Source organism: Pinus tabuliformis, chromosome 4_1, assembly GCF_031772625.1.
Source record: "Pinus tabuliformis cultivar Carrire ecotype Pingquan chromosome 4_1, CPIR1, whole genome shotgun sequence".
Lineage (NCBI taxonomy): Eukaryota > Viridiplantae > Streptophyta > Pinopsida > Pinales > Pinaceae > Pinus > Pinus tabuliformis.
Window position 1 is genome coordinate 573,765,333 of NC_142303.1, and position 72,089 is coordinate 573,837,421.

Here is a 72,089-nt window from a genome sequence, read left to right on the forward strand (position 1 = left end):
TTTGAATTCCATTTTCAGTGCAAAAGTTGATGAATGTGTTTTTAACATATTCTCCACCATTATCAGTTCTTAGCTTAAGAATTTGATGTCCAGATTGTTTTTCAACAAAGGCTTTGAAGGCCAAAAATGTGTTAAATACTTCGCTCTTGAGTTTTAAGAAGTATACCCAAGTGCGTCTGGAGAAATCATGAATGAAAGTTAAGAAATACTTGCAGCCAGAGAATGAAGCAACAGGAAGTGGACCACATAAATCACTGTGCACAAGCTGTAAAGGGGTTGAGGCGTGCCAAGAGGCACGTTTGTCAAAACTGTCCCGATGATGTTTTCCGAGTACACATCCGAAACAAACACCATCTCTGCAAGATACCATTAGAAGACCTGTCACCATAGTTTCTTTACATAGATGCTGAAGGGAGCGATAGTTTAAGTGACCAAATCGCTCATGCCAAATTTTGCTCACTTCATCATTATGAGCAACAAATACTGAGGGAAGATTGGATGACCCAAAGTTGTGAAACTTATACAACCTTGTGGAATCATCAGCAATACCAGTAGCTAGAATCTGTTTAGGATCTCTTAGATCCTTGATTACAACATCATGAGGTGAAAATTCAACAATTTTACCTTCACCTGAATGAGTTATCTGATATACAGATAGAAGGTTGTAGGATAAGGTTGGAACACTTAATACATCATCAAACTGACCATTGTCTAGATGAATAGTTCCAGTCCCTACAACATTAAGAGATCTATCATCACCAACATATATATTTTTGGTGTTACAAGCATTTAAAGAAGAAAACATGGCTTGGTTTTTGGCCATGTGATAAGAGGCTCCAGAACCAATGAGCCACTCATGAGAAGGAGAAGAAGAAGATACATTTAATGCATAACCAGACCGAGATGATTGACAGCGACATGCAGAAAGTGCCATTCCGGAAGTTGAAGTTGAAGTAGGCTCCACATGGATGTTATGTTTCTTCATTGCGGCTTCCAAGGCTTCCATCTTCTTAAAGCATTTAAATTCTAAGTGGCCATCTTGATTACAAAAGTTACAATGTCTATTAGTCTTCTTCCATTTGTTTTTATTGGTCTTATCATTTTGCTGAAATGATCTTTCATTTTGAGGCTGAGTTGATTTAGGACCATTCTTTTGAGGATATGACTTCTTAGGATTCTTTGAATTTGGTTGCTGCTGGGCGGCTAACGCTTTCGTGGAAGAATTTCCAAGATTAAGAAGACCAAGGTGTAAGAGTTTTTATTGTTCTCTTATTAAGGAATCACAAAAGGAGTCAAAGGAAGGGGCCTTGTAGTCTTTTCCTTGACAAATGAAAGCTTCCCTTGTAGAATGGAAAGTGGAAACAAATACAGAGTAGGCTAGTCCCAACTTAGTAAGGATGGAATAAATAAGGTTACCATCTTCTTACTTAACTTTAACACCTTCCAAGAGATATCTAAGGGTCTTGAATTTGGACAAGAAATCTTCAATGCAAGAAAAATTATTAGGATCCAAAGGAAGCAACTCATTTTCAAGTTGATGGGCTCTAATTTCATTTTTAATCCCAAAAACTTTAGCGAGTTTTTCTAATGCTTCATGAGGAGTCTCAAGTTCTGCAATGTGGAATCTAAGATCAGGAGAAATAGACATCCCTATCAAACCACGAGCTTGATCTTGTCTATTTTCCCATTTTGCAGCCTTTTCTTCATCTTTTGGTTTCTTCTCTTGGTTTGTGGCTATTCTGAAGAGACCTTTACTTATAAGTAAATCTTCCATGTAGGCTACCCATTGGAAGTAGTTAGTGCTGTCAAGAATGACTTGGCATGGACTTTCCATTTTTTTTTTAAACTGAAGCTGAAGATGCTGAAAATAAGTGTTCCAATGGATAGATCTCGAAAAAATAGGCGATTTTAAAAAAAAGGCTCTGAAAAAGGCTTCCGATGAAGAAGTTATGGCTTTTTGAAAAAAAAATGTTGACGTTGCCGGCAAAGTGCGCGAATGTGCGGGAATGAAAAAAATCCGCCCCCACAAAATGGAGACTTGAACCCAAGACCTCTACTCTCTTAAAATAGCTTTGAACCAATTGATCTATACAAAAAATTTGAGAGAGAGAGAGAGAGAGAGAGAGAAAGGGGGGGGGAGGGGGCCTTGGTTTGCGTGCTTGCCTTGAGAAAGCTCTTTTCCCCTACAAAACACAAAACACAAAACCCAACACGAATATGCAAAGAAAAACGAACCTTGCGGCTCGAAGTTAGCTTTAGCCAAAAAACTAGAAATTTAAAAAACAAATCTCAAAGTTAGCTTTAGCCGAAAAACTAAATATTTTTCTCAATGTTTTTGATTTTCCGAGATCACATTAAGGTGCAGGGAAAAGAGCATACGCATGAGAAAAATCCTTCCTTTCTGTTTCTGATTTGCCCAGATCGCACAGAGTTGCAGGGCAAAGAGCATACGCAGAAATGAAAGGTATAGATCCGGTTAAAAAAAAAGGGCTAAATAAACCGAAACCGAAATAAGCAAAGAGAAAATAACAGTAAACTGCAAAAAACACTGTATACCTCCCGATCTGAAAAATGACGCAGTTGGGGCTACAGGAAACCTTTTCGCGTGAAACGAAAGGGGTTCCTCACTGGAACAGATGCTCCGAACGCAACAGAGCAATCCTCTTGGGCCGAAAGCAGTCAGAAATAGCAGATCTAGGAAACGACAGCCGCATGCAGTTCTACCGGCTTCAGATTTGGATCACCAACGGATGCGGCCCTCAAATAGCTCTGATACCATGTAGGAATTTACAGGGTAAGTTCCTCAGAAAGAACACCAAAAGGACACCGCTCACAACCAGATCACAGATCAATACACCAGTATTTTTGACGTGGTTAAAACCCTAAAAGAGGGAAACAGTCCACGGCCTGTCCCAACGTGGGTACTTCAGGCAATTTATTAATCAAAGAATGAAAATTTACATAAGCTTCTCTCATGCACGGATTACCCGAACAATGACCCTCCATGCGCTTTAAATAGAACTCATGGACCAATCGGGTGTCAAGCCACGGATCAAGTGTCGGTAATACCGAGGAGAGAATGAACCGTCAGATCACTACATATCGTGATCGTCGAATTGTAAGTTACAAAATGTACAACGGTAAAGAAACACACTTTACCTAACTCTAAACCTAACTCTACACTAGACCAAGTTGAACTTAACTATATCCTATGTGTCGGAATATCCTAACAGTGTTGTGTAATCAATAAAAAAGCCACAACTCGTGTTATTATGTGTGATTTATTTGTGTTATTTTGTGCTTTTCCTCCTTTGCCTTTCCAACACATAAAAAAACACGAATTAAAAGTAAATATTAATATCCCAATGTCCACCACAATGAGAAGTGATATATTAAACATTAACTAAGCCTTATTGCAATCTCCATAAATTCATGGAGAGGGTTGGACCCTACGTGCAACAAGAGAAGTGATATATTAAACATTAACTAAACCTTATTGCAATCTCCATAAATTGATGGAGAGGGTTGGACCCTACGTGCAACCTTTGTTGTGAGGGTATCGTTAAAGAAAATTTAAACCAACTTGTATTTAGTAAAAAAAGAATTGTTAAACCAACTCTTTATCTAGTGCTATGTTAATCGAGAGAATTTATACTAAACCTAAGATCAAAACAACAAACTACTACTATAAAACCCAAAAAGAACGGTGTACATTCTGACAGACTGTGGCGATCAACTAGCCATCAGCGTGGGAATTTATGTACACGATGGCCCTAAATCTTCATTGTGCATCGATGAACAATAGTGACACCACGGTCCTCGTACCATAGCATTGGTTCTCTTCCTTCTTGTTTTACTTGTTTAGCTTTTCTGGCAATCTCCTGAGATCGTTTTCCTCTATTTAACTTTGACTCTTCTCCTTGGGGACATCTAGAGGAAGTGTGGCCATTCTGGCCACATAACCAACAAGTAAGTTTGTTCCATTTGTTCTGCTTGGAAGTGTGCAGGTGTATGTCAGTGGGACGTTAATGATGGGTTTTTGGAACATATTTATAATACCCCCTTTTTCTTTGTGCTGGTTTTGGAGTTTTGTTTTTGTCCTTTGGATAATTTCTTCTGCTTTTATAGAAAGTTTCTTTAAACTCTCTTTTGGCTCTCTTTTTGGCTTTTCTCATTTTAACCAAAGGATCATTAGCTGTAAGTCCATACTTGTTGCAGATGGACTTTATATCTGGCAATCTAGAGAGTTTCTCCAAAGACTTATTTACTTTTGAGCTTGTGCAGAGGCTGACCAAAGTCTTTGTAATTTGAGAATATATCTCACCCCAAGTGTAAGACTCAAAGGGAAGTTGAAATATTTCCTGCATTCTGATGTAGTCAACTAACCTTGATGGCAGGGCGGCAAGATAAACTTGTTTCCATAACAGATTCTTGGAGTCTTTGACTTCATAGATTATCTGCATCCAGTCTCTATGAAAGTCATCATATTGGGACATCTTATGGCACTTTAAATTCATCAATATAACCTCATTTTTATCAGCAATTTCGGTTTCACTTCCACACCAATTTTCAAGAATCATTAATGTAAGTGCGCCAATCATATTGCTTGTTATCACTCAGGTTGTCCTTAAGCTCCGGAAAAGGATATGGCCGAGGTAACCACAGACCAACTTTGGACTGCAGGTTCTAGCCAACCTGCAATCAGAGAGGGCTCTCTCTTTATGATTTAGCTTTGTTGAAAAGGATTTTAGGCTAGATTTTGAGTTTAGGGGATTTTGTTTGTTTTTGGTGGGAAGGATAGTTCTTTCAAGTATAGAGGAAAAACATTATCTGGTCAATTTCAAACCATTGGGCGTGGAGTCGAAAAGCAGGACCGCTGGTGCGTTTTCTTGGTCACAAGACAAACATGGAGCAAGGTAGCTGCATATGAAACAATATTTCAAGCTAAAAGGATGGAGTGAAAGCTAAGGCATGAGAGGCAATTAAGAACCTCTCAAACGTGTTTAGCAGAAGGAAGATGAATAAGCTCTGCCTAGGAGCAATTAAGAATTCCTAGTTAACAGTCATTCACATGTGAAAAGGTGAAACATGAGCGATAAAGGAATTCATATTCATGCCTAAGTCAAGAGGAAAACATTAAGAGACCACAGAAATTGAGCATAGAGTGTATTTAAACAAATTCTAAGCTAATCTTTCTTTCTGTGATTTGAGCATATATGAGGTGAAAATAACAGAGATGAGGAACACTTATTGATTCATACAGCAGCACAAGAATTCCACATTCACATCTTCAACCATTTAACACAGCGCAGACCATTGTTCTCAAAAACTTTTGAGCAGTCTTTGATTATAGAAATGTATCAGACATACAGTGCGAGTCTCACTTGAGATACATTAGCCGACCAACCCTTCTAACAATGCAGAGGGTCGTATTTATACAAAAATTGAATACAAAAATATCTAGACGAGAAGTTAATAGCTCATAACTTCTCTACCAACTCCTAAGGAGGGGTTGATGAAAAGTAAATGCTGAAGTAAATACAAAAGCAATAGCTATTCTTTCTGTCAGTGAGTGTTTGACTTCTGAGTTGTTTCGAGTCAGCTGGGCTTCGTTCTTGGAAATCCACGCTCTTAGGTTCGCCATCTCATCGTTACTGCTTTGTACCTGCTCCCACCTGTCCTGTGCGTTCCTTCTTTACTTTGTTCAGCGTATTCTGCGCCTTAACCTGTGCTCGCTGATGACCTGTAGCTGTCTTTGATTTTGAAATAAACAAAAAAAGGGGGGAAAAACTGAAATCACCTGGGTAATACGGCCAGCATTGCTTGCCACCAATTCTCAGAAGGCCACTGATGTCTTTGTATTTTGACAAGTGTTTCATCAGCCTCTGTGTACTTGTAATAACTAGGCGGCATCTCAAACAGATGATTGACCTCGTGCTCCAGGTAAAATAGGCTTTCTAGTTTGTCGTAGAGTGTCTGTCCTGTAGGTGGCCCTGTCTCTTTTGCGGAACTTGATGCAATAGTAAGCTGATTATTGACAAAATTATTGAGCCTGGTAGAATACTGGTCACATGTCAATAGTTTTCCAGCACTAGTCAGCAGGCTGGGTAATCCCCTGGTTTGTAATGTTGCAAGCCTTACGTCAAAATTGTCTACATCTCTTTGTATATCCCGACATCTTGCCTCCAGAGTTTGCACCAGGCTTCTCAATGTGAGCACACTTTTTGCTGTCAGTATGGCATCTGTTCTGCTCATGATATGGAGTGCTGCCAACTCTTCCCTAGTCTGATGATTCAGAAAATTGATCATTCTGTTAGCCTGGTCAGGCATATTTCCTAACGCTGCCTTGGCTCTTTGGCTTTCAGTCTTAGCACGAGCAAGCAGTTCCACTTGTTCATATATTGCCTTAATTGACCTCCATTGGCCAGTGATTGACTGATTTATTTTGGCGCACAAGATTTTCTTTATTTCAGCCAAAGTCTTATCCAATGACAGCTCTTTCTCCAAGGTTTTGATTCTGTCCTTCAGGGCCTTGATTTCTCTAGATTGCTCACCCACTGTTATTTTAGATTTTTCATATTTTGTTTCTAGCTCAGCCAATTTTTCTCTGCCTTGTTTAATCTCTGTTGCCTGAAGCTCTACTTCTTTGATAGCCCTTTTTAATTCGTCCATGCTCATGTTAGACTCAGGAATTGTTGTTTTTGCTGCTGTAGCACCGGTAGTTGCTGTGGTTGTTGGAATAATTGGAGGGGTGGTCGTTGCTTGTGTTGGAGGAACAGTAACACTAGTTGGAAGTGTTTGAGGCGGCTGGGAGGTCGACTCTCCCTGTTTTTCTTGCAATGCATTCTCCAATTCCTCTTCCAAATCAATCACTCTTTGGTTTAATTTCATGATCAAATCCAGTTGATCCTCAGCTTCTTTTTCTTTCTGCAGTTCCCCTGTTTGAGGATGCTGAGTAGGAAGCAACCTCAATCTCTTTTTTCATGCAGCAATGTCATCATCTTTCTTTTTCATAAGGGTTCTCACACCCTTAGGATCTTTAGGATCATGACCTAAGTCCACAATGATCTCCTCCAGTGTTTTAATTCTATTATCTTTGGCCATGGAGGACAATCTTTAAAAATCCAACTGAGTGTTGGTATTCTTTAATGATTCTTTTAACTCATGGGCCAATGTGGCCTTCTCAGCAAGCATAGCATAAAGCATTTCAGTTGTCTGCTTGTGTAGTTCTATTTGGTCCATGGGGTGAATATCTTTGGACAGGACCTATAGCCTCGTCTTAAAAAAATCTGCAGCTGACTGTGGCTGCTGAACCTTGGGCCTGAAGTGGGTCAAAAACATATTTTCTTGCTTTATATCAAATGCTGCCATCAGTCTTTCTTGTTTGGCAGGTGTTGCCTTCAAGAATTGTTCATACAATTGTACTCTCAGTTGCTCGTTTTGAGCTTTGATTTCTTTGAAGCTGGCCTTGGTGCTGACTGGTTTCTTTCCTTTCTGTGTGGAGGAAGATACCTCTAGTCCGCGTTGTATATCTTGCTCTTGCTGTCTCTGTTGCTCTTGCTGGAAAGAGTTTGTTGGTGTATGCAGGCTCGTTTCCCTTCTTGGGCTTTCTATAACTTCTTCACTGACCTCCTCCTCAATTGGGGAGTCCCCTCTTTGCCTTTTTGACTCAGGCTGCTGTGTAGACCCACTGGCAGGTGTGGAGGCTTCCCGGTCTCTTTTCCTGCCTCTCTCTTCATGGGCAGGAGTTTGCAAAGGTGGCACTTGTAGTACCTCTGTTTGTTGTGGAAGGGCTTGCCCTTGAGTTTGCTCCGTTGAGGTGACCGACTGTTCCCTGGCCGTGCGCTCTGTTTCCATCGGTTCCTTCCCTTTGGTTGTACCTGCTGCTGATGTAGAAGCTCCTTGGGCAATCTTTGAAGATGCAGCTGTAGATGGGCCCCCTTCCACTTGGTATGGCAGCCTGAAATATACCTGGTCATCAGAGTCCAAGTCAAGAGTCTTTTCAAGATCCTTAGCAGTTTGTTCCAAAATTTCCTCTTGAGTTAATTCTTCCACTAAAGTTCCTTGTACCCAAGCATCTTGATTAGCATATGGTTCGACTTGAGGGTTTTTGCAGTGGTCATATGGTGTCAATCTATACTTGACCCTTCTGGCATTAATAAAACCAAGCGGGTCATAAGGGACCCACCAGAAACTCCTCTTCAATTTAAATTGATCTTTGAGTATTAGGTCAGCTTCTTGCCAACCATCCTTCTTGTTCATGATGAAGGGGCCTAGGGAGTCTCTGAATTTCAGTTGTGCCTTTTTCTTAGTGTTGTGGAAGTGAGTCAAATCTGAATTTATAAGTTGCCTGTAGTATTCTAATGCAAACAGCCTCATTGGCACATATCTCGGAAGCCTGTAAGGACACAACTCACAGCCATAAATTCTGATGACAGTATGGTTTTGATATAGGTACCAATCACCTAATTTGAAATTCTTAGACAGCTGTAAGATCTTTTGCATTTCAAAGGTTATTCTAGGAGGAGGAACCTTCATTAGGAGGTAGGACACAGGATATACAAACTGGTCAATGAACTCACAGTATGAATAAGGGGAGTCTTGAACTTGGTGGAAAACTGATGACCAGAAGACAACAGACCTCCTTTCTCCCCTTGGATCCAGTTTCTTGATAGGGCATTGGAAGATGTCAGATTGGTAAAACATGAAGAGATGATAGATATAGGAGGAATATTTGAAAATTCCATGCCTGTGTAGTCTTGTGAGCTGGTCATGGATTCTGTCTAATATGAACCTGGCATAATTATACTTGACAGCAGGAGGTTGTCCTTGACTGAAAGAAGACAATATAACCAACATTGTCTCGTCTATAAGTTTAGTTGAAGTGAATCCCAACACATAGGATATCATATCTACCAGTAATTTGCCCACCTCATTGAAATGATCATAAGGAAATGGAGGTGGTTCCTTTGGTTGGCAATCTGCCCTCATAAATGTCTCAGCAACCATTTCAATCTTGGTACCAGGGAACCAAGAGGCTTCTTGCAGCAAATTATTTATGGAGAAGGTCAATAGTGTCTCAGGTTTTTTGAAGTTCAACATCTGGTTGATGGAGTCGGGAGTGGTGTAGAAAAGTATGCTTCCAGATGAAGACTTGACAGCCCTCTGACTTGGTTCATAATTTGCAGCACAGAGATGAATAATCTCAGGAAAAATATTCACAGAAGGGAGGAAATAATAGGGCAGATTGGACTCCCATATGTAATACTTGTCAGTTTTGTCTAGGAAGCCGTTTCTCAGTTGGCAGTAGGTGCGTAGATGATTTCTTTTAGCAACAAAGTCTTGAATGAGGTAATCTATATCGGCCAAGGGCATGGACTCCAGCTCTTTACTGGGCGGGTTGATGGGAGGAACATTTAGAGCAGATGGAGCGGCCATTATGCAAATTTGAGTTCTTGAGCTGAAAGGAGGGCTTATGGAACAATTGGCTATAAAATTTGCTCGCAATGACTAGCAAGAGTAGGCAAACTGAACTTCAAACGTGATAGTAGTTGAACGGCTTGAGAGCTTATGCTGTTAGAGACCAACTTGGAGGAGTTTTGGGTCAACTTCACTTTTCTTGGTGAATTCTTTGGAGTTAAAGACTGTGAGGAACAATGCAGGGGAGCAGAAGGCAAGTGCAGTTTTAGTGGATGGATTTGAACAGCGGAACAGGGTAAAATTGGGCAATGCTGAGCTGCTGAGCAATTTTTACTGGGGACCAAGCTTTAAACAGAATTCGCCCGCAAAAGTATAAATGGCATAAGGTTTCTGAGATTTTTCTGGCCTCCAACAGGTTTGATGAAGTCTCAGGCACAGTAGAACTACAAATTGGGGAACTTTACAGGTTTACAGTGAGTGCAGTGGATAAAATGAACGAGCAGGAGCGAAAAAGAGGAGGATATGACAAATACCTGGTTCAGACTGTGCCGAAAGTGGACAAACTGGTGCGCAGATAGACGATGAAGCTGAATTGCAGTCCGCAGTAGCTTGCCTGGTTGCTTTGAAGCTTCGGGAGTGAGAGAATGAATGGAACAGGGAACCAGCGCGTTCAAATGAACCCATAAAAATGAATTACAACGGTCATCCGCGCTCTTTTAAGCGAAAAAATTGACATTTGGCGCCTTTTTTTTTCAGAATGACGTCAGCATGACGTCATCGGCAGGTCCCGGGGTACGGATGGGTGATGTGGCAAGATGACTTCAGCAGATGATGTCATCATGTACGGACGGGTTACGTGGAAATGTGATAGCAGGGACATGGTGGTAGACGACGTGTCATGGTGACTGAGCAGGGGGGTGACGCAAGCGGGTGACGTGGGGCTTGCGTCACAGGGGGAGAGCGGTAAGCAGTTTTGGGCGCACCGACTTAGCGCCTGGGCGGTTTTGGGAGGAGGGGCTCCACCACACCGCAGAGCCTGACGCGTGGCAGGAGTACGACGGCAAAAACCGTCGAACTCCCGGACGCTAAAGCTCGGGCAGCTGGCGCGCGAGAAGGCCCGCCCACCGTAGATCTGGGACGGGCCAGATCTAACGGCTGGCGGGGGGGACAAAGAAACGGAAGGTTAGGGCGGGGGAATATTCAGGGAATATCCTATTTTTAATAATGCACGGGGGTGGGTTAAAACTATGGCTTATGTGATGTGCGCTAGCGGGATTTAAAATTTCGGAGAGATGGGTTTTGCGGGTAAGGTTCATATGCGCGCGGAGGGTTAATTACATGTTTTAATAAAGCTTCAAACATCAAACCCTTGGGGATAGTGGCTGCGGGGGGGGGGGAAATGTGAGGGTTTTGGTGAGCAGGGAATTAGGTAAAGGCTATTAGCCTAACGAGGGGTTAGGCTAATTCCTAGGTCAGGGGAGAGAAAGGCTAATAGGAGCCCCAAGTGGACTACTATTTCCCGGACCAAACATATGGCTATAATGCCTATGGGAGGGCTATTTAATATTTTTTGGGATTTTTATATAATTTTTTGTAGTAAATAGGGATAGGGGAGTGGTTAGGGAGCTATATAATAAAATTAAGAGTTAATATGGATTGTGAGGTGAAAGAAGAGCAGAAGGCTAAGTTTTAACAGTAAAACTTAGATGTAGGGACAAATGAAAGTGAAAAAGTGATTTTAGACAAGAAATGTGGCTTCTTTTCATTTAAGAAAGCCAACATTACCTTGATGCTTCACAGAAATGGAGCAGAATCAGGACTTTTGGGCAGATCCCAAGGTCCTTAAGGGGATGTTAGTTAGGAATTTTGAGGGGGAAGAGAAGGGAAGTTAGACATGCTTCCAAAATTCTGCCATTACAACACTGCTTTGCTAGCTCTGCCACTGATGAGATAAGCTGTCTTTGTCAGAGCCAAAATGAAGACAATCTTGTTTCTGCAACCCCAAGCTACCTACCCTTTTTACAACACCTAGCATTTTTTGTTACTCCAGGAAGGGTGCACTTAGATTTGCAAACCCTGATTTCTTTTCTTTTCAACTACCTTCCTATCTAAAAACTACCCTTATTTCTGCCAGGGGCTCAGCTTGAACTGTTGAGCTCCCAAGATTCTCTACCTATCTGCACATCTGCCAAGTTTAAACTATTTGGCCAGATATTATTCTCTATATTCTAAGACAAGCAATTTAAACTTTAGGGAAACCAAGCTTAGGCTGTTTGGTTTTCTTTTAACTGAGCAACCTTTCAAAAATGGAACCTTTGCAGCATGGAAAAGATGAACATTTTTGGTACTTCCACTGTCGATCATGAAATATGAAACCTGTTGCAACAGGAGGCCAACAGTGGCTCCACTTGGGGATGGCCTTCCCTTGTGGAAGGCCAAGATCAGCAGGTCAGGCTGCCTTGTTTTTCAACTGCTTGTGTACTTTAAAAACCTTTCCTTTTGGCTGGATATTGTATATATATGAAAGTAGATTTGATGAGCTTATGGCCTTCACTTCGGGCATCCACTGCATCAAGCTGCTATACAAACAGAAAACTCAAATCCTACCTACCTGCCTTAATCAGCACTTGTTTGCTGGTTAGGCAAAATGAAACAACCAATGCAGCCACTTCAGCATTTGAAGAAGAAAACCCACTGTTTGACTGATAGTTGGTGAAATCAGAAACATTGTCTGGTCCTGTGCTCCCATAATCAAAATTCTGACATATGAAGGTATTTGCTGACTGTCTTGGTCTTCATAGAGACAATATGTTAAAGATTTAGAGTTGAAAAGATCCTCCATGTAATCAGCTATAGGATCTATAAAAGCATTATGTGGGAGAGTTTCTTCTAGGCTTTCTTTGTCTGATGGAAGAGCTGCAGCCTTAGTAATCACCTCTGCAGCCAGTACTTCATTCTTTCTCTTGAAAACATGATCAACTTTAATCTGTAAGTCAGAAGGTAATACAATTTCCTTATGACCAGGAGAAGGAAGTTCTTGAAAAAAAACTCTAGGATCTTGAAAATTATATGATTGGATCTGAGAATGCAAAGTTCAATCTCATTTTCATGTTCTTCCACGACCAAATCAAGAAGACACATTTTGATTTGAGGCTGTTGTATTGCAGTGATCTTAATCAACAATAGTCTAAGAAAATTTTCATCAAGCTCATATTCTGATAACAACTTTCTAAATTCATTTACAGCTTGTTCAACCTCATCTTCCCCATACCTAGTCATTTGACCTGACTATTAACACTGTGAAATGGGATTTATTTGGCTGTAAAGCCGCTCAAAACTTTGAAGAGTCTTCTCTCAGGTTCGTTCCTCCAGTGGAGCCTTGATTATGCAGATGATGTGGAGCCGCCAGGTGGATGATCAACTTTGGAGTGCCTGATCTCTGTCCACCATCAAAGATCAGAACTAGACTTGAAAAAATGGTTGTGAAGGTTTGGTTCTTCCCAACGGAGCTTTCCAACTTTCTTTGTGAAATTATCTGAGGAAGTCCCCAGTGGAGTCGCCATTATGTTATCACTCAGGTTGTCCTTAAGCTCCGGAAAAGGATACGGCCGAGGTAACCACAGACCAACTTTGGACTGCAGGTTCTAGCCAACCTGCAATCAGAGAGGGCTCTCTCTTTATGATTTAGCTTTGTTGAAAAGGATTTTAGGCTAGGTTTTGAGTTCAGGGGGTTTTGTTTGTTTTTGGTGGGAAGGATAGTGCTTTCAAGTATAGAGGCAAAACATTATCTGGTCAATTTCAAACCATTGGGCGTGGAGTCGAAGAGTAGGACCGCTGGTGCGTTTTCTTGGTCATAAGACAAACATGGAGCAAGGTAGCTGCATATGAAACAATCTTTCAAGCTAAAAGGATGGAGTGAAAGCTAAGGCATGAGAGGCAATTAAGAATCTCTCAAACGTGTTTAGCAGAAGGAAGATGAATGAGCTCTGCCTAGGAGCAATTAAGAATTCCTAGTTAACAGTCATTCACATGTGAAAAGGTGAAACATGAGCCATAAAGGAATTCATATTCATGCCTAAGTCAAAAGGAAAACATTAAGAGACCACAGAAATTGAGCATAGAGTGTATTTAAACAAATTTTAAGCTAATCTTTCTTTCTGTGATTTGAGCATATATGAGGTGAAAATAACAGAGATGAGGAACACTTATTGATTCATACAGCAGCGCAAGAATTCCACATTCACATCTTCAACCATTTAACACAACGCATACCATTGTTCTCCAAAAATTTTGAGCAGTCTTTGATTATAGAAAAAGTATCAGACATACAGTGCGAGTCTCACTTGAGATACATTAGCCGACCAACCCTTCTAACAATGCAGACGGTCGTATTTATACAAAAATTGAATACAAAAATATCTAGACGAGAAGTTAATAGCTCATAACTTCTCTACCAACTCCTAAGGAAGGGTTGATGAAAAGTAAATGCTGAAGTAAATACAAACGCAATAGTTGTTCTTTCTGTCAGTGAGTGTTTGACTTCTGAGTTGTTTCGAGTCGGCTGGGCTGCGTTCTTGGAAATCCACGCTCTTAGGTTCGCCATCTCATCGTTATTTCTTTGTACCTGCTCCCACCTGTCCTGTGCGTTCCTTCTTTACTTTGTTCAACGTATTCTGCGCCTTAACCTGTGCTCGCTGATGACCTGCAGCTGTCTTTGATTTTGAAATAAACAAAAAAAAGGGGGAAAAACTGAAATCACCTGGGTAATACGGCCAGCATTGCTTACCACCAATTCTCAGAAGGCCACTGATGTCTTTGTATTTTGACAAGTGTTTCATCGGCCTCTGTGTACTTGTAATAACTAGGCGACATCTCAAACAGATGATTGACCTCGTGCTCCAGGTAAAATAGGCTTTCCAGTTTGTCGTAGAGCGTCTGTCCTGTAGGTGGCCCTGTCTCTGTTGCGGAACTTGATGCAGCAGTAAGCTGATTATTGACAAAATTATTGAGCCTGGTAGAATACTGGTCACATGTCAATAGTTTTCCAGCACTGGTCAGCAGGCTGGGTAATCCCTTGGTTTGTAATGCTGCAAGCCTTACGTCAAAATTGTCTACATCTCTTTGTATATCCCGACATCTTGCCTCCAGAGTTTGCACTAGGCTTCTCAATGTGAGCACACTTTTTGCTGTCAGTGTGGCATCTGTTCTGCTCATGATATGGAGTGTTGCCAGCTCTTCCCTAGTCTGATGATTCAGAAAATTGATCATTCTGTTGGCCTGGTCAGGCATATTTCCTAACGCTGCCTTGGCTCTCTGGCTTTCAGTCTTAGCACGAGCAAGCAGTTCCACTTGTTCATATATTGCCTGAATTGACCTCCATTGGCCAATGATTGACTGATTTATTTTGGCCCACATGATTTTCTTTATTTCAGCCAAAGTCTTATCCAATGACAACTCTTTCTCCAAGGTTTTGATTCTATCCTTCAGGGCCTTGATTTCTCTAGATTGCTCACCCACTGTAATTTTAGATTTGTCATATTTTGTTTCTAGCTCAGCCGATTTTTCTTTGGCTTCTTTAATCTCTGTTGCCTGAAGCTCTACTTCTTTGATAGCCCTTTTTAATTTGTCCATGCTCATGCTAGACTCAGGAATTGTTGTTGTTGCTGCTGTAGCACTGGTAGTTGTTGTGGTTGTTGGAATAATTGGAGGGGTGGCCGTTGCTTGTGTTGGAGGAACAGTAACACCAGTTGGAAGTGTTTGAGGCAGCTGGGAGGTCGAATCTCCCTGTTTTTCTTGCAGTGCCTTCTCCAATTCCCCTTCCAAATCAATCACTCTTTGGTTTAATTTCATGATCAAATCCAGTTGATCCTCAGCTTCTTTTTCTTTCTGCAGTTCCCCTGTTTGAGGATGCTCAGTAGGAAGCAACCTCAATCTCTTTTTTAATGCAGCAATGTCATCGTCTTTCTTTTTCATAAGGGTTCTCACACCCTTAGGATCTTTAGGATCATGACCTAAGTCCACAATGATCTCCTCCAGTGTTTTAATTCTATTGTCTTTGGCCGTGGAGGACAATCTTTCAAAATCCAACTGAGTGTTGGTATTATTTAATGATTCTTTTAACTCATGGGCCAGTGTGGCCTTCTCAGCAAGCGTAGCATAAAGCATTTCAGTTGTCTGCTTGTGTAGTTCTATTTGGTCCATGGGGTGAATATCTTTGGACAGGACCTCTAGCCTCGTCTTAACAAAATCCGCAGCTAACTATGACTGCTGAACCTTGGGCCTGAAGTGGGTCAAAAACATATTTTCTTGCTTTATATCAAATGCTGCCATCAGTCTTTCTTATTTGGCAGGTGTTGCCTTCAAGAATTGTTCATACAATTGTACTCTCAGTTGCTCGTTTTGAGCTTTGATTTCTTTGAAGCTGGCCTTGGTGTTGGCTGGTTTCTTGCCTTTCTGTGTGGAGGAAGATACCTCCAATCCGCGTTGTATATCTTGCTCTTGCTATCTCTGTTGCTCTTGTTGGAAAGAGTTTGTTGGTGTATGCAGGCTCGTTTCCCTACTTGGGCTTTCTATAACTTCTTCACTGACCTCCTCCTTAATTGGGGAGTCCCATGTTTGCCTTCTTGACTCAGGTTGCTGTGTAGACCCATTGGCAGGTGTGGAGGCTTCTCGGTCTCTTTTCCTGCCTCTCTCTTCATGGGCAGGAGTTTGCAAAGGTGGCACTTGTAGTACCTCTGTTTGTTGTGGAAGGGCTTGCCCTTGAGTTTGCTCCGTTGAGGTGACCGACTGTTCCCTGGCCGTGTGCTCTGTTTCCATCGGTTCCTTCCCTTTGGCTGTACCTGTTGCTGATGTAGAAGCTCCTTGGGCAATCTGTGAAGATGCAGCTGTAGACGGGCCCTCTTCCACTTCGTATGGCAGCCTGAAATGTACCTGGTCATCAGAGTCCAAGTCAAGAGTCTTTTCAAGATCCTTAGCAGTTTGTTCGAAAATTTCCTCTTGAGTTCATTCTTCGAGTAAAGTTCCTTGTACCCAAGCATCTTGATTAGCATATGGTTCAACTTGAGGGTTTTTGCAGTGGTCATATGGTGTCAATCTATACTTGACCCTTCTGGCATTAATAAAACCAAGCGGGTCATAAGGGACCCACCAGAAACTCCTCTTCAATTTAAATTTATCTTTGAGTATTAGATCAGCTTCTTGCCAACCATCCTTCTTGTTCATGATGAAGGGGCCTAGGCGGTCTCTGAATTTCAGTTGTGCCTTTTTCTTAGTGCTGTGGAAGTGAGTCAAATCTGAATTTATAAGTTGCCTGTAGTATTCTAATGCAAACAGCCTCATTGGCACATGTCTCGGAAGCCTGTAAGGACACAGCTCACAGCCATAAATTCTGATGACAGCATGGTTTTGATATAGGTACCAATCACCTAATTTGAAATTCTTAGACAGCTGTAAGATCTTTTGCATTTCATAGGTTATTCTAGGAGGAGGAACCTTCATTAGGAGGTAGGACACAGGATATAAAAACTAGTCAATGAACTCACAGTATGAATAAGGGGAGTCTTGAACTTGGTGGAAAACTGATGACCAGAAGACAACATACCTCCTTTCTCCCCTTGAATCCAGTTTCTTGGTAGGGCATTGGAAGATGTCAGATTGGTAAAACATGAAGAGATGATAGATGTAGGAGGACTATTTGAAAATTCCCTGCCTATCTAGTCTTGTGAGCTGGTCATGGATTCTGTCTAATATGAACCTGGCATAATTATACTTGACAGCAGGAGGCTGTCCTTGGCTGAAAGAAGACAATATAACCAACACTGTCTCATCTATAAGTTCAGTTGAAGTGAATCCCAAAACATAGGATATCATATCTACTAGTAATTTGCCCACCTCATTGAAATGATCATAAGGAAATGGAGGTGGTTCCTTTGGTTGGCAATCTACCCTCATAAATGTCTCAGCAACCATTTAAATCTTGGTACCAGGGAACCATGAGGATTCTTGCAGCAAATTATTTATGGAGAAGGGCAATAGTGTCTCAGTTTTTTTGAAGTTCAACATCTGGTTGATGGAGTCGGGAGTGGTGTAGAAAAGTATGCTTCCAGATGAAGACTTGACAACTCTCTGACTTGGTTCATAATTTGCAGCACAGAGATGAATAATCTCAAGAAAAATATTCACAGAAGGGAGGAAATAATAGGGCAGATTGGACTCCCATATGTAATACTTGTCAGTTTTGTCTAGGAAGCTGTTTCTCAGTTGGAAGTAGGCGCGTAGATGATTTCTTTTAGCAACAAAGTCTTGAATGAGGTAATCTGTATCAGCCAAGGGCATGGACTCTAGCTCTTTACTGGGCGGGTTGTTGGGAGGAACATTTAGAGCAGATGGAGCGGCCATTATGCAACTTTGAGTGCTTGAGCTGAAAGGAGGGCTTATGAAACAATTGGCTATCAAATTTGCTCGCAATGACTAGCAAGAGTAGGCAAACTGAACTTCAAACGTGATAGTAGTTGAACGGCTTGAGAGCTTATGCTGTTAGAGACCAACTTGGAGGAGTTTTGGGTCAACTTCACTTTTCTTGGTGAATTCTCTGGAGCTAAAGACTGTGAGGAACAATGCAGGGGAGCAGAAGGCAATTGCAGTTTTAGTGGACGGATTTGAACAGCGGAACGGGGTAAAATTGGGCAATGCTGAGCTGCTGAGCAATTTTTACTGGGGGCCAAGCTTTAAACAGAATTCGCCCGCAAAAGTATAAATGGCATAAGGTTTCTGAGATTTTTCTGAAGTGAGGGGCCTCCAGCAGGTTTGATGAAGTCTCAGGCGCAACAGAACTACAAATTGGGGAACTTTACAGGTTTACAGTGAGTGCAGTGGATAAAATGAACGAGCAGGAGTGAAAAAGAGGAGGACATGACAAATACCTGGTTTAGACTGCGCCGAAAGTGGACAAACTGGTGCGCAGATAGACAATGAAGCTGAATTGCAGCCCGCAGTAGCTTGCCTGGTTGCTTTGAAGCTTCGGGAGTGAGAGAATGAATGGAACAGGGGACCGGCACGTTCAAATGAACCCATAAAAATGAATTACAATGGTCGTCCATGCTCTTTTAAGCAAAAAAATTGACATTTGGCGCCTTTGGCGCTTTTTTTTCGGGATGACGTCATTGGCGGGTCCTAGGGTACGGATGGGTGATGTGGTAGGATGACGTCAGCAGATGACATCATCATGTACGGACGGGTTACGTGGCAATGTGATGGCAGGGACACGGTGGCAGACGACGTTTCATGGTGACTGAGAAGGGGGAGACGCAAGCGGGTGATGCGGGGCTTGCGTCACAAGGGGAGAGCGGTAAGCGGTTTTGGGTGCACTGCCTTAGCGCCTGGGCGGTTTTGGGGGGAGGGGCTCCGCCACACCCTAGAGCCTGACGCGTGGCAGGAGTACAACGGCAAAAACCGCCGAACTCCTGGATGCTAAATCTCGGGCAGCTGGCGCGCGAGAAGGCCCGCCCACCGTAGATCTAGGACGGGCCAGATCTAACGACTGGCGGGGCGGACAAAGAAACGGAAGGTTAGGGCAGGGGAATATTCAGGGAATATCATGTTTTTAATAATGCACGGGGGTGGGTTAAAACTATGACTTGTGTGATGTGCGCTAGCGGGATTTAAAATTTCGGAGAGATGGGTTTTGCGGGTAAGGTTCATATGCGCGCGGTGGGTTAATTGCATGTTTTAATAAAGATTCAAACATCAAGCCCTAGGGGATAGTGGCTGAGGGGGGGAGGGAAATGTGAGGGTTTTGGTGAGCAGGGAATTAGGTAAAGGCTATTAGCCTAATGAGGGGTTATGCTAATTCCTAGGTCAGGGGAGAGAAAGGCTAATAGGAGCCCCAAGTGGGCTACTATTTCCCGGAACAACATATGGCTATAGTGCCTATGGGAGGGCTATTTAATAATTTTTGGGATTTTTATATAATTTTTTGTAGTAAATAGGGATAGGGGAGTGGTTAGGGAGCTATATAATAAAATTAAGAGTTAATATGGATTGTGAGGTGAAAGAAGAGCAGAAGACTAAGTTTTAACAGTAAAACTTAGATGTAGGGACAAATGAAAGTGAAAAAAGTGATTTTAGACAAGAAATGTGGCTTCTTTTCATTTAAGAAAGCCAACATTACCTTGATGCTTCACAGAAATGGAGCAGAATCAAGACTTTTGGGCAGATCCCAAGGTCCTTAAGGGTATGTTAGTTAGGAATTTTGAGGGGGAAGAGAAGGGAAGTTAGACATGCTTCCCAAAATTCTGCCATTACAACACTGCTTTGCTAGCTCTGCCACTAATGAGATAAGCTGTCTTTGTCAGACCCAAAATGAAGACAATCTTATTTCTGCAACCCCAAGCTACGTACCCTTTTTACAACACCTAGCATTTTTTGTTACTCCAGGAAGGGTGCACTTAGATTTGCAAACCCTGATTTCTTTTCTTTTCAACAGCCTTCCTATCTAAAAACTACCCTTATTTCTGCCAGGGGCTCAGCTTGAACTGTTGAGCTCCCAAGATTCTCTATATATCTGCACATCTGCCAAGTTTAAATTGTTTGGCCAAATATTATTCTCTATATTCTAAGACAAGCAATTTAAACTTTAGGGAAACCAAGCTTAGGCTGTTTGGTTTTCTTTTAACTGAGCAACCTTTCAAAAATGGAACCTTTGCAGCATGGAAAAGATGAACATTTTTGGTACTTCCACTTTCAATCATGAAATATGAAACCTGTTGCAATAGGAGGCTAACATTGCTAATGACTGTGCCATCTGGATTATGGATTACATCTCCTTTCTCATCTTTAAGGACTTCAGCTTCCATTGTTTCGATGAGCTTAGGAGAGGATTCTGTCTCCCACCACCTGAGGAGTGTCCCTGTAAAACATTGGATAACAGTCCTGCAAGCATCTATTTCACTTTTACCCCTAAGACACATGAGTTTATATTCTGTGTACATTATGTCAATCATTTGCCTTATCTGACCAACACTCATGTTATCTATATTCCACTCTCTGTGGGAATCAGGGAAAAAGGTGTGTGCTTCAGGAAGTTTTCCTTTTCCTTCTATGTCGGGTGCAAGGTATTTATTGAACCTGTGCTCCAGAGGTTCATATATGGGAAAGATCTGTGTATCTAAATCTTTTTGTTCTTTCCCTTTATCTACTTCTTCATCCTTAAATAAGGATGCAATGGTGATTTTATGTGTAGCCTCAGTATCGGAAGATGACATGGCTACTTCTTTAGGAAATAATACAGGAAACCTGTCTACAGATTTCACAGGATCCTGAATTCTTATGCTTCTTTTTACAAGGAAGGAATTTGGAACTGGTTTCTCATTCTTAGGTAGATTCATCCTTTCAACTTTTTCTGTCAAACCAACTATTGACTGCTTAGTTGAATCAAAATAATCAACTAGTTTTTCTTCTATTCCTTCTATATTGGTTAAAGAATCTCTAGCATAAGAACGAATAATACTAGAATCAAACTGTACATTGTTAAGACACTTATTTACATCATTTATTGATACTTGGACTGTATCAAATGGTTCCTTGACTTCTGTAGATTTTGCAACATTCATCTCTAAGCCTTTTATTGTAGTATTTGTCCAGTTAAGTTGTTCACTAGCTTTTTGAATTCTTCCATCAACGCCTAAAGCATTGTCATCCTTCTGGATTAAAGGAATGGCTTTCGCTGCATTCTGATTTTTTCCTAAGACAATCCCTTTATAAGGAGGAAAAGTCCTAGGGGTTTCAACTGTAGACCCAACTAATGCAGTCCAGGCATGCTTATTGGCTGACGTACTGGAGGATCTAGTCAGAACATGTAATGGACAAACATTATCTTTCCAGGATTAGAAAGATATCCAAGTGTTATTAGTGTCCATATAATATTTCCAGGCCTCTGACAATTCTTTCTTTTCATGGGGAGTATAGTTCTGATCAAACTCATCAGCTTGAGGATTGGTGTAAAGATCCCAATTTAGCATGGCTTTCATCCATGTTGCACTAATTTCTTTCTTCAAACATCCATCCATGAGGGAATAGAATTTGTGCATTTCCATTACTGCAGGATTTTTGCAGTCAGAATGGATAGAGCGAAATCTACATTCTGGAATCAGGCCATTTGCCTGTTCAAGGTATCCCAAACCATATCTGGGCTTGGCTAATCTCATTTGGCACATCATTTCTTTCATCCTTGGATCTTCGTCTTCTAGTGTGACGATTTCATGCATCATGAGCACATGATCTGGATCTTGCTCATGAGGAAAAGGTATGTCAGTACATTTAGGATTTGGACAAGGATTGATAGATGTAGATGGAGGAGCAACACCAGATCTAGGATTATGGTTTGAATGGATATTAGACTCAGCTAAGGTAAGCAGACTTACCAGCTCTTGACATTCTGGGCATTTTATTTCCAGAGAAGAATAATTGACGAGTTGGGCTATATCAATTAAAGAAGTATGTTTACAAAAAGATGAGGTAGAACAAGCAATATCTACTGTACAAGGGTCTCTGTAATATTTGGATGAGTTACAGGTGGCTTCAATTCTTCTGTGGTCAATAGTGGATCTGCGAGGGAAAGAAATAACAGTAGAGTTCGGGTTTTCTGTGATATTTGCAGAGGTAATATTTCTTGGCAATAATGGCTTAGGATTATTGACAGCCCAGTGTTCTGGAAAAGTAAGATGTTCCCATTTAATAGTCAGATGCTCAATCTTTTGGTTTTTGGCATCAGTGAGAACGATTGTACCGGATTTTGATTTACGGTTGGGTGCATGGCGGATGGCTGGCCAAAGAGTATTGGTATGTTAGAAACAAGCTTTGACCTGGATACCTAAGTTATTTCTCTTTTTCTTCATATCGAAACCAGTAGTCTATATTTGAAGCTGAAGGATTTCGTTTATGGTTTCGTCAAAAGTATTCACAGAGAAATTTGGGAAAAAGTCAAAGTAGACTGGTCCATCAGACAAAGGTGCAACAATCCCGCCAATCAAGGAATCTGTGTACTTATTGTGCGCGAGACCTCTCACAGTGGCTAGCACAAAATTTTGTAATCCTTTATGTATCAAAGGATTGATTCCTACCCGAATACATCCTAAGTGCAAATATTTTGTTTTCAACCTCTTTGCTTTGGCCTGTAATTCTTTAGGATTCAACAGAGCAATAGTCTGGATACAATCGGCATTTTCCTCTATCTGACTAGCAGATTCTTTAATACTTATTCTAGTTGAGGCTCCTAGATGAAACATAGAAAAATCACTATAGACTTGTGAAGGGTCTATGGCGGGCAGTGCCCATCTAGCAAAAGGTTGTGATTCTTCATACTCAAGTTCAACGGAATTTAGTACACGACTAGAACTTGACACAAACATATCCCTCAAAGGGTTTTCTTCTGCTTTAGACTCTCTCTCTTCAATTTCTCGGAAAGAAACAGACTTTCTAAAAGATTCCATTCTAGATATGAGTAAAAAGATTTGAATACCGACCTTATGAACCAGACGTTACTGGCTCTGATACCAATTTTAAGCAGGGGCTCCTGTCACGAGCTTGCTACTTGCTAAGTCTCTTCGTTTGGCTCTGCAACCAACTCCTAGTGAACCAGTGGTGAACCTACTGGGAACTTTCATGCTCTTGCGGCTTTCTCAACGGCTTCCTCGCCTTACACAGCCTTGGCGTCCCTTCGTTCATTTGGCGAACTTCCTGTGAACTTCGAACGAAGATAGAAAAGCAACTACTACCTTAGCAAACAATTTTGATGCACAGACATAGTATTCAGATGAATGGGGTACTCATTTTATTCCAGAATGTATGCAAAGATTACATAGAGGAGGATCTTTACAGAGATCGACTATCTTCGTGTTTATCGGACTTATGCCGTTCTCAAGGAACCAGCAATACCGAAGGCTTCCTGGTGATAGATAAACTCTGCCTCAGATTCAGACCACACACATTTACAGACTAATAGATACTCTAAATGATTCAGCCACTTTAGGTTCTCACTAGTGCCGAGCACACTGATGCGCAGGCTTCCAAATCACCTAAGGACTTGAGTTCTTCTCATGGTGCAAGCAGATCAGATGTGATGTCCGCAGATGTAGAGCAGGAGAGAAACTCGACTCAGACACAAAACCCAGACTGACTCTCTATGGAACTCTAAATGTGAATGCCTTGGTAATGGGCCTTACCCTCGTTATATAGGAAAGGAGGGGGGACAAACATCACTGTATGACATCCGTGACTTGTCCTAAAAGTGGAAGGAATCATTACTTTCGAATAAGACTGAGACGACGTCCGCACAAAGATTCTAGTCCAATGGATGGAATATTTTCTTTCGGGTAACGTCAAAGTAAATCATACTCGTAGATTTTTATCCAAAATCAACATTATTTCTAGGCCTCATGCAGGCTGACCAAAACAAAGTGGATGCTTTTTCCGTAAAATCCCACGGGAAAGACTGGGCCCCATCAAGCATTGGGTTGACTAAACAAAGTGGATACTTTTTCATGAAAGTCCACGAGAAAAGAATATTTACACAGTGAATGCTTTGGAATAGCAAATCTCACGAGAAACTGACCACAATTAAGCCCTTGTGACTAGTACTTATTACAGTGATCAAAATACGGTTAAATCAGGGAATTTGTCTCTTCTATATAGTAAGTCATCACAGGCTTTAGTATAAATCCTGCGGACTATCATTGGCTTCCCCAAGATAATTTGATGTTGTACTTTGGTTAAGACTAACCATTCTAGATGTTGCCTCATGTATTCTTGGAGTGAATAATTTAGTCTATGAAATGGATCCAACTCCTTAACTGTCATTTCTTTGACAGTTTTATATATGGTGTGAAAAAATTCTCCAATTCCATGTTCAGGGCACCATTCACAGTATTTTCTTTCATATTCTTCATGGTATACTAGGTCCATAGCAGTTCTGCTTACCCCGTAATCACTCCACCATTCCCGAAACCACTGGCACTGTTGATTTCTCTGTGAGGCTGCTAGTGTACTAAACTTCAGCTTTGTGTAGTGGTTTTCTTCTTTATCGTCAACATTTAGGAAATCCCACCATAATTTTTTATAACCTACAAAATCATAAACAGTATCAGGAAAAATAATCTTGGGATCATTTTTGGGCCACCTGGCACATGGCTGGATAGGCCAATGTCCTTGCTCATTCCAAAGATCCCTGGTCCAATAAATACAAAAGTATTTTTCATAAATACTCATATTGCGACCTCCATGGCACCAGATGCCAGCAATATCATGAAAGTTTTGTTCGAGGACTTGATGGGAAATTCCAGCATCTCTTTTGGCTTTGTCATATATCATGTCATGGATCCACTTACGACCCTTAGGGTACACTTTTCTCTCAGGTACAAAGTGTTGGATGTCAGTGTGGGGTTGTAAATTAGCATCTAGGACTTTTGTATTTCACAGCTGCCATGTGGGTCTCCGATTGTTTTTGTACGTTTCCCAGTCTTGGTCATCTGGGATAGTCCTTAAGACTTCTTGTTTCTACTGCTGGTCCCACTTAGTAATGATCACCATGACATGATCTTTTTCTTCTATGTATTCTCGGCTCAAGAAATTAGGTAAATTATTATCTTTACCTCTAATGTGTTCTACTTGTAAATCAAAATTTGCAAATAAAGCTTTCCATTTGGAAAACTTAGCTTCTCCGGCTTTATTGATGTCCTTTGTCAGGACTTTCTGCAGGGCAGATGCATTAGTTCTCAGAAGGAAAGGTTTATTGATAAGATAAACCTCGAACTTGCTGATGCAGTTCCATGCTGCTTTTACTTATTTTTCAATAGTGGAGTAGTTCAGCTCGGCTGGATTCCACACTCCTGAAGCAAATTGTACTCCTTGTTCTTTCTTTCCAACCTTTTGCTTAAGAATGCCACCCCATCCTATGTTGCTTGCATCAGATTCAACAATTTTGGGTGCAAGATCATCAACAACATATAAAATGACTGCGGCTGTATGCACTAGACTCCATTCAGGAGAATTCTTCTTTAGCCTCTGATTTAGTATCTTTCTGTCACTGGCACAGTCTTGATAGAATTTGTTGACATAGTTTAAACAACCCAAAAACCTCTGAAGTTGGTTCTTTTCTGTGATTACATCCGGGAATTTATCCGCAAATTCTAATGCATGTTGTTACAGAGAAATCTAGCCATTGCAGATTGTATGGCCTAGAAATTTGATAGTGGTTTGGAAAACCTCTATCTTCTTCTTGCTAAACACAAGACCATTATGTTTAACCAAATTTTTGAATATACGAACATGCTTAAAATGGTCTTGAATGGTTCTTGAAAATATTTATACATCATCAATGTATATTATCAGCCAATCAAAATATGGTCTGAAAATATTGTCCATTACCTTCTGAAACTTTGAAGGAGCATTCTTCAACCCAAAAGGCATGACATTCCATTCACAATGTCCAGCTGGTATACTGAAGGTAGTCTTGAACTTGTCTTCTTCAGAGATGGCTACTTTCCAAAATCCTACTTGTAGGTCAAATTTTGAGAATACTTTAGCTCCTGCTATCCTCTTGATTAGATCACCTTTATGAGGGATTGGATAGGTATCATCAGCTAGGACTGTGTTCAGAGGTTTGTAATTTATGACTAATCTGGGGATACCTCTGTTTTGTTCACCTCTCTTATTTACATAGAACCCATAGCAGTTTCAGGGACTGTTGGATTCTCTAATCAATCTTCTGTTCAAGAGCTATTGAATTTCACTTTGGCAATGATCTCTATATTCTTTGCTCATAGGAATGGCTCGACTCTTACAAGGTTTACCTGTGTATCCTTCCTTGTAAGGGAGCTTAACAGTGTGTTGCTTTCAATGCAAAAAAGCATTTGGCTCCTCTGAGCAGCAATCATCTTCAATTTCTTTCTTCAGACCTTCAATCTTTCTTCTGACCTGTGGCATTTTGAGTTGTTCTTCTACTTGCAGAGTAGATTTTAGATCTTTTAGATCTAACAACCGAGCTTCAGCTTTATCCATATTTTGTACTATCTAGACCATTGTAGAAATTTTGGGATGTGAAATATAAGGAAGCTCAATTTTCTTTCTAGGACCCTTTGATGTGGGGACAGAGATAAAATATCCGGCCTTCCCACCTTTGAGCCTGAGAGATCCATGTGGCTCTACTGCTGCTAGGAAAACATTTCCCAGTATACAATCTACTGGTATATCAGCAACTGCAAACTTTAGATAAACACAGTGTGTATCAAAGCATACTGAAGTTTCTGGTACTTCATATTGCAGTCTTTTATTTCCTAGACCAACAACTATTCTTTCTGCAGCAGTTCAATATTTCGCTGGAATATTTTTCATGTTAAGGATATTAATGTTATGCTCTTAACCTACAAAGTAATACCCAAACACAGAATATGCGAGGAAAAAGATACCCAGAACACAGAATATGCGAAGAAAAGATACCCAGAACACAGAATAGCAATGATTTTATTATTCAGAGAGAAATGTTCACAGGCCTCTTCGAGGGGGCAACCTCCAATAGAGCAGAGCTCGATTACAAAAACAAGACACGATACTCCTCGTAGGGAGTCTCTATCCTTTATATATGACTCATATATGCAATACCATGGGCCAATACCGTGGGTTTTATTAATACCATCTATCTAATACTACCGCCCATTTACCATCTATCTAATACTACCGCCCATTTGCAACTAACTGTGGTCCCGTCATTAATTGCGGGTTAACCACTTACAAATATTAATATGGGCTTTATTGACTCTTGACTATGACGTGATCCCATCACATAAATAAGGGGGTTAGGGTGGGACACTAACATGCCCTCCCCCTTAAGACTAGCCTTGTCCTCAAGGCTGAAGCTGCGGAAACTGCTGAAGAATAGTGGCTGGTTCCCAAGTTGCATCTTCTGGAGACGTGTCTTTCCATTTGACGAGGACCTCCTTAATCATGTGGCCGCGCAGGTGCTTGTCTCGTGTGTCTAGAACCTGTTCAGGTTGAAGCCAGATTGACTCTTCTTCGTCCAATTCAGGTAGACTGGTTTGAACTCGGCAATTGTTCCCAATCACTTTCTTGAGGCACGGTACATGGAAAACTAGGTGGATTTTTGCTGTAGGTGGCAAAGCCAACTTGTAAGCCACTTCTCCAATGCGCTGAAGTACTTGGTATGGTCCGTAGAGTTTTGGAGAGAGCTTTTGACAACCCTTGTCTTTGAGTGATGTTTGCTTATATGGTTGCAGCCTCAAAAAGACCTGATCCCCTACTTGAAATTGGCGCTCTGAGCGATGTTGGTCGGCCTGTTGCTTCATACGGTTCTGGGCTTGATGAAGATTCTCGCGCAGATGGGCAAGCATGGTTGCGCGGTGTTGTAGGAGTTGATCCACGGCTTGTACTTTGGAGCACCCCGTGAGATAAGAAGTAGGGGAAGGCGGAAGTTGACCATAGACTGCTTCATAGGGAGTCATTTTGGTGGTGGCATGATAGTTGGTGTTATACCACCATTCAGCCAGAGGTAACCACTGTACCCAAAGGTGTTGCCTTTCTGAAGTGAAACACCTAAGGTAGGTTTCTAGACATTTGTTGACGGCTTCGGTTTGACCATCTGTTTGCGGATGATATGAAGTACCGAGTTTGAGTTGAGTGCCTTGTATTCTGAAGAGTTCCTGCCAAAAATTACTGGTGAAGATCGGGTCACGGTCGGACACAATAGAAGTGGGCATGCCATGCAATTTGAAGATCTGATCCATGAAAGTTTGAGCAACCAAAGTTGGTGTAAACGGTTGGGGTAGGGCGCAGAAATGAGCATACTTCGACAATCGGTCCACAACCACCATGATGACTGACTTGTTCCCAGACATTGGAAGACCTGTAATGAAATCCATGGAGACCTCCGTCCAAATTGACGCCGGAATGGGCAACAGTTGTAATGTGCCTGGTGTGTTGACGGTTTCCCCTTTGTGGCGTTGACAGACGTCACATTCTGCTACGAAAGTAAGGATGTCATGTTTCATGCCGGTCCAAAAAAATGATCTTCTGGTGCGAGCATACGTCTTCTGAAAGCCCGAATGTCCTGCAATGGGAGATGAGTGCAATTCTGCCAAAATGCAACTTTTGAGGGTGGATGTTGGTGATATTACGACTCTGTCCTTATAGCGAAGAATATCATTCTGCCACGAGTAGCCCTTGTTGGAATTAGGATCTACCTGCAATTGAGAAATGAGTTGGGAGAGCCCAGGATGTGAAAACCATTCCCTGCGAGCCTCTTCAATCCAGTCTGGAATGGGGAGGGAAATTGCGAGCAAAGTACTTTCCTCCTCAAATTGGCGCGACAATGCATCTGCTACACTGTTGTCTTTCCCTTTCTTGTAAATGATCTCATAATCATATCCCAACATTTTGGCTAACCATTTATTTTGTTGTGGGGAAGATAGGCGTCGCTCCAAAAAATATTTAAGACTGTGATGATCTGTGCGGATTTGGAAACGTCGCCCCAACAAGTAAGGTCACCAGGTCTCGACTGCATGTAAGATGGCCATCATTTCCTTCTCGTAGGTAGATTGGCCCAGATTCCTCCCACTTAGTTGTTTGCTAGTGAAGGCCAATGGTCGCCCTTCCTGCATTAAGACCGCTCCAATACCTGTACCCGAAGCATCACATTCAATTACAAAGGATTTTGTGAAGTCAGGTAGTGCTAAGACGGGAGTGGAACACATGGCGGTTTTGAGAGCGGTAAATGCCTGTTGTGCTTCCTCGTTCCAGAAGAAGGAATTTTTTTTTAGGAGTTGAGTTAGGGGCTTCGCTATGCGGCCATAGTTGTAGACAAATTTACGATAATAGTCTGTGAGACCCAAAAATCCTCTCAAGCTTTTCAAGGTCTTAGGTTGAGGCCATTCTTGCATTTCCTGGATCTTTTTGGGGTCCACCTTGACACCTTCACGCCCCACAATGTGGCCCAAATACTCAACTTCTTCCATGCCAAACGAACACTTAGACATCTTGACAAATAATTTATGCGTGCGGAGCAGTTGCAAGACTAGATCTACATGCTGAAGATGTGCCGCCCAAGTGCCACTATAGATGAGGATGTCATTGAAGAAGACAAGGACAAATTTTCTGAGATATGGTTTGAGGAGGTGATTCATAAGGCTCTGAAAAGTAGAGGGGGAATTACAGAGACCAAATGGCATGACCAGGAACTCATAATGGCCTTCATCAGTTCTGAAAGCCGTCTTGGGAATGTCGACTTCCTTCATGCGAATTTGGTGGTAGCCTGAGCGAAGATCCAAATTAGTGAAGAATTGAGCCCCATTGAGTTCGTCCAGCAAATCGTCAACCACCGGGATGGGAAATTTATCTTTGACTGTCAACTTATTGAGGGCCCTGAAGTCAGGACACATCCGCCACTCCCCATCTTTCTTGAGGACCATGACCACTGGGGATGAATAAGGACTAATGTTGGGACGAATGACACCTGCTTCCAACAATTCCTTGATGATTTTTTCTATTTCATTCTTTTGGGTGAACGGATATCTGTATGGCTGCACATTTGGGGGTTGGGCCCCTGGAACCAATGTGATGCTATGATCATGTTCCCCTCGCGAGGGTGGAAGCTCATGAGGCTTGTCAAAGACCGTCCGATGTTTATTTAAAATCTGTTGCATCTCAGGATGAATTGGCAGAGACATGGTGTCGACTACCTGGATGGCATTAAATTGAGCTACCACTCCATGATGGCCCTTTTTTAACAATTTTTCCATCCTATGCGAGCTGATGATAGAGGGGGCTCCCGCCTGTAGTCCACGGAGGGTATGTGTGGAGTTGTTCTGCTTAAAACTCATATATAACTCCTGGAAATCCATTGTGATTGGCCCAAGAGTGCGGAGCCATTCCGTGCCTAGGACAATGTCGCAACCCCCCATGTGTATTGCAAACATGTGGGTTTTCAATTGATAATCCCCCATTTGAAGTTTGACATTTTCATAGCGACCTTCACATTTCATGGTGCCCCCATCGGCAATCTGGACTTGGAAGTTAGAAACAGCTCGGACAAAACAATGTGCTACTTCAACGATCTTTTGATGGATGACATTATGGGTACTTCCAGTATCAATCAAGACTACTACTGGGCGATGTTTAAGAAAACCCCTGATTTTGAGAGTTTGAGGGGAAGAAATTCCTGCCAATGCATTTAGCGAAATAATTGGTTCATTAGATACAATCTCCTTTTGGTTATCTTCTTCGATCGCCTCCGGTTCCTCAAGTGGTGGATCTTCCTCGGTGGAGCTATAGTCAGTGGCATCTATTTGAAAAAACTTGGGCTCTTTGCATTTATGACCCGGGGAATATTTTTCATCACAGTGGTAACATAGTCCTTGCTTCCTTCTTTTGGCCATTTCCGCAGGTGACACCTTTTGAATCTTAAGTGTCTGAGTCGTGTTGGGAGCCTGTGAGGGACGACCTTTAGTGGGGAAGTTGGGGCGGCTGGATTGGGCTGTTAATGCACGTTCCACCTTACGAGCTACCTGGCAAGCCTCTGTCCATGTGGGAGGGTGGTGGAGTAGAACCTGAGCTTTGATGGCTTCTTTAAGACCGCTGATAAAGCATTCCATGTAGAACTCATCTGTGAGACCCTTAGTGCGGAAGGCTAAGGCTTCAAAAGCAGTAATATATTCCTCCACTATACCCGTCTGTCGGAGCTTAGTGAGACGCCTCAAAAAAGAGTCTTCCTGTTGAAAGCGATTTCGAAGAGCTTTGGCAAATTGGGTCCAATTCTGAAAATGTCCATTGCAACGCTGATGCCATTCCTTCCATTGCCAGCGTTCATTGTCCAAGTACATGGTGCCCACCATAAGCTTAGTCCCCTCATCTATGATATGATTCAATTGGAAATACTGCTCCATTTGTGCTAGCCATGCGGATGTGTGAGAACCGTCAAATTTATTCATATCCAACATGGGAGGTTGCTGACTGGGTGGTGGGTGGGTGTGCCAGACGTGGGGAGAGTGGCTAGACTCACCCTCATGGTATTCATGACCATTATTCGCCTCCTCGTGGGCTGGCTCCTTGCCCTTCAGTGCGTTCTGTATCTGGATACTTATTCCTTTAATCTCATGTTGTATTTCGTTCACAGAAAATTGGATGGAGTTCACCTGGTCTTCAATTTTGTCCATCCTTTCATTGGCCATTGCTTGAGCGCGAGTTTCTACCATACACCAACCTGATGAAAAATTGGGACCGCCAAATTTTTTTTTACTAAGAAATTGAATGCTACCACCTTGCTCAGCTCGTCGTCCTGATTCTGATGGGCTAGGTCACCAATAAGCGCCCCGCAAGATCTCAGACTCGTTTTTTTTTTTTTTTGGAAAACTCCTAACGGAGTTTTACTCCTTCCTGATCAATACTGCAGTCGCCAAATCCTCAAAATGTCAATGCCGCCAAAAGTCCTGTGAAAATTATATCCAGGTACAGGAACCCTTCACAACTACTCCGATCTGGTGGATCTGAGAGATCTGAATGGTGGAACAACTGCTGCTGCTGATCTGATGGAGCTGCGGGACTGATGTCTGCTGCTGTTGCACTTGCTGATCTGGAATAGATGTGTGATCCCCCGATAGAAAGGGAACTATGGTCTTGAGGAGTGTCAGGTGCTACAGATCGCAATATACATAAGGGTCTGACAGTAGTACTCGGCCCAATGTTTCAGGGCTCTAACTAAGGAGGATCGACCGTACCCTTAGCCGTACAACCCGACTACCCTATCGTACGGGCGAGTAATCTCTCCGAGTGTTGTTCTCGGTGTACTGTAGCCAAAAGACGGCTGAAGGTTTATCTATGGCGAGGTTTCAAGGGAGCTAGGGGGCTTCCTATATACCCAGAGGGTACGTGGAAGACAGTCCGTGCGCGGTTCTGTCTAATGCGCTACTACTCGAAGGGGTACCCACAGGGGTTACAAGGGAGTCCAACAGATGTGACCACCTCTTGTATTTCCTGCGTGCATGCCTCCCCAAATCCGCAGGTTTATGCGCTTAACAACAGATCCCATGGTTTAAAGACGCCGGAACACGTCTCTAGCCAAAAAAAAATTTGCTAAAATTTGGAGATCCCACCGAGCCCTGGAAAGTGCTCTGATACCACTTGTTATGCTCTTAACCTGCAAAGTAATACCCAAACACAGAATATGCGAAGAAAAAGATACCCAGAACACAGAATATGCAAAGAAAAGATACCCAGAACATAGAATAGCAATGATTTTATTATTCAGAGAGAAATGTTCACAGGCCTCTTCGAGGGGGCAACCTCCAATAGAGCAGAGCTCGATTACAAAAACAAGACACGATACTCCTCGCAGGGAGTCTCTATCCTTTATATATGACTCATATATGCAATACCATGGGCCAATACCGTGGGTTTTATTAATACCATCTATCTAATACTACCGCCCATTTACCATCTATCTAATACTACCGCCCATTTGCAACTAACTGTGGTCCCGTCATTAATTGCGGGTTAACCACTTACAAATATTAATATGGGCTTTATTGACTCTTGACTATGACGTGATCCCATCACATAAATAAGGGGGTTAGGGTGGGACCCTAACAATTAATGTCTGCTCCTGAATCAAGAAGAGAAGTCATCTTGAATATCTGTCCTTTGATGCAGATGTTAATTCTGACATGGTGTTGCTGATAAGAGATTGTGAGTAACCTCATGTCTTTAAATCCAAAGTTTGGATCTTTCACCCCTTCAGCAATCTGAATTTCTTAATTATCCCATGGTTGGCTTTCAGCTCTAGCCACCCTTTTGCCTTTTTGGAGTTCTTCAATTTGAACTTTCATCTGAGAGATTTCTGTTTTAAGATAATGAATTTCTCTATTTACTTCCCCCAAAGTCAGTGATCTCACTTGTCCAAGCTTTTGATGATGCTTCTGGAATGACTTGGTGTTTCTTTCATAAGATGCATCAATAAATAGGGGTTTCTTACCTGCTTCTTTTGAAGCTTTAGATTTGAGCTGATCTGTAAATGCTTCAATCAGGCGATTCTTCATGTCTCCATCCTCCATGGTTCTGATGTGTGATAAAATCTTCAGCTCGTCTTCATCAGTTGCAGCCATGAGTACTTTTTCTTTCTGAGGCTTGAACCTCTCTGGTTCTTCTTCGCTGGAATTGCTGGAATATGCAGAATCAGATTCATATTGAGCATGACAAGCACATTCTTCTGAATCAGAACATAAACAATTTGAAGAATAGGAATCTGAACATTTCTCCATGTGAGCATGTAATTATTCTGTTGAAGAAGTACTAAAGGAATCATAGGATGATTCTTCTAGCTGGTGCTATTGTGCACATTCTCTGATAACAAGATTTTTGCATTGCTCTGTTCTATGTGACTGAGAACCACATTTCATGCATAACATTGGTTCTCTTCCTTCTTGTTTTACTTGTTTAGCTTTTCTGGCAATCTCCTGAGATCATTTTCCTCTATTTAACTTTGACTCTTCTCCTTGGGGACATCTAGAGGAAGTGTGGCCATTCTGGCCGCATAACCAACAAGTAAGTTTGTTCCATTTGTCCTGCTTGGAAGTGTGCAGGTGTATGTCAGTGGGACGATAATAATGGGTTTTTGGAACATATTTATAATACCCTCTTTTTCTTTGTGCTGGTTTTGGAGTTCTCTTTTTGTCATTTGGATAATTTCTTCTTTTTTTATATAAAGTTTCTTTAAACTCTCTTTTGGCTCTCTTTTTTCCTTTTCTCTTTTTAACCAAAGGATCATTAGCTGTAATTCCATACTTGCTGCAGATGGACTTTCTATCTGGCAATCTGGAGAGTTTCTCCAAATACTTATTTACTTTTGAGCTTGTTCAAAGGTTGACCAAAGGCTTTGTAATGTGAGAATCTATCTCACCCCAAGTGTAAGACTCAAAGGGAAGTTGAAATATTTCCTGCATTCTGATGTAGTCAACAAACCTTGATGGCAAGGCAGCAAGATAAACCTGTTTCCATAACAGATTCTTGGAGTCTTTGACTTCATAGATTCTCTGCATCCAGTCTCTATGAAATTCATCATATTGGGACATCTTATGGCACTTTAAATTCATCAATATAACCTCATTTTTATCAGCAATTTCTGTTTCACTTCCACACCAATGTTCAAGAATCATTGATGTAAGTGCGCCAATCATATTGCTAATGACTGTGCCATCTGGATTACGGATTACATTTCCTTTCTCATCTTTAAGGACTTCAGCTTCCATTGTTTCGATGCGCTTATGAGAGGATTCTGTCTCCCACCACCTGAGGAGTGTCCTTGTAAAACACTGGATAATAGTCCTGCAAGCATCTATTTCACTTTTACCCCTAAGACACATGAGTTTATATTATGTGTACATTATGTCAATAATTTGCCTTATTTGACAACCACTCATGTTATCTATATTCCACTCTCTGTGGGAATGAGGGAAAAAGGTGTGTGCTTCAGGAAGTTTTCCTTTTCCTTCTATGTCCGGTGCAGGGTATTTATTGAACCTGTGCTCCAGAGGTTCATATATGGGAAAGATATGTGTATCTAAGTCTTTTTGTTCTTTCCCTTTATCTGCTTCTTCATCCTTAAATAAGGATGCAATGGTGATTTTATGTGTAGCCTCGGTATCGGAAGATGACATGGCTACTTCTTTAGGAAATAATGCAGGAAACCTATCTACAGATTTCACAGGATCCTGAATTCTTATGCTTCTTTTTACAAGGAAGGAATTTGGAATTGGTTTCTTATTCTTCGGTAGATTCATCCTTTCAACTTTATCTGTGAAACCAGCTATTGACTGCTTAGTTGAATCAAAATGATCAACTAGTTTTTCTTCTATTCCTTCTATCTTGGTTAAAGAATCTCTAGCATAAGAACGAATAATATTGGAATCAAACTGTACATTGTTAAGACACTTATTTACATCATTTATTGATACTTGGACTATATCAAATTGTTCCTTGACTTCTATAGATTTTGCAACATTCATCTCTAAGCCTTTTATTGTAGTATTTGTCCAGTTAAGTTGCTCACTAGCTTTTTGAATTCTTCCATCAACGCCTAAAGCATTGTCATCCTTCTGGATTAAAGGAATGGCTTTGGATGCATTCTGATTTTCTCCTAAGACAATCCCTTTATAAGGAGGAAAAGTGATCAATGGATTGATATATTTACTAAGCTGTTAGCAAAAGATGTGTTTGAGTTTCATAGAAGAAACTTGAGTGTTGTAAGTCTAGCTAAGACATAGACCAGCAGGCATGTTTGAATTTTATGAGTCATGTCTTAGTTTAGCAGTCATAATTAAGGGGAAAGTTATAATAAGCTAATTATTCACGCATGAAAAGCTGGCTAAATTTTGGGAGTCATGTTAAGTCAAGTTAAGTCATAGTCGAATTTAGTATGTGGTTGCATCCCAAGTTATTTTAGGGGAACCACTAATGGAAAAGGTTTAAATACCTTTCACCAAGTTCATTATAATCATCAAGTATCATGTAATCAATAGAACAGTGACAACTAATGTTATTATGTGTAATTTATTTGTGTTATTTTGTGGTTTGTCTCCACTACCTTTCCTACACAAAAAAACACGAATTATGCCATGTCCACCGCTACGGAGAGTGATCTATTAAACATTAACTAAGCCTCAATGCAATCTCCATAAATTCACGGACAACGTTGGACCCTAGGTGCAACCTTTGTTGCGAGGGCATCTTTAAAGAAAATTTAAACCAACTTGTATTTAGTAAAAAGAGAATTGTTAAACCAACTCTTTATCCAGTCTTATGTTGATCGAGATAAAAATAAAAGTAAACATTTAAGGGTATGTTACCTCCACAGCTCTAGTTTCCATAATCCATAAATTTAAAACTGGGTTACATAAACAGCTGTAGCTAGTGTTTCTAACATTTTCTCAAAATTTCCATTTTTGAGAGAAATTGCAACTTCGTTAGACTACGCAATTTAAACTGAACCCAGGATCAAACCAACAAATTACTACTGTAAAACCCAAAAAGAACGTTGTACATTCTGACAGGCTGTAGCGATCAACTAGACGTCGGCGTGGGGGATGTATGTACACGACGGCCATAAATCTTCATTGTGCATCGATGAACCATGGTGACACCGCGGTCCCCCTACCATAGATACTATATATGTTCACTTTTGGCAACAATGTCCGAAAAGGCACATGGTTGGACAAGGAATTCATGTGAATAGTGTCGCCATTACCGCTAAAAGTCCAGGCATTTCTGATAATTGTAATGCGCGGTGACTTTGAGTGTCCTCCGATTTCTGCAAGGCTGATGGTACTATGCTTTGGGGTGGGTCATTCCATACCTCGCATTAACCCGACCATGTGCGAGAATCGTCGTTTTCTATGTCTTTTGGCCGAGTGATTGCTTCAGTGGAACGTATCAATACTGGTCTTCCATGGCTCGGAAGTCATGCATTATTTCTACTGCTAGTTGTTATTGCTGATGAGTTGATGACATAGCTTCCAGATTGAACGGTAGTCAAACGCTGCCATTTCCCTTCCCCTTCCGAAATGTTTACCTAGTCTTCCCTCTTGTACGAAATTCGAAATGAACAAATTTCATCATAATTAACAAACTTTGGTTATGACACATGATGTGTAACAATTACCTCTAACGTGGAGGCCAATTGGCTTTTGTGTAATTTGTTATTTTTTAATTGTTAGAATGAAATTTATAAGAATTTGAAGGTGGAAGTTATATGTAAGGAATAAAATTATTTTTCGCCCTGGAGTATGCCGTAAAACTGCTTCTGCTTGGTAAGAGCTCGTCTTCCTCGGACGTAAGGAAACAGGTTAACGGCCCAAGACCCAGAGGCATCTGCCAGGAGTGAAAGCCTGCTCCTTTACGGACCACCAGCGGGTTATTACAGGTGGCGTGGTTTTCCTTGATAACGGTGATGAGTCAAACCGACATTCGCGGATAGCAGCGAGAGATGGCTGTCCTCACTGTTGGTTTGACACCTGAGTTTGATAGGTTTTGCCACCTTCGGAAAAAAGAAAAGAAAAAGAAAGAAGGAATAAAATTATTTTAAACACGTTTATGGATATATGTTATATAAATTAAATGGATAACAAATATCGATAGCCCATGATAAATATCTAAACATTAATTTATTCGATAGCCCATGATAAATATCTAAACATTAATTTATTTATTATTTTAGATTGTTAAAAATTTAAAAATAATTAAATTATAATTTTATTTTAAATATTTATTATTATTAATAATTAAAAAAGATAATATATACCCAAAGACTAAAGGTATGTGGGAGGAGTCAAAATTTGAGTGAAAACTTGTTACGTATCATCAACCGGTAATTAAGGTGGAATGGTTTTTTTCAATAATAGTGATGAGTCAAACTGCATTTGAGAATAGTAGCCAATAAAGGTCCCCAACAAAAATTTTAAGCATAGAGATTCACTTTCACTTTGGGATTTCTCAAGTTGTAAATAATCTTTGTTATAATTCCATTGGTCAATATTATGACTAATCAATATCATATCTCTAAATAACCATAACTCATTTGATATGAAACTTGCTCACATAATATATATTTTTTTAATTAAGAAACTTATTTTCAATCTTTACTATATAACTAATATTAAGAATACTTTACAATATTTCATAGAGATTAAACCTATACCATTCACTTAATAATTATTGATAATTAAATTAAAATTATGAAAACTCTATTTCAAAATAGATTTCTTTGAACGATAAATCATTTTTCTATTACCTAAATTGAATACCAAAAAAATTTCACTAGATTCAACCAATCCTCAAAAATATAGTTAAAACATATAAGAAATTAAATCACTATTACTCTATTTAACCTCAAAGATAAGCCAAACATTGTGGGACAAATACAAATCAATTCCCTAAATTTAGTGCAACAACAATCATTCATTACAAAAACATAATTATTTTTTTGAAAATGTAACAAAACTTCTGAGAAATATAAAAACTATTAAACTAAAAAACATAACATTATTTCTATATTCATTGATTCCTTCCATAAATACTTTTAATTATATTAAAATTCATATATATATAATTTAAAATTTTGATATTCAACTACATAAAATTATATATTTTTATATTTAAAATATCATTATAACAATATATCAACCATATATTAATAATTTATCATTCTTTACGAGAATTCCCTAACAAGATACTATAGGCAGCATCCCAAAGTTAAACAAAAGAAAAAAAAAAAAAAAAAACCCCAAAAACCACTTACACTTCTTACATTTTGTCTTTTAAAATCATTTGAATACTCGTCCTGAACCTTTATGTATGGAGAAAATGGTCTTTAAGTAGCCTACGAGGGAGAAGAAAATCAAGAGAGATGTCATGAACGCTGTTGCTGAGTCTGGAGGAATTAATCTTCAGCACCATTGTTGCTTTTATGACCACAGAAGTTTTTCTGCTCAATTCATATATATTTGTTATTATGTATTAATTAATTAGTGCTGCTAATGCTATGTTTCAGTGAAGTTTATTGGGGTAAAGAGTTGTCTATTTTCTAGAAGCTCTTTTTTTTTTGGGGTTTTCAAGTTTAATTTCTCTAAAATTTTGTAAGAATTTATTGAACTCACAAGTTTGATGGGTAATCCCTGCACAATGTAAGTGTTATAGGGGGCTTTTCAGGGTGCTGATCTATATATATAGTCAAAAAACCAGTTTAAATAACACAAATCAAGATTTCATCTAAAAATTTTCCGTCAGATTAGGGCACAGGAAAATCCAAAAAATAGCACTAAAAACAATTCCTTTTTTAAATATACAATCTAACCTTATACACCTTTCATCAAAGTTGAAATTTTGCATATCAACCAAAATATATATATATATTTTAAATATCTAAAACAAATAAATAACTATATGAAACATTTATCAACTTTGCATATCAACCAAAATATATATATATATTTTAAATATCTAAAACAAATAAATAACTATATGAAACATTTAAATAATATCCAGTCATAAAAAAAATTATATCTGAATAAATTGGATCCCTCAAATTTACACATGAAAAAATTAAATTTCTTTAAGTTCATATTAAATCTGTATTTAAAACATATCTATACTGATTTATAAACACAGAAAACCTAATTCAATATCCGTTAAAAAAAATTCTTTATAAGAAATATATATTAATTTCACATATTTTCTAACTAAAATAAGATGCAAATCTCTAATGGCTAAAACTTTTGGATTTGAAATAAGTTTGTCCTATTTATTAGTTTTTTTTGGGTAATCGATTTGTTTCTTTTGGTTTTCATCCTTAATTTACTAACATTTTAATTTCTTTTATAAATGGCAAATCCCTTCGTACATACAGCTAACTGAAATGGAATTTACCTTCAAAATTTGGCAACCCGGGCAGAGCCTTTATTTTGTTATTTGTCATGCACAATTGTACAGTATGAACACTATTTTCTCGAGATCCAGCGGCAGATGGATCATCATCATCAGTCACTGGGTGGGTTTCATAATTCATCGCAGAATCGGCCGGCCATTGATTTTGTTTGAAGAGAGAAAAAGTGTGGCGTGCGTTCATATTTGAGAGCAAACGGGAGTATACTAGAACTTATAGGATCGAAACTCAATCAAATTGTTATTGAAAGCGATTATTCTTTTGTGCACTGTAAATTTCAAGAATATTTCAAAATCTTGCCGTGAAAATGTGAGCATGTTGGATTCTAAAATATTCTCACACTAACCCATGAGAGCCCGAACGTTTATTTAGTCAATAAGGATGCGTACCCGAGGGAATGAATGGGTATCGTTTTCCGTGTATCGAGTACCAACTTGCTGACAGGCCATGGATTTGACGTTCCATGGAATTTTTTGGACTTTTGTACATGTATTTGACCTTCAAAACAAAATTTGAAATGTTGAAAGTGATTTATAAAAAAACTTGAAAAAGTAAATTTAACGTTCACCCTTTCATATTTCATAGTAGGCATTTTTTTGGTTGGTTGATGTCTGCAATTTATATATAAGTTTAAAACCAGAGGGGTAGAGTATGTATGCCTTCTTAGATTTAACAATCAAATCGCTGTGGTGAGGTGGGTGGGTCCCTTTTTTTTTTTTTCAGAGAGAAATCTTCATATGGCCCAAGCCTACAGATATTTACAATCGATATGGCCGAAGCCAGCAGAATACGGCATAGCAGAGAGAGCCGCCGCAGGATTCGAACACGGCTGGGGGGTGTGAAAGCCAACCGCCCCAGCCGTCTTGTCATGCACGTCGCGTGCAGAGGGTGGGTCCCTTATCCTACAAACAAGGGGATCTCATATACAAATTTGATATCTGGCTTGCGGTGACCTTAAAAATAAATAATAATAATAAATTCACTCTTTTATTTCATTGATTTCGTTGAATTTGCAAAAACAGAAATTGCTCCGATAACTGTTAAGTACTAAGAACGAGAGGAATTTCCGTTTGAGACTGTGCCTAAGCTTGCGAATTTAAAGTCTCTATAGAGACCATTCAGGGATATGGCTTCTTGGTCAATATATTTTTATATATATTTAAGTACACATTTTTTTAAGTGGGTATCTGGGTATGTGAAGGACCCATTAGCTTTGGATGAAACAATGATTTGTTTATTTGGTGAGATATTAATATCATTGTTTGTGTTTTCATATTTATTTTATTCTCTGTTAAGTGTTATATTTCTTGAGTTTAGTCGAATTTGGTTGAAATTTTTAGTCATTTATCTTTGTTTCTTATGTAATTTTATTTAACTGATTTTGAAGGATGAGAAATATTGTTCGCTCCATTAGAGATTTGTATTCATTCTCTGTTTATTTTTTGCTTTTGCATTTTTATCATAGTCTCAGAGCCCCAGATTATATAAGACTCCCAAAAAAACCACCTTTAATTTATTTTTGAATACAAAATTTTAGAAGAGCTCAAATAGAAAGACTCTAAAAAGAGAAATCAGAAAAAGATCGTAAAAAAACCACTGCAAGCTAACCCATGCTTTTTTATTTTTTATTTTTAAAACATTTTTTTTTGAGTGATCATCGCACTTTCTTTGCTAAGTCGGATGAACACAAAAGAATAATAATAATAATGGAAAAAAAAAAAATTGCAAAAAGCGTCTTTCAGTGCTGGCATTTGGCATAGTGAAGTGCGATGACAGCATAGCCTTGTCAAACGCAACCCAAGTTACTGTTTCGCACGGAGCTTGAAATTCTAAAGGGAAGCACGTGGTGAACTTTCAATTGGAGCAAAGAGTCAACATCAAATCCGAGGCATAAAAAAAATGAAGGGGAAGCGTATCCAAAGTTTTAATTTGAGTTGTTTTAGTAAGATTGTTTGGAAGTTTTTCTGATGGATTTTTTCAGTGTAATTTTTCTAAAATCTTACAAAAATTTATTGAAATTATAAGTTTGATGGGTAACCTCTGCATAATCCAAGTGCTCTACTGGTTTTTCACGGGCTGAATCTATATATACAGTCAAAAAACTAGTTTAAATAAAACAAATCAAGATTTCACCTCAATTTTTTCCACCCGGTACAAAAAGTAAAAAAAAATCACGGTAAAGACAATGTCAAAATCTGGAAGGAGAAGTTTATTTTTTTAAAGTACGAAAGTTGGGAGCACGACTTGGTACTAGGGTTGGAATTTGGATTCCTCTTTACCATCACACACTTTTTTTTTGACGTTTTGGACCTTTATACTTCCAGTCGAGGAACGTTATGTTTAAAAGTTTTCCCTTCAAATGTGATGTTTTGATAATAAATTAACCTTTCACCAATAACTTTTTTATTAAAAAATTTCCCTTAATAACACATTTCACATATTTATTACAAGAAAAAACAAAACTACCATAACACACAAATGACTTATTGAATCCTTAATCTTTATAACCCTTTATAATTAATAATGATAATATATTTGTTATCTTGAAATCTATTTTTATATCAAAATTTCTCAATAACCAAATTAACAATTAAATTAAGCTTAAATTTAATTGCCAAAGATTGAAAGTACTTATAAGTCTTGTTCAAAACAATCATACACAGTCCCTCATAGCAAAGACCATGCAATAGGGACTACTTTGGCAATCTTGTTATAATTTTAAACTTAAAACAAATTTCAAGAATCACTAGTTGATTTTAAATTAAAATAAATTTTGACTCAAAGTAGAGGAGAAGTAAAGCATTCAAAATCATAGAATGATTTGTTGTTGGTTGGCTTCGATAAAGAATGACACCAACTGATCATAGAATAAAATATGTCATAAAGCAAAGTACAACCACAAAATCTTTACTTCATATAATGATTTGTTGTAGATCAAATGTTGTTGATGTCTTTGGAAAAATACAACAAATATTGTCTTCACCAAAAAGATAGGACAACATGATATAGATTACCTAAGCATGCCATAAGAGCTAACACATGATTGTATTCAGAAGAAAGAAAAAACATACATAATTTTTTTTTTTTCCTCAGAAATTAGGTTGAGCATAGGTTGGGGTCACTTAGTCTACTCGATGGAAGAACTAACTACCCACTAGTGGGACGCTATCACCTAGATTGTGTGAATTTGAGTGGAGCTTGGAACACCCATGGGATAGTTTAGTTCTCCATAAGGTGGCTTCCATCCTCATCATCATCATCCCTCCCCATGAGGTTCAAATCTGTGACCCAGTGAAAACTAAATTGCAACCAAAATAATTGATCTACTAAAAAATGAACAATGAGTTTGCAATCTATTTTAAATAATTATAAATAGGTAATTCTTGGAGATATCTACAATAGTGCATTTTTCATCGAGAGTAGATATATTTATAATAACATTTAAAATTTGATTGAAAGTTTAGAGGTTTCATAAGATAGATAAGAAACTAATCATAATATAATTTACTTTGAAGTAAATGTGGTTACAATTCAAAGAAAATTACAAGGCAATAGTCCACCACAATCTATAGACATTCAATGTGAAAGGGGAAGATTATTAGGGACATGACCAATCCAATCTTACACAATTAAACCATAACGGGAAATTTGGGAAGAAGCCTCTCATGTACATGGTTGAAAGGAAATAATGTAATTCACAGAGTTCTATATACATTATATACATTATAAAAGTTCAAAGTAAAATAGTTATTGTTCTATAACATGATCACCATCAATATATTCATAGACCATAAAAGTATCTATAAAGATTCAATTTGTTGGTCCTTACAACCTTTGAAAGCCTTAAAATAACCCTGCATATGAATTGTTATCTAAAAGCATAGAGACAAAATTGTTAATGGCTTCAATTAGGTTTTCGAATAAAATAGAAAAAAAAAGGAAGATCACAGGACAACACCTAGATATTCATCTCCACCTTAGGATTCCATCGAGATTCATGCCCTCTACCCCATCTAGGGTCACAGACTATGTTTATGTTGGAACTCTAGTACGTTGTCCTTGCATTATACATGCCACGTGGCTCTATGATATGACCCGAATGACAACACAACTTAGTCAAATCAGGACACCTATCATCACTCATAAAAAACATTAAAAAATTATTTACTTAATACTATTTTTAAGTTGATGTACATAGTTAGATGTGGTCGACCTACCCTAAGTGTTACTCATCATTGAGTATTATTCAGAGATTGGAGTTAGTAAATTAACTATAATAGTATCTGAACAAATCCGTGCATAATACTATAATACTCTTTAAAAAAAAGTTAATTTTTTTTCCCTATCTCAAGACAAGTCCGTGTAAAGACCAACCCATATTGAAATGTGTGATGGAAATTTATTTCGCTTATTAATGTGCCAAAATATATGATGTTCAACTAATTTGCACATATTTAGGAAATTAAGCGATTCATTGCCAAATCTTGCTTGAATTTGCCTAACTTTTTAATATTCTTTAAAAAATTACAAAGAGGTTAAGGGATTCCTGTAATCAGTACCTACAAAAAAACACATGTAACTTAACTTCCATGGATCTTAATAGATTTCCACCCAAGAGGTTACCAAAAAAAAATGCCCTTGACATTTAATAATGTCAATTAGAGACATCCTTTTCACTATTAACGCGTTATTTGGTTCGTCCATTATAGACTTCATCCACATCGGAATAGGGAAGTATATTTTTTATTTTATTTTTCATTTCATCATATTCTCATCATCAATCATGTTTTTCATCATTAATAGATTCCCTGTTTTTATTTATAGAAACTCTGGACATATGAAAAACCTCAAAGATAAATAAAGTCAGAAATATTTAGTATACATAGAAGATTGATTGTTTTATTTGATCTTCTAGTATAATTAAGAAACTATGGAATAAAGAAGAAACCCGGGACTCCTGAGATAACACGAATTCCTATTTGTAGGAAGGATAGCAACGAAATGCAGATGATAATACTTAGATAAAAGATTTGAAAACAATATAAGCTATTCAGATATTAAAACAAAAGGATCTACAATGAAGTATTATATCCATCTCTATATAATAAAAATGGTTAGAATGAGAATGTAGGTACATTGGAAGCCTAGATGTTAAAACAAGTTGATCTGCATTTATCATTATGGCATTGAAACTCAAGTTGATCTGCATTTATCATTATGGCATTGAAACTCTTAAAACAAATGGATTTGAATTTATCATTTTCGCATTGAGTTTGATAGAATATAATGTGAAATTTAATGTGGACTTATTAAGCATCCCAAAATGCGAACTTGCATGAAAAATGGTTTTCCACAAAGAAGTGACTTGGGAAAAACTAGTAGCTCCAGGAACTGCGCCTTTGAAGTGAGTTCCAGGGACTACATTAGTGATGCCATGCAAATCCTCAGACCACCCTTCATACTTAGGAATCCCTAGCTTGGGATGGAACTGGTCGTGTTTACGAGTTGGTCAACTTTCTCTAGAAGATTTAGGCATCCAACAAGATCCTTCACTCTATCTCCAATGGGCAGTGAAATGCCACAAAAGGAAAATGAGATTTTCCTACTCCATCACTAGTGCATTGAGCTAAGCATCCCTCTTTCAAATTACACTCCAACACACCAAAAATATACGAAAACCAAATTCTCCATTAATCCCATTAACAAAGCTGAAAATATTTTTCTATTTTATAGGTTACCCTAGTCTATGGCTATTGCTGGTGCCAAATCTCTTCTTTCCATGAAGCATGGAATTATTATTTAATTATGGCCACATAGTTGCAAGCCAAGTGTGACCTTGCTCTTAGATGTGTCTAAGAATCCTCCTCCAAATATCCACCATAGGGTTTGAATTGCGCAGAACCACTTTTAGTGTCATGAATCACCCCAAAAGCTGAGGTGTGTGCCTCCGTAGCAACTGGCCCACGTGATCCCTTCCCGCCCTCATATGCAACTGGAGTTTTTGGTGAGGTTTTAATGGAGCATTAACTCTGCCACCTTTTCGAGGTTGTCTTGGCCGTCGTGTTATGGTTCTATGGCACGGGTTTTGGTTGTAGCTTGGGTTATTGTTGCTGCTGGTTTCGCTCTGCTCCTCTGTGCCCTTACCTAGTTCCTTCCGCCTGACTTCCCTAGCGATAGTTCGGCTCTAACACAAGGTAACCTCTCTGCTCCAATTTCAGGCTCCCTCTTTGCTTTTCTTCTGCTAACAATTCCGCTCCTTGTGAGTAGCTGGGGTTTCATGGCTCTGTGGCCGTGGCTCGAATGTTGTTGGTCTTGGTGGTGGTTGGCCCTCTGGCCGTGGGTTACGTTCTCTTGTGACCAACCCTCGTTGTTGGTCCTCTGGTCGTGGGTTGCAGTTTCTGGTGGTTCGGCTCACCTTAAGGGCCATCGCTGTTTGGTGTGCTGTTGGTCCTGGGTTCGACTATGGAACCTGCTCTCCACTTCAGGTAACCTTCAGGGTACTCATATTTACCCTTCTCTCAGTTTATTCTCCATATAACTGGTTATGCTGCCTCTCTAATCATTGTCTCTTGACTGTGCAGGTAATTCGCTCCTCTGTGGTGGTGGCAAGGGTTTGGTCCTTGACGGTTACTGTTTCTTCGCTCTTCCATTCCGGTCTCCACTTGAACCAGGTAGGGTCCTTCCTGTTTATCTTATATAGTCCTGTAGGTTGTTTTTGTAGAGACGAAGTCTCGTTTTTGTTGGTCCTCAGTTCTGTCTGTCCGTCGAAAGTTCTGGGTCATTAGTTGGTCATTGGTGACCGTGGCTCTGCTGAGATTTTGGTTGTGAATTTGAACGCAATTTTTGTACAGTTCGGCTCTGGTTGTTGAGCGTGGTCCCGTCTCTGTTTGTTTAGTTGGTCCTGGGTCACAGGAACCCTTCTTGGTCTGTAATGAAAATATCTGAGGACTGTTTGGCAATTGTATATTTTTTTTGGAAGGCACTATGCCTTATGCTCTGAACCTGTGTTGGGTTACAGGATGCTGTCTCTGAACTATAACAAATATTTATGCAATGTATGTATATATATTTATAGAAATGATAAATCTTCTACTTGTAAGAATTTCAATGATTTTCTTTCGTGAAGTACCTGAATGAATTCTCTTGCAGTGTTTAGTTGCTTCGATGTGATGCACAGTCTCGTTAACAGTCCCTCAATCATGTAGTTAATTTCGTGCATAGTACTAGATTATAGTCATTCATAATAACAACTGTTTGATACTTGAAATGCTTCTCTTTACTGTTTTAAAATATTTTGTTAGAGTTTACATTCTCTGGTTTCTATTCTCCTTTGTTGGCAGCAACCCTTTGTTCATCTTTTGATTGTGTATTTAAGCTGTTGGTAGCCTCATTCAGTTGAGGAACTACCTACAGTTGCAATTTGTAGTTACATTCCCTTTTGCTGTTATTCAAGTATTAATTTATTTAAGACTATTCCCTAATCTATTTACTTTCAAAAAATAAAAAGTAACGACATTGGCTGTGACAGCCTTCTTGAAAAGAAATAACAATAAAAGTAAACTGAAAAGTAAATTTAAAAAAATTCTTAAAACAACATGTCCAACTATCGCCTCCCTAATTGGATGCTCCTGCATCAGGCTCCTGGGGTGAATGAAACTCATGGCTCCTATCCATGAGCTCTTCAATCAAATAGCCGACACGTTGAATCTGTCCAGCATCCAACCAAGAACTGTCCTCAATTGAACGGTCCTTCCACTTAACCAAGTACTGTAAGTACTCCTTTCGGCGCGTCTGCCTGGCTACCTAAGTATCTAGTATTTGGTCAATCTCCAAAGGCTTGGATGGGGGCATCTGTCTGATCCATGTCCCTATCTCTTTGTCTCCCTAGCTGTCCTGTGTGTGTCTTGTTGAACTGTCGTCCGTATTAGCAGAAATATAAGGGTATAGGTCTGCTACATTGAAAATGGGTGAGATCCCAATACTCAGGGGTAATTGCAGTTCATATGCATTGGCAGAGAATTTCCGCAGTATCTGGCAAGGCCCTATCTTTTTCAATTTGAGCTTGTTATATTCTCCTCTAGGAAACCTCTCCTTTCGTAGGTGTGCCAGTACCAGGTCTCCTACATTAAATTGCACTTCCCGTCGTTTTAAATCTGCCTTCTGCTTATATCTTTGGTTGCTGTTCTGCAATTTAGCTTTCACCTGTTCGTGAAGATCATTAATAATTTTGGCGAAATCTTCTCCGTCAGCACTCCTCCATTCCAACTGACCCAAATCTCATAACTCGTGCACTCCACGGGGGTGCATGCTGTATAGGATCTGGAAAGGGCTTCTGCCTATACTCCTGTTGGGTGAATCGTTATAAGTGAACTCCGCTTGTGCGAGTACGCGATCCCACTGTCGTGAATTCTCTCCAACTAGACTACGTAGCAGATTTCCCAGACTTCGGTTTACTACCTCAATTTTCCCGTCGGTCTGTGGATGATAAGCTGAGCTGAAGTTCAGTTTAGTATCTAATTTCTTCCACAAAGTCCGCCATAAATGGCCCGTAAACTTCACGTCCCTATCCGAAATAATAGACTTTGGTAAGCCATGCAGTCTGACAATTTCTGTGAAGAATAAATGGGCTACATGCGTGGCATCGCTGGTCTTTTTACAAGGAATAAAATGTGCCATCTTAGTAAAGTGATCCACTACTACCATGATTGAATCGTATCCTTTATGTGTCCTTGGCAAACCCAAGACAAAGTCTAAACTGACTGAGTCCCATGGCCTATCCGGAACAGGTAGGGGTGTATACAGTCCGTATTTTGACTGTGTCCCTTTGCCAGCTGACACATCTTACATCTAGCCACATACCGTTGTACATCTCGCCGCATCTTTGGCCAATAATAGAAATGACTTACCTGGTCCAAAGTCTTGTCTATGCCAAAATGTCCAGCTAGACCACCACTATGTTTCTCCTGAATTAAGTTCTCCCTCATTGAACATTCTGGAATACACAATTGTCCTCCCTTGAACAACAATCCTTCTTGTATGTTATAATCTAACCACAAACTGTTGTCTCTCAACAACGGATTCTGGCAAGCTTCATATGCTTCCCGAAAATCTGCATCTGTCTCATACAGATCTTTGAGATGTTCAAAGCCCAACACCTGCACTCTGCTTTCCTGTAAAATCAAACTTCTTCTGCTTAACGCATCTGCCACTTTGTTGGCTTGTCCACTGATGTGTTTCAACACAAACGTGAAACTCTGGAGATATTCCACCCACTTCGCATGTTTATGATTCAGCTTATGCTGTTGCATGACATATTGCAAAGCAGAATTGTCTGAAAATAGAACAAATTCATTTCCCAACAAGTAGTGTCTCCAATGTTTCAGCGCTTGCACCACTGCATAGAATTCCTTGTCATAGGACGTATATTTCTGTCTACTCTCATTTAATTTCTCGCTGAAATAGGCCACCGGTTTATCCTCTTGACTCAGTACCACTCCAATGGTTGTCCCACTAGCATCACAATGAACTTGAAAAAGTTTGTTGAAATCTGGTAACCTCAAAATGGGTCTTTTGGTGATCTTCTTTTTCAGCAGCTGAAAGCTCTTTTCAGCCGACTTAGTCCAATGAAAAGGTTGATTTTCTTTTTTGACGGTGTCCACCATGGGTGCACAAATCCCACTAAATTTTTTTATAAACTTCCGGTAAAAACTTGCTAGCCCATGAAAACTCCGTACTTCAAATAAACTTTTTGGGGATGGCCAGCTAACTATGGCTGCAACCTTTTCCAGATCCATCTTTAACTCATTCTCTGAAATCACGAATCCCAAATAAACCAACTCCTTCTTAAAAAACGTACATTTCTTCAAATTTAACAACAATTTATTTTGCTGTAATTTTTCCAAGACACACCTGACGTGTCGGAAATGTTCTTCCCTAGTCTTACTGAAAATAAGGATATCATCCAAATACACAATAATGAACTTCTCGATATATTCTTTCAGCATCTCGTTCATTAAGCGCATGAATGTGCTGGGTGCATTGCTCAATCCAAATGGCATGACCAGCCATTCATACAGGCCCTCATTGGTTTTGAAAGCAGTCTTCCACTCGTCTCCTTCTCGAATCTGTATCTGATGATAACCGCTTTTTAAATCAATCTTTGAAAAATACGCTGCTCCACTCAAGCAGTCCATCATATCATCCATTCGTGGTAAAGGGAACCTGTATCTAATGGTAATCTTATTGATTGCTCAAGAGTCAGTACACATCCGCCACTCTCCTCCTTTCTTGGGAGCTAAGATTGTTGGAACTGCACACGGACTTAAACTTTCCTGAATCAGCCCTTTGTCCAACAAATCCTGTACCTGTTTCCTAATCTCCTCATTGTCCTTTGGACTCATTCGGTAAGCAGCTTTGTTGGGTAAACTAGCTCCTGGGATGAAATCAATATGGTGGCTGATACTCTGTTTTGGGGGTAACTTATCTGGCAAATCATCTACTACTATATCGCTGAATTCCTGTAACATATCTTGAATTTCCTCTGGCAAATCCTTAATTTCAGTATGAATTAACACTGTCCTTGGCCTCCACACAATTGCAAACTTTATTTCATCATCTCCAATCTGCTGTAGGAACTCTTTTCCCCCTAATAATAATGCCTTTGTCCCACTACTCTCTATTGTGTCCTCTTCCTTCATGGGTACCAATGTATGCTTGATCCCATCTTTCGCAAACTTATAACAGTTTGTCTTCCCATCATGCACTACCTTCCTGTCATACTGCCATGGTCTACCTAGCAGTATATGGCACACATCCATCAGCATAATGTCACATGTCACCTTATCCTTATACCTGCCAATATGAAATTCCACTTCACACTGCTCATCAACAAGCATTTGATGCCCTTTTTGTAACCAAGACACCCGGTATGGGGTTGGGTGTTTCAGTCTTTTTAAACCCAATTTCTCTACCATCTCTATGGCTACCAGGTTATTAGTGCTTCCACTGTCAATAATCAGTTTACAACACTTCCCATGTGACTTACACACAGTCCGGAATAGGGCTTTCCACTGTGTTTGATCAGCTAAATCTTTAGTTGGCTTCAATAAGACTTTGTTCAACACCAAGGCCTCTCCTGTTTCAGGCATGTTTCTACTTCTTGAGGTGGGGCCTCAGCTTCCTCTAGTTGAGCAACATATTCTCCTCTTTGTCCTGCTTGATCACTTTCAGGACATTCAAAAGACCAGTGTCCCCATTTGTGACACTTGTAACACTGATAGACATTACCTCTGCCTCTATCGTTACCTCTCCCTTGCTGGTAAGGCCTTCCCCCTCTAGTGTTACCTTCTTTATCAGTTGACCCTGTAGTTTTTGAACTGCTGCCTTCCTCACTGCTGTTGGCAGTTCTGCCTCTACCAAAGGACTGTCCCCTTCCTCAGCTAGATCCACGTCCTCTCCTGGCATTTTGTTTCCTGGTGATCTTCTCCTCTGCTTTTAAAGCACTTTGATATGCTTCTTCTATAGATTTGGGAGAGAGAATACTGATCTCATCCAGTATCTCCATCCGTAATCCATTCACAAACCTTGTTGTCTTTTCTGGGGTATCTTCGACATAACCCGCTCACAGATTCACTCTATAAAATTCTTCTGTATATTCTTTCACAGTCATTTCTCTTTGTTTCAGGTTCTGTACCTGTCTATATAGAGCAATCTGATAGTCTTTAGGTAAAAACTTACCTTTCATCTTGGCGATCATTCTGGTCCACTTTTTAATTGGTGGCTTATTTGATCTCCTTCGCTCTGCCTGCACACTGTCCCACCACAGTGTTGCATGCCCCTTCAGTTTTGTAGCTGCAAATCTGACCCTCCTATCCTCATTGATTTCCTCACATTCGAAGTATTTATCCAACTCGCTAATCTAGTCCAATAATACTTTAGTGGATAAACTGCCATCATAGTTTGATAGTTTAGGCTTCAGTTTGTTGCTTGCTAACAGAACATATTTCAACAATTTTATCTCTGGCCCTTCCTCATCGGACCCATCTGTCGTAGCTGTAGCTTCTTCTTCACTATCGTCACCACCTTTTGGATCCTTGTGCCTCCCTGCTTCTACTGCTGCTAATATGGCACTTAGGATCTTGATTTCCTTGTGCAGTCCTTCGTCAGCTACCCTCCGAATAGCTCTACCTCTACCCCTTCTTCCTACCTCCATAATTTTTTTCTTCCCTAAGGAAAGAACTGCTCTGATACCAAAATTTGATGACTCACCCCAAAAGCTGAGGTGGGTGCCTTCGTGGCAACTGGCCCACATGATCCCTTCCCACGCTCGTATGCAACTGGGGTTTTTGGTGAGGTTTTAATGGAGCATTAACTCCGCCACCTTTTCGAGGTTGTCTTGGTCACCGTGTTATGGTTCTATGGCACGGGTTTTGGTTGTAGCTTGGGTTATTGTTGCTGTTGGTTTCGCTCTGCTCCTCTATGCCCTTACCTGGTTCCTTTCGCCCGACTTCCCTGGTGACAGTTCGACTCTAACACAAGGTAACCTCTCTGCTTCGATTTCAGGCTCCCTCTTTGCTTTTCTTCTACTAACAATTTCGCTCCTTGTGAGCAACTGGGGTTTCATGGCTCTGTGGCCATGGCTCGAACATTGTTGGTCTTGGTGGTGGTTGGCCCTCTAGCCATGGGTTACATTCTCTTGTGACCAACCGTCGTTGCTGGTCCTCTAGTTGTGGGTTGCAGTTTCTGGTGGTTTGGCTCACCTTAAGGGCCATCGTTGTTTAGTGTGCTGTTGGTCTTGGGTTCGACTATGGAATCTGCTATCCACTTCAGGTAACCTTCAGGGTACTCATCTTTACCCTTCTCTTGGTTTATTCTCCATATAACTGGTTATGCTGCCTCTCTAATCGTTGTCTCTTGACTGTGCAGGTAATTCGCTCCTCTGTGGTGGTGGCAAGGGTTTGGTCCTTGATGGTTACTGTTTCTTCACTCTTCCATTTTGGTCTCCACTTGAACTGGGTAGGGTCCTTCTTGTTTATCTTATACAGTCCTGTAGGTTGTTTTTGTAGAGACAAAGTCTCATTTTTGTTGGTCCTCAGTTCTGTCTGTCTGTCAAAAGTTCTGGGTCGTTAGTTGGTCGTTGGTGACCGTGGCTCTACTGAGATTTTGGTTGTGAATTTGAACGCAATTTTTGTACAGTTCGGCTCTAGTTGTTGAGCATGGTCCTGTCTTTGTTTGTTTAGTTGGTCCTGGGTCACAAGAACCCTTCTTGGTCTATAATGAAAATAGCTGAAGGTTGTTTGGCAATTGTATAATTTTTTTGGAAGGCACTATGCCTTATGCTATGAACCTGTGTTGGGTTATAGGATGCTGTCTCTGAACTATAACAAATATTTATGCAATGTATGTATATATATTTATAGAAATGATAAATCTTCTACTTGTAAGAATTTCAATGATTTGCTTTCGTGAAGTACCTGAATGAATTCTCTTGTAGTGTTTAGTTGCTTCGATGTGATGCACAGTCTCATTAACAGTCCCTCAATCATGTAGTTAATTTCGTGCACAGTACCAGATTATAGTCATTCATAATAACAACTGTTTGATACCTGAAATGCTTCTCTTTATTGTTTTAAAATATTCTGTCAGAGTTTACATTCTTTGGTTTCTATTCTCCTTTGTTGGCAGCAACCCTTTGTTCATCTTTTGATTGTGTATTTAAGCTACTGGTAGCCTCATTCAGTTGAGGAACTACCTACAGTTGCAATTTGCAGTTACATTCCCTTTTGCTGTTATTCAAGTATTAATTTATTTAAGACTATTCCCTAATCTATTTACTTTCAAAAAATAAAAAGTAACGACATTGGCTGTGACAACCTTCTTGAAAAGAAATAACAATAAAAATAAACTGAAAAGTAAATTTAAAAAAATTCTTAAAACAACATGTCCAGTTGTTGCCTCCCTAATTGGATACTCCTGCATCACAATGATAATCATGTTGCTCACTACAATTTCTATTGATCATAGCAAGAGGAATTTAAGTTATTTATGTTGGGTTTGAACTGCGCAGAACCACTTTCAGTGATAATCCTGTTTCCCGCTACAATTTCTATTGATCATAGCTAGAGGAATTTAAGTTATTTATGTTTTTCATGCAAGTGCCATATGGTATTGATAATGATTTTGAAAAGTAGTAGACCATCAAAAATAAGTTTCACAAAATTTATGACACATCACAAGAAACATTTATAGGAAATTCTTAAACATATTTAACAGGAAAATCACTGCATGATGGACAAATTGCACATCAAATTCTATCCCTGCTTGGTAGTGCACCAAAGTTGCATTTTAAGCCCCTTTTAAAGTAATTTCAAGAATCGCAAAAGTTTTCAAAGCTTTAAGAATCGAAAAAGTTTTTAAAGGTAAAGTTTTTTGAAGAGGGCTCATGTAATTAATGAATGAGGAAGTATTAAGCAATTACAAAGTCTTACTTAACAAATGTTTTCATATAGAAAAGTGAAGCAAATTTTAGTGACTTGATATTGTTTAAAAAATGATGGGTTTTATTCAAAATACAAATAAAAACACTTTAAATTGTTATAAAAAGAAAGTTGTTGCATGTTTTCAAAGTTTTTCAAAGGGTAGATTCCAAAACAATTGTGTGCATGATTTTTAAAAATAAAAAGTAAAAAGGGTTTAGTGAAAGAGTTTTATCAGAGACCTTTACTAAAAAGACTTGCATCTATATTTAAGAAAAATGGCTTTTTCCAGTTGTTTGCGACAGATCTTGATTTTGCTTGACAAAATTTATGAGTTTTTGTCTTTAAGAATGAAGACATTTTCGCAAGCCCAAGATTGTTGGAATACCTCTGAGAACAGTTATGTAGAGTCTACCCAAGAAGCATTAGCACAAATGAACAATAATCAAAGGAATGTCATTGCATAACTCAGGAAGAATGAACACGGAGCCAAATATTGGATACAAAACTTAGTGGATGACTCTATCTTTGACAAGATAACCGACACATAACCAACAAAAGAAGCTTGGGATATTTTATTTGCGTATCAAGGTAATGATACAATGAAGACTGTTAAATTGTAGACATTAAGATCTCAGTTCAAAATCCTGAAGATGATTGACATAGAGAATGTGGACATTTTCATAACTAGAGTCATGCGAATAGTCAATCAAATCAAACTCATTGGTGAAACTAATACATATCAAAAGATTGTTGAAAAATTTTGTTTCAACGTTTCAAATTTTATTTTAAAAGTCAAATACATGTAAAAATTCTAAAAACTTCCATGGAACATCAAATTCCGGGCTTGTCAGCAAGTTGACACTTGATACACGAAAAATGATAGCCATTCATCCCCTTGGGTATGCATCCTTATTGAATAAATAAACCTTCGGGCTCTCACGGGTTAGTGTGGGAATATTTTTGAATCCGACATGCTCACATATTCACTATAAGATTCTGAAATATTCCTGAAATTTACAGTGCACAAAAGAATAATCCCTTTTAGTAACAATTTGATTGAGCTTCGCTCCTCTAAGTTCTACGATATTCCCATTTGCTCTCATGTATGAACGCACTCCACACTCTTTCTCTCTTCAAACAAAATGAATTGCCGGCAGATTCTGCCATGAATTATGAAACCCACAGAGTCACTGATGATGATTATCCATGTGCCACTATATCTCGAGAAAATAGTGTTCATATTGTGCAATTGTGCATGACAAATAAAAGTTTTGGAATCTACCCTTTGAAAAACTTTGAAAATGTGAAACACCTTTACTTTTACTTTTATAATAATTTAAAGTGTTTTTTTTTTTTTAATAAAACTCTTTGTTTTTTAAACACTATTAAGTCACCAAAATGACATAGAGAATGTAGACATGTTCATGACTAGATTCATGGGAAAAGTCAATCATATCAAACTTATCGATGAAATCATTACAGATCAAAAGATTGTTGAAAAAATCCTTCAAAGCTTATCTAAGAAATATGACATGGTTGTAACAGCCATTCTCGAATCCAATGGTTTTACAAGTTTCTCAGTAGAACAATTGACTAGATCACTTCTGACATATGAAACAAGAATTATCTTGGTAGAAGATTCCATCAAAAGAACTTTCAAAGAACAACTATCTCTTAGTAGAAGCAACATCAAAGGATATAGAGGGAACAACAAGAGAGGCATATGTAGATCAGAGGAATTTCAGTGTTGTATGTACAAAGGGATTTGCCATTTATAAAAGAAATTAAAATGTAGTAAATTAGAGATCAAAACCAAAAAAAAAAACCAAAACGATTACCCAAAAAGACTTATAAATAGAACAAATGTATTTCAAATGCAAAAGTTTTAGCAATTATAGATTTGCATCTTATTTTAGTTATGAAATATGTGAAATTAAGATAGGTCTTCTCTAATTTTTTTAAAATGGAGTTATGTGAACTTGACCTGATATTTTAAAAAGATATTTTAAAATGGAGTTAAAATGGGAAGCCAAGATAATTCTTCTACCAAGAATATCTTAGAATCCAACATGCTCACATAAGCTCTCATGGGTTAGTGTGGGAATATCTTAGAATCCAACATGCTCACATCTTCACTATAAGATTTTGAAATATTCCTAAAATTTACAGTGCATAAAAGAATAATCATTTTCAATAAAAATTTGATTGAGCTTCAATCATGTAAGTTCTAGGATACTCTTGTTTTCTCTCAACTTTCTCCGTAGAACATATTAAACGTTTACATCCACTAAGCATTTGAAACAATGCAAGGTAAATTTCACTAGGTATTATGATATTTTAGCAATTAGTGTTAGATTCGGTACAATCACATGGTTAATTTTACTGGGTATGTTCTTTATATTCTCCCTCTGCATTTCTCGCTTTCTTTACCAGTATTGATCACAAGATTCTAAGATATAGAATCAAGTGAATATTAATTTATAAAATATTTATAGATAAAAAGTATTTTGTTTTAAAAGTCAAATAGGTGTAAAAGGCCCAAAAATTTCCATGAGAGAATGTGGACATGTTCATGACCAGATTCATGGGAATAGTGAATCAGATCAAACTCATTGGTGAAACCATTACAGATCAAAAGATTGTTGAAAATTTCCTTTATAGATCTATTAACAATTACTACATAGAGAATGTGGACATGTTCATGACTAGAGTCATGGTAATAGTCAATCAAACCAAACTCATTGGTGAAACTATTACATGTCAGAGGATTGTTGAAAAATTCCTTGGAATCCTACCTAAGAAATATGACATGGTTGTAAAAACCATTCTGGAATCCAATAGTTTTACAAATTTCTCAGTAGAATGGTTGACTGGATCCCTTTTGATATATGAAATAAGACTTAGCTTGGAATAATATTGCATCGAAAAATCTTTCATTAAAATCTTTTACCGAGAAAGTTGTTTAGATCACAAGAGTCTAAGATCTAGAATCAAATGAATCTTACTTTATAACTTATTTCTAGATAAAAAAATATTTGGTTTTAAAAGTCAAATACATGTAAAAAGTGTGGAGTGCATTCATATTTGATAGAAAACGGGAGTATCCTATTACTTATGGGATCGAAGCTCAATCAAATTTTTATTGAAAATGATTATTATTTTGTGCACTGTAAATTTCAAGAATATTTCGAAATCTTATAGTGAAGATGTGAGCATGTCGGATTCTAAAATATTCCCACACTAACCCATGAGAGCTCGAAGGTTTATTTAGTCAATAAGGATGTATACTGGAGGGAATGAATGGGTATCGTTTTCAGTGTATTGAGTGCCAACTTGATGACATGCCTCGAATTTGACGTTCCATGGAAATGTTTTGACTTTTTACACGCATTTGATTTTATTTTTTATTTTTTTATTTTATTTATCTATAAATTTGATTATAGATTTTAATTTAGAATGTGGGCATGTTCATGACTAGAGTCATGGGAATAGTCAATCAGACCAAACTTATTGGTGAAACCAATACATACCAGAAGTTTGCTTAAAAATTCCTTAGAAGCCTACCTAAGAAATATGATATGGTTGTAACAGCCATTCTAGAATCCATTGGTTTTACAAATTTCTCAGTAGAACAATTCATTGGATCACTTCTGACATATGAAACAAGACTTAGCTTGGAAGACGATTCCATCAAAAAATATTTCACTTAATTGTTCTACTGAGAAATTTTTTTAGATCACAAGATGTAAACTGTTTATAGAAGATGTTAGACTCTTGTGATCCATATTGATAATGATATCTCTGTCTTTGATAGTCTAAGACCTATACAATATTAAGTTGTTTAGACCACAACATCTAAACTATTTGTAGAAAATCTTAGACTCTTGTGGATCACAAGAATCTAAAATCTAGAATCAAGTGAATATTAATTTATAACTTATTTATAGATAAAAAATATTTTGTTTTAAAAGTCAAATACGTGTAAAAAGTGTGGAGTGCATTCATATTTGATAGCAAGCGGTAGTATCCTAGAACTTATAGGATCGAAGCTCAATAAAATTGTTATTGAAAGCAATTATTCTTTTGTGTGCTGCAAATTTCAGGAATATTTCAAAATCTTATAACGAAGATGTGAGCATGTCAAATTCTAAAATATTCGCACACTAACCCATGAGAGCCTGAAGGTTTATTTAGTCAATAAGGATGTGTACCCAAGGGAATGAATGGGTATTGTTTTTTGTTGCCAACTCGCTGATAGGTGTGGAATTTGATGTTCCATATAAAATTTTGGACTTTTTATACGTATTTGATTTTTAAAATAAAAGATTGTTTATCTATAAATAAGTTATAAATTAAGATTCACTTGATTCTAGATCTTAGACTCTTGTGATTCATATAGATAATGAGATATTAAATTGATATCAAATGAATTCTACAGTCTCTCATATAAAAACTTAACAAATTTAAGAATAAAAATACAATTTCACATAAATAAGTTTAGTGACTTGATATTTAGGGCATGTTAAGACAACGTTCTACAAACAAATTGTAGGACAATTTTCTTAGGTAGAACAATTTAGTGAAAGATTTTTTGATGGAATCTTGTGATTCATATTGATAATGATATCTTTGCCAAGATCTCATTATAGAAGATCACAGGTAATTTTTAGATCATTTGGAATTGTTTAGATCACAAGATTAAGTTGTTCATATAGAATTTAATAATGATAAATGATAATGTTCATAATGATAATGAGATCTTAGACTCTTGTGATCCATATTGATAGGAGATCTCTGGAATTGTTTCTATCGAATAAGGCTTATGCTAAGCAATGTATTTTTAGAATATTTTATTGATAGCAATGTTCTTAGGTAGGCCTCAAAGGAATGTTTCAACAATCTTCTAATATGTAATGGTTTCACCAATGACTTTGATCTGATTGACTATTCCCATGACTCTGGTCATGAACATGTCCACATTCTCTATGTCAGTTTAGTGACTTGATATTGTTTAAAAAATAAGGGATTTTATTATAAAAAAAACACTTTAAATTGTGATAAAAATAGAGGTGTTAAGTTATAAATTAAGATTCACTTGATTTAGATCTTAGACTCTTGTGATCCATATTGGTAATGAGACCTTAGACTCTAGTGATCCATATTGATAATGAGATATTAAATTGATATCAAGTCAGGTGATCCTTGGAATTTTTACACGTATTTTAATTTTAAAACAATTTTTTTTTTTTTATATATATAAATAAGTTATAGATAAAAAATATCAAGTCACTAAACTGACATACAGAATGTGGACATGTTCATGACTAGAGTCATGGGAATTGTCAATCAGATCAAAGTCATTGGTGAAACCATTACAGATCAAAAGATTGTTGAAAAATTCCTTTGAACCCTACCTAAGAACATTGCTATCACTAAACTATTCTACAAATACATTGCTTGGCATAAGCCTTATTCGATAGAAACAATTCTAGAGATCTTATATCAATATGGATTACAAGAGTCTAAGATTTTCTATAAGTAGTTTAGATCTTGTGATCTAAATAAATTTCTCAGTAGAATAGTTTAGAATCAAGTGACTTTGAAAATGAAACCCATTTAGGACATATTATGATTTTCTTTTTCAGTAATCGTTTTTTTTTTTTTTTGATCTTTAATTTACTGACATGTCGAATGTGAGCATGTCGAATTCTAAAATATTCCCACACTAACCTATGAGAGCCCGAATGTTTATTTAGTCAATAAGGATGTGTACCCGAGGGAATGAATGGGTATCATTTTCCATGTATCGAGTGCCAACTTGCTGACAGCCCTCGAAATGCCTATAGACTATAGACTTGACTTGATATCAATTTAATATCTCATTATCAATATGGATCACAAGAGTTTAAGAGTCTAAGGAATTTTTCAACAATCTTTTGATCTGTAATGATTTCACCAATGACTTTGATCTCATTGACTGTTCGCATGACTCTAGTCATGAACATGTCCACATTCTCTATGTCTGTTTAGTGACTTGATAATTTTTATCTATAAATAAGTTATAAATGAAGATTCAATTCATTCTAGATCTTAGACTCTTGTGATCCATATCTATAGTGAGATATTACATTGATATCAAGTCAAGTTTATAGTCTCTCATATAACTGAAATGCCTCTAATCTGCCTCTGCCTTGCTTGTTGTTCACTCAATTTTACTAATTTATGAATGGCTATGTTATTAATTTAATATTATTTTTTAAACAACTAATTGGTAAGCTTCCCTCTATTTAAGTCTTCAAAAAACTTGTTTGTAATTATTTAGTTTTCTAGTTCCTGATGATAGGTGGAATGTCCACTTGAAACGTTGGAAAAATTCTAAAACCTTACTAGATTGATTCTAGATCTTAGACTCTTGTGATTCATGTTGCTAATTTGATTTGATATCAATTTAATATATATAATAAAATAAAAATAAAAAATAAAAAATAAAGATAAAATAATAATAATAAATAATTAAATAAATAATAAAATCATTTTTTTTCTGCTAATTCCTAGTAACTAATTCCTAACAAATAATTCCTAACTAATTCCTAACGACAACAACTAACACTGGACACAGATGCTCTGTTATTTAATCATTTGGAAAGATAGTCATTAACAATTAGCTTATTAGAAGAATAATAATTTATTTATTTATTTTATTTTTATTTTTAATAACAATTTATAATATCAAATTTTTTTTCAATTGAATTGAATTAAATTAATATAAAATACTAGGGTTTTTTTTTTAAATTAATTATAATAATTCTATTAAAAACTCAAATATCAGAGAATAATTAAGAAAGCTATGAAAAATCAAAATCAAAATAAATTAAATTAAATTAAATAAATTGAGGTAAAAAAAAATTGGAAAACAAATATGATGAGAAATCAAGATGAGAGGGCAGGAATCCAGTTCCTACTTTATTTTCAACCATTGTCCCTATTGAGATTGATTGCATGTTTCTCGATCTCAATAGCCTCACTTAGTTTCCTATGATTGAAGTGGTCATCACACATAGCTTCCTATGATTGAAGTGATCAACCATTGCGATGACACGAGAATCCTTAATGCATACATGGTGCTTGGATTTCACCGCATGTTCGGCTAAAGCAGAGGAACAGGAACGATTGTGCCTAATGTTTGTTTCATGTTCATGGATTCTTTGGTTGATGGAATGACCAGTGTCACCAATGTAAGGAATCCCACAAGAACAAGGAATTATTGAAAGATTAAATCATTTGGAAAGATTGATTTGATTTTTTCACCTTTTTCCTGAGAATGAACCACATTAGATGGTTCTAAACACTGACCAAATCATCATAATGTGATTAATCCGAAAGACAATATCATTATTCAGTTGATATGAAAATTAAAATAATATTTTACATTTATAACCATTATATTTCATATCCTGATATTTAAATTTAATTACAAACATATGAAATTTCTATATTATAATAAACAATTTTGCATGTTATATATAAATGTGTGTGTGTGTGTGTGTGTGATTTTAATAAAATTATAAGTAATAATATCTTTATATACTAGTACAACCACATTAAAAATATTAATGTGGTTGATATAGTCGAAGGCTTTATAAATATAACAAAAATAATTGTTGCAACACCAAGAATGTCTTACAAATATACGCATCTACTTGATTAACCATGTATAAAAAGGTTATGGGTCAACTTTAACATGAGAAAAAAAAAATACACATATTATTGTGAAATGAACCATTTTGCTAAATAAAATTTTCTTATATATTAATTTCCCCATCTAATTATTGAATATATTAGAATTGGACTAATCTCAAATCCCTAGGAAATTGTTGGATAGGGAGCCATGTGGCATGAATCTAATTTAGTTTGAGAAAAAAAAAGGAATTACACATTTTATTGTAAAATGGACCGTTTTTCTAAATAAAATTTACTTATATATTAATTTCTCCATCTAATTAGAATATGAACTTATTAGAATTGGAATAATCTCAAAGTCACTGATGATGATGATCCATGTGCCATTGGATCTTGAGAAAATAGTGTTCATACTGTGAGGTTGTGCATAACAAATAAATGTTTTGGAATATACCCTTTGAAAACATGCAACACCTTTCTTTTTATAACAATTTAAAGTTTTTTTTTTTGAATAAAACCCCATTTTTTTTAAACAATATCAAGTCACTAAGCAGACATAGAGAATGTGGAAATGTTCATGAATATAGCCATGGGAATAGTCAATGAGATTAAACTCATTGGTGAACCCATTACAAATTAGAATATTGTTGAAAAATTCCTTCAAAGCCTACCAAAGAAATATGACATGGTTGTAATAGCCATTCTGGAATCTAATGGTTTTACAAGTTTCTTAGTAGAACAGTTGACCGAATCACTTCTGACATATGAAACAAGGCTTAGCTTGGCAGAAGATTCTATAAAAAAAATTTCAAATCATGATTCTCTCTTAGTAGAGGCGACGACAGAGAATATAGAGGCAACAAAAAGTGAGGCAGAGATCGAGGCAGAGGTAGATCAAAACATCATCATGTAGCAGAGAAATCAAGACCTTCACAAAACCAAATAGAGAGAAACAATTAATAGAGCAAATCTAATGTCCAATTCTATTACTGCAAGAAATTTGAGCATTATGAACATGAATGCATAAAGAAATAGTTAGATCAACAAAGAGGTTGTGTCCATCTCTCCAACAATTAAGGAGAATCCTTTGAAATAATTCTTCTTGCCGGCCTTGTTTCTGAAGATAGTCATAGTGAAGACTTTTGGTCGCTGGACAGTGGCTACAACAATCATATGAAAGGTAACAAAAATCTACTTTCTTGCATTGATGCTTCCATAACATTTGAAATTACTTTTGGAGACTGTTCCCATATTAAAGCTATAGGGAAAGGTATTGTCCCTGTTCTTACCAAGAAGAATCAACAAAAATATGTACTATATGTTTAATATGTTCCACATATGGAGCATAACCTCATTAGTGTAGGTCAATTGATGAAACATGGTTATGATGTAATATTCCAAGGGAACACATGTTGTATATATGACAAACCTCACAATAGAAGACTCATATTAATAGTTGAAAATGGCAAGAATAGAATGTTTCCATTGACTCTTAGAAGTCGAAATATTTCATAGTCGTTTTCCCACAATGTGTCAAGAATAGATGAGTCTCACATATGGCATTCTAGGTATGGGCATATTCCATTCAAGGGCATAAGTCTACTTCATAAACATTCAATGGTCATTGGTCTCCTTGTTATGAATGAAAAAGATTGTATCTGTGAAATTTGTACTCTAGCAAAACACAAAAGAGATAGTTTTCTGACATCTTCTATGAGAGCACGAGAGCCTTTAGAGCTAGTCCATATGGATTTATGTGGCCCAATGCAAACACGGCCTATTGGTGGCAGTCTTTATTTGTTGACATTCATTGATGATTATAGCAGGAAGATATGGGTTTATTTTCTTAAAAACAAATCAGATACTTTCTCAAGATTCAAAGAGTTCAGAGCACAAGCAATAAAAAAGAGTGGAAAGTCTTTAAAAGTCCTTAGGTTAGATAGAGGAGTGGAGTACAGCTCCAATGACTTCAAATATTTTTTTCAATAACAAGGAATTATCATGTAGAACATAACAATATATACTCCATGAAATAATGGAGTAGAAAAAAGGAAAAACTAGATAATCATGAATATGGCTAGATGTATGTTGTGTGAGAAGAATTTGTCTAATGAATATTGGGCTATAGCAGTTTTGATAGCATTATATGTTCTCAACAAGTCTCCAACAACCACTCTCCAAGATGTAGTACCTCAAGATGTATGGGATGGTAAGAAGGTGAATGTATCTCATTTCAGACTTTTTGGATCTGTAGAATTTTCACATGTTCTTGAGAAGCTAAGAAAGAAGATTGATGATAGGAGTGAAAGACATATGTTCGTAGGCTATAGTGAACAATCAAAGGCCTGTAGACTTTACAATATAGTTACCAAGAAGTTTGTTTTAAGAAGAGATGTTAAATATTTTGAAAATAATTCTTTGTATGATCATATTGATGAAACCTTAAATCCACCACAACTACCAAGATTGCAGGTTTAAAAAGAGCCCTACCACTCTGAAAACAACACATCTTCCAACAGTGAATCCACGAGTGATTGAAAATCTTCATAAGACAATAAGAAAACAAGAATCATCAGAGAAATATATGAGTGGGAGCATGAGGTTGATCAACATAATATGTTTTCCTTTATTTCATCTCAACCAACCCATTTTAAAGAAGAAGTTAAAGAAAAACATTGGGTTGATGCAATGAACCAAGAAATTGTTTCCATAGAGAAGAACCCAACTTAGGAATTAGTTGATCTCCCAAGAGAAAAAACCAAAATTGGTGTAAAATGGGTATATAATACCAAGCTGAATGAAAAAGGAGAAATTGAGAAACATAAGGCAAAACTAGTTGCCAAAGGATTCTCACAACAGTTTGGTGTCGACTTTGGTGAAACCTTTGCTCCAGTAGCAAGGTTAGACACTGTCAAAATTATTTTATCCATAGAAGCTCAACACAAATGGAAAGTCTATCAACATGATGTAAAATCTACTTTCTTAAATGGTTTATTGCAAGAAGAAGTTTATGTGGTGAAACCTCCTAGTTTTGAAGTTCTAGGATAAGAGCATAAGGTTCACAAGTTGAAGAAAGATTTGTATGGCTTGAAACAAGCTCCAAGAGATTGGTACAGTCGCATCGACACCTATCTCATCAAAAGTGTCTTTTATAAAAAAAAACCATGAGCCAACACTATATGCCTTTACGTTGATGATATTCTTTATATAGACAATATGATGTTAGAAGACTTCAAAGAAGCAATGCAAAATTTGATATGAATGATCTAGAGGTCATGAAATACTTCTTAGGCATTAAAATTTAGCAATCTTCTAATGGAATTTTTGTTGGTCAACAAAAATATGCCACAATCATCCTCGAAAATTTCAGAATGACCAATTGTGAACCAAATGATACACTAATTTCTCAAGGCACCAAGCTGAGCAAACAAGATATATCACCACCAGTTGATTCTACATTATATAAAAGTATTAGTTGGTAGTCTGTTATGATGTGTAACTTTGTTCGTACTTTAAGAAAGTTGAAATTTTGATATGTATACTAAAATAAAAAATTTTAAAAATAAAAAAATAAAAAAATGATACAAATACTTTAAATAATATCGATTCATAAAAAAAAAATTGAAGAAATTAGATCCCTCACGACTCATATTACATCCATATTTAAAATAGATCTATACTAATAATTTTATTCCAATAAAATGAAAATTTTCACACAATAGTCTACAATCAAATTCAAAACCAAAACATCTTGATAAAACACTACCAAAACATCCCCTTTAGGCAACCTTCTCCCAACCTAGCAAAAACAAATCATAATTTTTTTCTGGTGGAATGAATGTTTTTTGCGATTCGGTTCATAGAGGGATTTTGTTTAAATAGTGAGTTTGAGCTATTTGATTCTAATAATTATGTAGGGACTAAATTAATTTATATAGGTAAAACACACCCATAATCTCATAAAAACATCCCGAACAAATAATTAAAAAAAAAAATACAAAATACATCCAAGATAGTGCTGCGTGAAAAAGATCGAAGGGTGGCTATATGACAAAGAATGAAATTGAAAAGTGGAGCAGAGATTTCTCTTCTCAATATTCTTAATGATTAAATAGATTACATTGTAAACATCAATAATAATTGACTGCAGTAAAACTCGACACCTATGGAGTAGAAATAAAGTGAAACTGAACTGCCTATGACACCTAGTAGACAATAAAATCAAATGTGATGACACCTAACCAACAACTAATTGATAGTGAGATTAATATCTCAACATCCCCACCTAATCTCAAATATTATATGTAGTGACACTTACAATGCCTAATTGTTCTCTTTGAAATTCAAATACATTCTTTCCCAATGGCTTTGTGAAAATATATGCTAGTTGATCTTTGGAACCACAAAAATCAAGTACTATGTCCCCATTATTGACAAACTCATGGATGAAATGAAAATGAGTGTCAATGTGCTTGCTCGTTTTGTGGAAAACATGATCTTTTGATAAATAAATAGTTGAAATGTTATCATAGTAGATTAGAGGGTGCTCCTTCTCAATATTTGAAATATCTTTCAATAATCTTCTCAACCACACAGCTTGACAAGTTGCTGAATTTGCTGCTACATATTCTGCCTCTGTAGAAGATATTGAAACGATTGACTGTTTCTTGGATTCCCATGAAATCAGATTGGTTCCAAGATGAAAAGCATACCTTGAGGTGCTTTTGCGATCATCTAAACTCCCTACATAATCACTGTCTGAATAAGTTGAAAGTGAACAATTTTCAAAATGTGTATAGAACAAACCATAATCTATTGTCCCTGCAATATACCTTAAGATCCTTTTTTGCAACCTTCCAATGAGAAATCTTAGGTGACTACATAAACATGGAGACAAAACTTGCTGCAAACATAATATCAGGTCTAGTTGAAGTGAGATATAACAAGCTACCAACTAGACTTTTATACAATGTGGAATCAACTGGTGGTGCTACATCTTCTTTGCTCAATTTTGTGCCTTGAGAAATTGGTGTATCTGTAGGTTTGCAATTGGTCATTATGAAATTTTTTATGATATTAGTGGCATATTTTTGTTGACCAACAAAAATACCACTAGCAAATTGGTGAATTTCAATGCCTACGAAGTATTTCATGACTCCTAGATCTGGCATATCAAACTTTGTTTACATTGCTCCTTTGAAATATTCTAACATAATATTTCTTGTATAAAGAAGATCATCTACATAAAGGCCGTTAGGGGACTTTTGAGGTCTAAAATGGGCCTCCTAAGAAAAATGTACAACAAAATAACGTTTCTAAGAACCAATAGGATTCAAGATGATGATGTAAACCATGGGGAATGATTCACCATTTTTGGAGTAAAAAAGTAAAAATATAAAAAAATTAATAAAATAATAAAACTACTTTTTTAACTCGCCTTTTTAACTTATATCCCTAAGATTTTACTAAAATTTTGAGCGAGAGTACTCATTGGATGCAAAATTTAATCCTTCATCCAAGGAGTACCCATGTTGCATACTTCTGATGGACTTTGCTACATGAAAAATGAGAAATACATGAAGAAAAGTGATTTCAATCATGTTTTTCATGTATTTCTCATTTTTCGTCGTGTAGGGTCCATTGAAAGTATGCAACATGGGTACTCCTAGTGATGAGCCCAAGAAATGGGTAATTATATGGGCTCATTTTGCCTCTTAATTTGACTTAATCCACCATTCTCATGAGTTTATTGAATGTTCTGGTTATATTTATGCTAATAGAGTGAATTGGGTTAGTCATTATGCCAAAAAGTCTAATGTGTGCTTTATGCAGATTTTTGGTCAATTTTGAGACAAAATCAAAGGTTTAATGAGCATTTGGCAGCCAAATTCGAGGAAGAACAAGGGAGAGGATTTGTAGGTGTGTGCCCCCTTCATTTATGAACCCTTACCTTGAATTCTCCATCAGAGACTCGAAGCACAAAGGTCCACTTTCCAAGTAGTAGTCGAGCAAGTAAAGAAGGACTGTTGTTTATCTCTAGTTCTAGGAAGCCGAGTTCCTTGATTTTAGGAGGACTTTTGGAGGACTCCATTTGTATAAATAGGGGGCTTAGAGCCTCAATTAGATGTTATCCATTTCTTAGTCTATTTTTTCACTTTGGTGCAGCATTGTACTCAGCTCATTTTTGAGCTCTTTTTGAGACAGTTTTATGTGATGTAACTGCTATTTTTGATAATAAAGATGAATGAAGTTTTGAACCAGCACTGATTTTTTTCTACAGGGCTAAAGCTCTTGGGTTAGGGCCCAACCCAAGTTTCCCAACACCTCCTTTGTGCACTTATATGTTTTTGTTTCCATTCATGAGTTAATTTCTACTGCATATACTCATTTTACTTCATTGGATTAGGTTGCTTTTGATGGTTAGACTAGTTGATTTTGCTTCAAGTTGCTTAAGTAGTTTGCTGCAGTAATAGAAAAATATCCAAAAAGGCTAATAGTAGGTCTTGATCTCCTTTCTCCCTCCTTGGGACCATGATTTGAGGTCAAGGCACTACTGCTGCCACCAAAAACACAGTTTTTTCTCCTTCATGCAACTACTAGTGTGACACTTTGATTTGGAAGAGTTGATATTGGTTCAGATTTAATTGATTAGATCATTTTATGCCCTTTTACCATATTTATCTCACATGATTTTCTATTCATAAGCTGTTGTTCAACATTTTTTTGGTTTTAGGTCAAAAATTAGGTTAAGATAGACAAAACTCTGTTTTTTGGTTCTTGCTTTGGTCAATTTTGAGAAGTAAGTGTGCATATCTCTTGTAGAACATTCCAACTCATCATTCCTCCATCAAACAACCAGCACCAACTCACTACTCCTAGATTTCCCAACTCATTCGCTACATTTCGCCAATCTGCCCTAATTTCTGCGTTTTTTCATAAAGTTGCTTTCTTACCATTTGAACAAATCCAACTATCTCCTTCGTTCTTGATCTTCCTTGACAAGTTATAGACCCCTCAACACCTTCATCCAGCTTTCATTTCCCTTTTCCCATCATTTCTCCACATTCAAACTTCCAAAAACCACTTTCAGCCTCCTTCTATAGATCCTCCTATAGAACCTCCTGTAGAACTTCCTGTGAGTGATTTTTTGAAGTCTGATCGAAATGGAAGTCTTCAAAAGGGTACTAGGGGCTTCTTAGGACCTCTCCACACCTTTCTCACCATTTGCAAAAGCCAACTCCATCTTCCTTTGCCACCAAACCTCTGCACAGTCACAACCAGTCAAATCATAAGCATAATAATTCCACATAAAAATACTCAAAAGTACAAAAAGATGATTTCTTCTCATTTCTCTTCAGAAGTAGCTTGAATAAGTCTAATTTACCTTTTCAGTAGTTAATGGCACCCATTTCAGTAGTTTCCATCTCTTTTCTTGCACAAGTAGGGTTAGTGGGTAAACTAGGGTTTGCTAGGATTTGTGTTTCATTTCAGTTTTCTTTCTCTTTCTGCAAGTAGAATAACCCTTGTAGAGTTAGTTTCCTTTCATCACAGTTAAAGATTCTTCTGAGAACTCATAGAAGTTGGCTTAAGCTCCTAGCAAACTTGCGCCAGCTGATCAAGTGACAACCTGTAGTAAGAGCTACTACTTGTGCATACAGCACCATTGCTTCCAAGTTTGTTACGAATTACCGGGTTGATAAAATTAAAGAAGGAGGCCCTAAGAGTTGCAGCATTATTGCTGCAATATTAGAGCTCACCACCATCTTTTTGGCACTGCTGTCGGGGAAACATCAGAGTATTTTGTGATTACTGCTTTTCTTCTATTTTCTACTGCAACATTCTGCTAAGTAGTTTATTTTAGTAAAAGTAGAGTAGTTGTTTCATTTTAATTCTGCAATTTCATTTCTACAAAAGTAGATTAGGCATTTCCTGCTTTCATTTCCATTCTGCAATTTCATTTCAGCAAGCGTAGATTAGTCATTTCGTGCTTTCATTTCAATTCTACAATTTCCATTTCAGTAAAAGTAGATTAGTCATTTCCTTGCTTTCATTTCAATTTTGCAATTTCATTTCAGCAAGATTCATTTCAGTTAGTTGCAATTTGTTGTTCAATCCATTTCAGTTTTGCAGGTACAAGAAGAAAAAAACAAAAATCACCCAAAAAGAGATTTCCTTTCATGCCTCGTAGGAGTAGAGATAATTCAGAAAAATGTTTGCCCAACACCCCCACTGCTTCACACAACCAACCTTCTCTCTTCTTCGGTGGCTGCAATCAAGAAACACCCTTAGGTAATAGCCAGACATATTTGAAGAACCTATAGGGGAAGAAGAAGAAGAAACCCATTCCTCTGGAGCCAATGGCTGAAAACAGAAATGTTGGGAGCAGTACCTTGTCTTCCAACTCATCTCTTAGAAGTGAATTTGAGAATCGGCTGGAAGATTTCAAGAGCGAGATGAGGCAGATTCTTGCCATGCATATCAAAAGAAAACAAGAGGAAGCAGAGAGGGCTTTGGCCATTTTTTGTCCTAGGTGCACCAGGAGGCATCCTAGGAATGAATGCCCATGGAAATCTACAGAGGTTTGTTCAATCTGTGAAGAAAATCATTCTACAGACAAGTGCCCTTCCTTGCCCAGACTTAAAGTTGTATACCAAGGGGCCGCAAAAGTCACTGAACAGACCTATTACATAGACCAAAGGAGGCCGCATGGACCTAGACCATATCAACAGGGGATGCAAGGGACATCTCAGGCATACTACAACCCCAACCAAGTCACTTCTATACCTTCTTGGGGCCCCCCTGCTCATCCTTCCTGGTCCATGCCTCCTCCTTGGTCCTTCACATCTCCATGTCATGCCCAACTAGCTGCTCATCCATTTCACCCCTATGCTTAGCCACAGCCTTAGTGGAATGCATCTCATTAGGCGTGGAGGCCCCAGTACAGCTCTCCTCCCACTCTTTTTCCTCCACCACCTGCTCAACCGCAACCATTGCCTCTTGCTCCTCCAAGGCAACCCCAAATGCCTGCCCAGCTGAACCTGAACCTGAATAGCAGACAAGCCCAACAAGTATATGGTGGGGAACCACCATTTCCAAACCCGTACATTGGAGTATCTCAAACTAATTACAATGTTGAGGTACAACACTTCCAAACAAATCCTCTTGAGTTCAATGATATTCACCATAGCTCAGGAAGAGTATTCCAAAAAAGAGATTATATTGATATCATTGAAGGACCACATCCAGCAGAAGAAGATGTAAAAGAGAAGATCAAAGAACCATTGGTTTCTCTTGATGAAGAGAGGACATCAAAATCAGAGATCGAGAGAGCTCCCTCATGGTTACCATCAAATCCTCCATGTATTCAATAGAAAAATCAGCAAAAAGAGGAAGATGTGAAGGTCATGATAGAAGAAAACATGAAGAATGATCCAGATCAGCAAAAGGACCAAGGACATCATAACTATATTCAAATATGGTTCTAGACAGTCATTAATTTGTAGCAGTACTCTCTTCCTCGACTATGATTGATCCCTTCAAAGTGAAATCATTTGGTCTCTGAAATCTGGATACATGTCAAAGCATACATTTCAAGCCTCCACATCATTTTGTCTATCATCTCGATGTGCACATGGCTCCATTGGAAGTATTCTTATACTTGAAAATGATTTTGTTTTTCAAGTAGGGTAGGGTAGAGAAAAAAGAAAAAAATGAAAAATAAGAGAAAAAATAAAAATCTAAGGTGAAAACCTCCTCGGAGGCACCTCAGATTGGCTCATTGATTGAAAACCTCCATGAGGCGGTCAATGGGTTGGAAAGAAGAGAAAAGAAAAAGAGAATAAGATCCCTGGGTGAAAACCTCCCTTGGAGGCGCCCAGGGCAGGCAATTAGGGTGAAAACCTCCTTGAGGTGCCCTAGTTGTTTCCAAAAAAAAAAGGAGAAAAAGAAAAAGAAAAAATGAATTTCCAGTTGTATTGCAGGTTTGCAGGAGAACTTCAAGAAGCAGCAACAGGTGCCAAGAAAGA